This window comes from Microcebus murinus, chromosome 15 (genome assembly GCF_040939455.1).
Source record: "Microcebus murinus isolate Inina chromosome 15, M.murinus_Inina_mat1.0, whole genome shotgun sequence".
In the NCBI taxonomy this organism is placed as follows: Eukaryota; Metazoa; Chordata; class Mammalia; order Primates; family Cheirogaleidae; genus Microcebus; species Microcebus murinus.
In genome coordinates, this window is record NC_134118.1 from 21,031,950 (window position 1) to 21,104,038 (window position 72,089).

Consider the following 72,089-nt stretch of genomic DNA (forward strand, 5'->3'; position numbering starts at 1 on the left):
AGGACATATCCTTTTCCCTCTCCCTCCTGGATGGTGATTTACCTAGACCAGTGCACAGGGCTGAACATACAGGGAGTGCATATTTTCCCTGGGGGACTCTATTTCTCATGGTTACAAATGGAATGAGCTGTATGCCTGCTCAGTGACCCTGTGAGGATATTGGCAGCTGGGATGCAGCACCGCGGGGTTTGCAGGGAGCTGCTCACTCACCTTGACCCCCCTGCAAAGCAGCCGGAAGGTGAGCCAGAGACAGGCCGGTGAATAAAAGCCCACAGTGACTCTTTCTCTCTTTCTTAAAACTTTCTATTAAAGTAGTGATTTAAATGACATTTGTAAGACTGCTTAATCTGGAGTTCTTCAATTGGATACTATTTTTAATTGCACTTATCCTAACACACACACATACACACACTCTCACACACTCTTAATCAAAATAGTTCTCCAAATTATATGGAAACATTATGCTAAAAGTGAAAACTGTGTCTCCAAGTAAGAGCAAATGGGTAAGAGAACCGGGGGTGGGGGGGGTAGGGGATATAGCAGGAGGAAAAAAGTCGTTATTTAATATATGGCTTGCAGTTACATCAAAAGGGAAAATACAATAAAAAGTTGATTAACAAAAAGCCCTACATCTGGTGATAAAATGTTGTTTGCATGCTCTCACATTAAAAAAAAAAAATTCCAGGCCAGTGAGCTCAGATGCAGGATGAAAGGTGACCCCCAAGCCCAGTGCCCATGCATCACTTCTGCTCTGGAGACTTACTGGGTTACACTCTGAATGGGGCTTCTGACCAACTTGGCCACCAGAGGGCAAATCACAACTTAAATGCCTCAGTATTCTCATCTGAAAATGGAGCTGGACTAAGGTGGACTAATTAAAGGTTACAAAGCACTTTGAGTCTATAAAGCCATGTGTAATTGCAACCATTAAATCTAATAACATAATTAAGTGTTGAAGGTTATATCTTGGTCATTTTATTTTCTGAACGCAGGAAAAGACTCCTTTAAAGCTCATTCTATTATTATTATTTCAGTTCCCAAGGAAGTTCTCTTAGTTCATTTTGTGCTGCTATAACAGAATACCTGAGACTGGTTAACTTATAAAGAACAGCAATTTATTGGCTCATGGTTCTGGAGGCTGAGAAGTTCAAGATTGACTTGCACATCTGGTGAGGGCCTTCTTGCTGTGTCATAAATGGCATAAACATGGCCAGCGATAGAGCAAAAGTGGGCTGAACTTGCTTTTATAACAAACCCACTCTTGTGATAATGACATCAATACATTTATGGCAGAGTCCTCATGACCTAATCGACTCTTAAGGTCCTACTTGTCAACATTGTTGCACTGGGGGGTAAGTTTCCAACACATGAACTTTGGGGGACACCTTTACACTATAGTAGAAGTCATTGAATGAACTGAAAAAATGGTTATTTGGACTAACGCTCTGTTGAACAAGTATATATTTTGAGCTATACCAAGCTTTCTTCTTCATTTTCTGTTATCATTTCTTCCATTCATTATGTTACTGTTTACCTATGTGTTAATAGTGGCTAATAATATATCATTTACCAAATATTAAATTGGCTTAAAACTTTTCAGTTGGGACAGAGTTTAACAAATGTAGAGTGTAGCTTTCTGTCTCTGAAATGAAGCTCACTCACCTCTTTAAACAGGAAAATTAGGGATTTCACCAGATTAGAAATGCATAGAGAAGCTATTCTCTGGGTACAAAGATTGAAATTGTCCCTAAGGAAAGACATGAGTTTTTAAAAAGTGCAACGGAAATGTCATATTTAGTGCTGACATTTTAAGAGTTGGGGAACGAATAGTTCATTCTCCCCTTAACTTCCCGTGTAATATCATGGTGGGCAAAATTTGTTTGTCATAGGGCTTTGACTGCAAAATGGGTTAATAGTGCTTGACCACAAATGGAGTAACTGCAGTAAGGTTTGGAAGCATGTGGTATTTTTATTCTCTGAGAACATTTTCCCCTTGTGCATCTGTTAACTGTTACTACGAAGTTGAGATACCATTAATTGGTAGCATCTTTGACAAATGAAGAGTAGATTTTTGCATATTGAGGTTCAGCCAGGCACCCCTATTAGTTGGCGTACATTGGACCTTACTTGCAAAAACATGTTTCTGCTATTGTCCTTACAGAAGACTGTATGTTCACACACATGCACAATTACGAGACTGAACACTCCCTTCTTTTAAGGATTGCTCTTTGATCTTTTGTTGTTTTGCTGCTTGTGTCCATATGGAAATGTTAGCAACCAGCAGGCAATTCCTTTCTATTATGATTCCTCATCCACAGTCTTCCCCCCTGTTGTTTCTTATTTGTGCTGGGCTCTAGATTGATGCCAACATTTCAAAGGGGCACACCTCATCAGGTTCAAAAGCTCAATTTGCTTTAAGTAGCCAGCAAAGCTTATACTTACACTTAAGTACCCGTTTATACCCGAGTTTCCCTGACATGCAATGACAACTTGGGCATCTCAAGAGAAACATGGTTTTCTTGGGAGACTGGGGGACCTTGGGGATTAGGCAGGTAGGTCATCAATTCTGTCAGCATTAAGCTTATTTTCAATGCAGTGCTCTCTGCTGATTTCCACGTTGGTCTTTACTCACTAGGAGTACATATAATACATGCAAAGGCATGACCTCATCCAAAGACAATTTATTCAAAATTTCCAAACCCTAAAAAAAAGCCTAATTTGTGGGTGGGGTTTTTATATCCATTCCTAAATTTTCTTCCTGTCCGTAGTACCCAATAACTCTAGTCCTGGAAAGCTCCCTTTTTTATTATACTGGAAAATACCAGAGATGTGAGCGCATAGAAATATGTGCTTACTAAAGGAGCTTTCTTTTTTTGAGAGCTTTCTGAAGCTCCTCCCTGGGAGAGATTAAATAAATAAAGTCAGAGCTTCCCTACTTCTCAAGTCTATCTGCACACATCAAACAAACGAAAATCCTTCCAAAACTCATCTCCCTTCATGCCCACACTCAAATATGCTGTTTTATGTGGGTCGACCAAAGTCTTTTTTCTGACTTTTCTCCCCATCTGTTCTTTGAATAAACATGCATCCTAAAGAGAAGGAGGACTTAAAGGATCAAATTTGGTTCCTGTATTTGGAAATGTTTTCAAAAGACCACACCGCACTTGGCCATTCGGTCAAATTAGGTTCCGTTTGCTTCTAAGAGCACTTAATTACTTCCCACTTGCTTCTCAGACTCACTTCTTCATCTGCACAACTTGGCTAGCGTGATGTCGAAAAAAAGGTGTTTTTTTTTTTTTTAATAACCCAGGTGTGTGAGCCAGTAAAGCTGCCGCCTTTGGCTGTGTCTTCATCAGATCAATGCAACTGGTCTTTTCATGTAACCAGATTGGCTGTACTGGGTGTCTGGAATTATAGAAAACACATAACCATAGATGTAGCCAGGTGGTTTTTAACTTCCTGAGTTGTTGTCCAGTTGCCAAAGACAAAGTGCCTTAATTTCCTTCTATAGATCAATTTATAATGTCCTACGATTTAAAAGCCCACTTGAATGGAAAACAGTAGGCACCAATGAAACTGATAGAAGATATGGCCCAAAGTATGAAAAATTCAGAACAAATTATATGATAGTATCTTCAAGAGGAAATTTGGTTATTTGGATTAATTAGCTTTTATTTTTAATTCTTCAGATAAAAAGGGTAGGGAGAATGGAGTCAAATATTTTTGTGGAACATAATGTAACTTTTCAGTTTTTGATAAGCACGTCCAGCTTCAGCCCTCTGAAAAGGCTATGAATATGTTTATTCATTGGAACTGAATTCTAGGGGCATAATGTACAAAGACTAGTTATTTTATTATTATGGTTTAGTTTCAACCTGGGGTGGGCAAACTTTTTTCTTTCCCCTCTAGAGAGAGGGTGTTACTATGTTGTCCAGGCTGGTCTTGAAGTTCTGGGCTCAAGCAATCCTCCTGCCTCAGCCTCCCAAGTTTCTGGGACCATAGGTATGAGCCACTGTGCCATGCCCTGGCATATTCTTTTTAAGAAAGGGCCAGATAGTAAATAATTTATGCTCTGTGGGACAAGAGCAAAATTGAGGATGTTATGCAGGTACTTCTATGATAAGAAAGAAAACTCTCGCTCTGCTGTTATCCTGTTTTTCTGGTGGGCTCTCTGGGTGGTGGACATACTCCACACACAGTCACTGTAAGCCAGAGGGAGACGTTCTCTAGTTTGAGGGGTAGGGCTCAGTGGGTTGGCCGGAGTGTGTGTGGGTCAGGTGGCAGGGATGGGAGGGATGGGCAGTCACCGGCCAAGAGTCAGGCAGTGTATCAGAGGGTGATGGGGTGGCGGGGGATGCCCTAGCTTGGTCCCAGTGCTCTCGACGTCAGCACACTGAAGCAGTGCCCATGGCCATACAGAAAGAGGCGTGGGTCTGGGCTTGGCCTGAGCTCCAGCTATCTGTTGTACATTTCCTCTTAGCTACTTGGCAGGGACTTTCAAGAAAAGATGTTCCAAACTGAACTCATTATTACCTTCTTCCTTCTGTGCCTTGTTTCTATAAATAGCACCACTACTCACCCCATTGGCCAAGTCGAAAACCTTGTGCTCATTTTCCATGCCTTCTTTCCTTCATCTTCTTCTTCTTTTTTTTTTTTTTTTTTTTTTTTTGCCATATAGTTACTGGACTGGAAGCAATGTACAGGCAAGATCAGATCTGGCTCATATGTGTATGTCTGGCTGTCTGAGAGTGCCTGACACAGAGTAGGGTTTTAACAATTGGTTGTAGAATTCATCTGTCCATCACCAAGCTCAGTCAATTCTTGATTATTTCATTCCTTGCTCAAAATTCTTCAATGACTTTCCTTTGAATAGACAGTAAATATAAAATATGTAGCAGACCAGGAAAAACTCTTTCTGTTTTGATTGTGCCTGCCCTAAAGACTACCATGTAGAGTCATGCCAAATGCACCAATGTCTCTCATCCCTTGTGTCTCTCTTGGGCATGTTGTTCCCTCTCCCAGGAACACCCTATCCCACTATTGTCACATGGTAACCTGCACCCATTCTTCCTGATTCGACTTAGTTATCACATGCAGGAAGGATCCCTAAGTCCCACTCTATTCATTAGTGTCGGTTTTCACGGCACCAGGGTTTTCCCACTTTCATAACATGCTATCAGTACTGAGATGATGGGCCGAGTGCATGTAGATTACACACAGCTTGAAGGCAAGATTTAGTCTTTGTTTCCTTGCATCCTAGTTTGGAGCTTGGAACCCAACAGACAGGAAATGATCGTTCAACTGAATTAAACAGGATAGCTCAGTGTAACCGAGAAACCTCAGAACCTCATTCACATCCACGTGGACCTAAGAAGGCCTCTTCTAGGCATCACTGGGCCTTTCCCAAACCTTCCATTGGCCTGAAGCCAGAGGGCAGGGACTGCAATCAATCTGTACCAGGGATTGTCTTGTGTGCAAAAAGGCACAGGGCTCCAAAGAGGAAGGATCTGGCCAGAAGGGGAAGGGGAAGAAGTGCTTTGAGGCCCTGGGGCAGAGTGTTTACTATGGAAATTCTCCTGGCTCTGTGTCTGTATCACCTGGGACAAGGTAATTGCAGTTGCAGGTTACCTAGATGAAAAGAGGATGAGCCCGACTGGGACTAGCCATTTGGGGACAGCACTGAGGTTAAAATTTTGTCTTACGGGTACAGCAGGGATGCTTGAACAACTCCAGGGAAGGCTATAAGAGCATATTGCTTTATGTGCTCACAATAGAAAAAGAATAGAATAATCATTCTAATCAGTGATTGTTATAGCTTCTATATGCATGTCAAGATTAAAATAAAACAAACAAGCACTAACAAGATCAAGTAATACATAACTTAATTTTTTTCTTTCCTCTTTGACATCTAGATAGGTGGAGAATTATAAACAGGAAAATGCATAAAGGATAAACAATCATTTCATTATATTAATTTACAAAATCTGATACGCAGCCTGGTGGCAATGACGTCAGAAGAAATTGTAACATCAACAAAGTTATTATTTGGATATAAGCGATATATTGTACAATGCATCCATCACAGAATTAGGTGTCATTATTATGAATAGCCAAGATATGGAATTAACCTATGTGTCCATTAATAGATGAATGGTTAAAGAAAATGTGGTGCTTATATATACAGTGCTATATACACACTATTCAGTCTCAAAAAGAAGGAAATCCTGTCATTTGCCATAGCAGGGATGACCTTGGAGAACATTGTGTTAAAAGAAATAAGGCAGACACAGAAGGACAAATGCTGCATGATCTCATTTATATGTGGACTCTGAAAGAGTTGAATTTATGGAAGCAGAGAATAGAATGGTGGTTACAAGGGACTAGGGGGTGGGGACAGGGGAATTGGTGAGATGTTGGTCAAAGGATAAAAATTTTAGTTAGACAAGAGGAATAAGTTCAAGTGATCAATTGTACAACATGGTAACTATAGTTTAAAACAATGTGTTGTATGCTAGAAAATTACTAAGAGAGTAAATTTTAAGTGTTCTCACCACACACAAAAAGATAAGTATGTGAGTAATGGATATGTTAATTAGCTTCATTTAGCCATTTTGCAAGGTTTATGTATATCAAAGCATCATGTCATACCCCATAAATATGTATGGTTTTAATTTATTAAAAATAAATACTTAAAAAAATAAACAAATAGGCATTGTTAAAAATCTCTGGAACATACAATGATGATTAAGATATAATGAAGGAAGGGAGGAAGTAGAGGGAAAGTTATAGACTTTTGGAAGAAGTTGCTTTTTTGAATTTAAGAAGGAATATAACTAAGGAGTCGAGGTCATTTTATGTTTGACTTTCTAGTTGTAATCTTTCTTTAACCATGAAGGCTGGGAAGTTAGATTAATTTGGATTATTACTGTAAAGGAAGAAAAATCACAAAATTGGGTGCGTGGAGAATGCCTACTTCAGTTTCTTTCCCCTACCTTCCTCCATCCCAGTAAAAAAGAGATGAAAAATTTCCAAAAGGTCCACTTCCCAATTATTTTTCTGTTTGAAAACAGGACACTTTAATGACTAAGAAACTCTTGAAAATGATGCAATTAATTTACCTAACTTGTGATTCAGTTTCTTTAGGGAGAACACTTTCTATGCCTGCCTATCTTCATGTTTTCTGAAAAAGAAGATAATATAGCATGATTTGATCCATAATGAATTATAAGAGAATAGAATTCATTTTTGTTCTATAAATGTTGATTTTGGAGGAAAGTAGGAAAGAGTGGGTTTTTTTCTCTCCTTGCTTTCTTTTTTTTTATATTAGCAAAGAAACTGGCAAAAATAAATGAACCACAGAATTGTGGACTGATCAGACCATGGGAATTAATGAGCTCTCTCCAAGTAGAACTTTCTCTGAGGCCAGGTTTAGGATCTGGAAGAAGAAAAAAAAAAATGTGTGTGCTTGCAGGGCTTTAAAGATAGAAACTGTTTCCTCTGCATGGTAATGCAGAAAAGGATTTACCCCACAAAATTTCCCCAGAGTCCTTACTAATAAGATAAAGTCAGCTGAAAATCACTTTGCTCAGCATAGACTGTGACTTCTGAGAGGCATGTTGAAATTAATCAGTACATTTCTGTCTTACACCGCCTTTGTGTTTCACATCCGAGCTTGTTCGTTAGGGCAAAGTGAGGGAGAGATGGTTTCCCAGACTCGGGTCCTGGCAGTCTTGGCAGGCATCATTTAGTTGCAAGGGCAGGTAGGCTGAAGGCAGCTCATCTTAAAGGTGTCGTATGTCCTTGTAGCTGACGTATGTGATGAATGGGACTGAAAAGCCTCTATGTTATCTGGTTTCTTCATTCTGGATTATTCTGCCCTTAAGCATTTCATGCAAGACTTATAAACCAGTGAAAGGCTGAGTGACCACACCACTAAGCGCAAATTAAAGGGAGCAGCCAGGAGAAATATACCAAGTGCTGGATGCTACACAAAACCCTGGGAAAATAGTATATTCCTTGGGGAAGATCTTAGTGGTTCTTTCTAGGCCTAGTGTTTTCATGGTTTACTTTGAGACTCCATCACAGGGGACATTGTCCTTTTATTTTAGGCATGTCTTTTTTTTCTCATTCATGAGAGTGTAATCTTTTAGAAGGTTGGGACCATCTCTGTTTGGATTTCTTCAGCCTCCACATAGAGCCTTGTTCAGTGCTATGAAGAAAGGAGACACTAAAAAGAATTTGAGAAATTAAATCATAAAATCAATGACTGAAATGATGCATGAGTCGTTGCTCTAGAGAAAGATAGACTTCGATTTTTCTGTTACTTTTGATATTTGAATAAAATGTTTAACGTCACTTTGGTTGTATATATGTGGGAGTTTTCCTCTATTGAGTGACCATATTAAATTTTTTTCTGACATGTATAGTTTCTAACTCTTTCCTCCTTTTTTTATAGTTGAATCTATCTATCTATCTATCTATCTATCTATCTATCTATCTATCTATCTATCTATCTGTCTATCTATCTATCTATATCTATCCATCCATCTAATCTTTATGTGTCTCCATCCAGAAAAAAATTATTCCAGTTCTAAATCTGTGGCCTCATTTGCTAATTCCTAACCTTTTGCAATTTCCTTGTATGGTCTGGACCTACTTCTTAAGGATGATGTGGCAGAGTTAATGCTATGTGTTCACTGAATTTCGATTTATTTTTCTCCGCCTTGGCTACATAGCAAATCATCCTTCCCAGCACCGCTGAGTTAAGTGGGGGCATATGATGGATTCTCTCTACTGAAATATGAAAGGAAGAAACACATGACATTTCCAGGCTGAGACTATGAAAAGCCCACAGAGGATTGCTTGGTCAGCTTCTTCCTCTGCTGCAGAGGATAGGGGGTCCTCACAGGGAGATGTAAAAGTTTCAAGTTCAAAGCCATTTGGTTCACCACATCACTGCGAGGAGGACACCTGCCATGGAGAATGGCCTGGACCCATTGTCAGACTTTACATCAGTTTTGTTAAACCACTGAGATTATGGGGTGGATATTTACACAGCAAGAACGAAGCCTATTCTAGCTGATGCCGAAAGGATGCAGAAGCCGCACTTGTCCTATTTTTCCCTGTGAGCCCTTTCTGTTTCATCTCGGGGGCTAACGTGGGGCATAAACAAGTCTTGAGCTGTGAACATTAAATTTTTTGGATGGCAGCCTCCTCAATTATCATTAGCGTGCTAGCCACATTCAGTCAAAAGTTAAAATAATGTGAATAAGATATATATTGAAGACAAGATGCCACGGTGGAAAAAAATAAGTGTGTTGAAAGTAAAGAGCCCTGGATACCATTCCCAATCAGCCTCTTATTAATTGTGTTCACTTGAGCTTCGTAATTTACCTTTTGAGTCCAGATTCCTCAAAATTAAAATGACAATAATAATATCTGCTTTATGGAACTGGTGGATGGACATATTAATATTTGCATATGATTGATTCATAATAAAAACATTAGGTTTGGTTTCACCACTAGTGAGCTATGTGACTTTGAGAGAGACACTTGACCTTTACAAGCATGAATTTCTTTATGTTTGAAAGTAGAAGGAAGTGAGGCATGATGGTGCACACCTGTAGTCCCAGCTACTCAAGAAGCTGAGGCAGGAGGATCTCTTGAGTCCAAGAGTTCAAAGTTATAGTGAGCTATAATTGTGCTACTGCACTCCAGCCTGGGCAACAGAGCAAGATCCTGTCTCAAAAAAAAAAAAAAAAGAAAAAGAAAGAAAGAAAAATAGAAATAATATCTGCTTTTGGAGTTATGTGGTAAGAATTAGGCAGAATGCACAAGTTTGATGCTATCTGGAACATACTAGATGGTCGATACAAAATGATGATTCCAACTATTACAATTTCCTGTCCACAGTGACATAGTGGCATCTTTAAAGGCTGGGTCTTATGCCTTAATCAAAGCCATGAAGAGGTTCCTTTACCTAAGTCTCCATTTAGAGCCAACCACTTTCTTTTTGCTGTTTTGTTATGTGTAATGCTGTGGATTAATAAAGTGACATTATCTTTCCTTGTGCGTAAGCCCTATTATTCAATGATTTTAAGAACAGCTCTTCAGCTTCTGAATGGAGAGAGGAGTGCTCTTATCCTGTCCTGTCATTTTTATGTCACAGATATTTCTTAGCATAATTTGTGATTAGAACCTAGTGTGAGTTTTCCTGGAATTTTCAAGAAAGTATATATATACAATATCTACCCCTGCACTTTTTCCTTTGTTAAACCTTCCTAATCTGTTTTTACTAAAAAGCACACAATGGAAAGGTAAGATGGAGAGAGTTTGTTCTTTGAATCTGATGACAGCCTTCCCTGTCCTGATTTGCTCCCAATTTTTGACAGACGAATTCATTTGAGAAGTGGAAGCACAAATATCGAGCCAGCATCTTGCATACATTATCTTGTAATAATTCACAGTACAATAAACAGCTGTTAATGAAGAGTCTCTGAGTGGAGATAACTGGTTTTATGATTTACTCTACACAACCGATTAAAAAAATATCTTTATTGCCTCTTATAGTCATCTAGCTCCTTCACATTTATGTCTTCTGTATTTTTTTCTTCCAATTTTGTGAGTGATGTGGGTATGGACCACATCCATGGGTATGGATACCCACAGCCATGTGGGTATGGCTCATGCTCTGGATAGATTAAGATGTAACTAGAGTTTCTCTTAAATCTCTGCAACTACCTTTTTTGCCTGCTTCCTACACATTAGGCCTTCCACTCACAAGAGTCCCAACAGCTTCTGGTTGACCAGGTCCACCTGCTAGTGATCTGCTTAAGGAAATCATTTTTAGTTGGCAATGGCTTGATTACGCATGAAGTAACTGCATGAATCTGAGCAAGTCACTTACCTCTTTCCTTATCTGTAAAATAATGACATTTGACTAGATGACAATACCAATCTTTCAAGGACTAGGATTTCATGGCAAACTAGAAATTATGTCAAGAGCATTATGACTTTAAAACAGAAGTCTGGAAGGAGGTGATTCTGAGTTTAACCAAAATAATTAATTTCTAATGGTAGACTATACTGTAAATATTCACAAATGTTTGTTGAACACGTACCATATGCATGACACTGTGTATTATGGAAGAACGCAAAACATGTTCTACCCTTAAGGAGTTTTTCAGTTCAGTAGCAGAGACATGTGTATGACAAACTTTATGTCATAGAATTTAATTTAATTAATTAATGTCACAATGGAGTCATAATCAGTATTGCGCTGGCTGGTTTATGTCCATTTTAGTTTAGCCGGAGTTTGGTAGATAATGAGAACTGCTTACTGCATCAAAAATAGAATAACTTTCCACAGGGAAAACAATATCTGAAACAGTTGCCAGCATTCTGTTTAGAGGTCTGAGGTTTATTTGTTTGTTGCAAAGGAAGTAACGTTTAACATGTTCACTAGAAACATACTACAATCTAGCACATCCTCCATTTTGAATTTCTGGGAAGCAAAGGAGATGGACTCAAGATAAAAGGACATGGTTTAGTGGTTTAAAACAGACATTTGATTTTGCTCACAGTTTTGTGTGGGTCAGGAATTTAGGAGAGACTCAGCTGTGTTGTCTAATCTGCACGAGTCATCTGGGATTGGAAGCTCTACTGATGCGATGGCTTCTTTACTCACATATCTGGCTCCTCCATGTTCCCTCATCTACCTTTGTCCACATGGTGTCTCATTTTCCACGGCTGCCATATATGGTTTGGGCTCCTCAGGGAAAGGTGGCCTCAGAGGAGTCTTACATTTCACACGATTGCAGTATTCTAAGAGATCAGAACAGAAGGACCCACTGTGTTAAAGGTTAGGCCCAGGAACTGGCTTTACATCACATCTGGCCAAAGCTGCCAGAGGACATCCTTCTCTTGCTGGGAAGAGTGTAAAAACGAATTGAGGCCACCCTTAGTTTGCCACATACTCTTTGGGGCACATGCTGTAATAAGAAATCATAATGCCTTGAGTTTTTCATTTACCTGAATTTTTTTATGAGTAGAAATAAATAATAGGTTAATCCAATCAACTTTCTCAAAAGTGGACTACTGACATTTTGAGGGAGACAATTCTTTCTATGGCTGTGTGCTAAAAGTTGTAGGATATTCAGCATCCCTGGCCCGTACTCCCTAAATGCCATTTGTGCCTTATCTCATTATATATTGGACAGTTAAAACATGATCTAAAACATTTCAAATATCCCCCTGGTGGAGTGGACAGTACTTCTCCCAAATGAAAACCAGCAGTTTAATGTCTTAAAATGGCAGATTTCCTGGTGAGGTGCTGATCAGGTTACTGTTTGGTGTATTGACAGTGATAATAATAAAATCATTTGTTTTGGTTCTGTATAACTCAGAGTTCTAACTGAGTATTTATATCCTCTGTTTTTCTATCATTGCAAAATGTGGCAGGGCTATAGGTGTATGTAATATGCACCTTGTCCACCAGCAGGGTATAATGTCATTGTAGATGTATTATTCAATTGTTAATAAAAATACTTCATGCTATTTTCAATAAGAAAAAGGCATTGATTATAGAACATTAGAAAACACATATATAGCTTGAATTACACAATTCAGATGTGATCACTGTTAACATTTTGATGGATATCATCACAATTATTAATTTGTATATCTATTATATAAATATTTCATGCATGATAGATAATATATAATACTTTATATTACTCTCTTTATGGTATTGTATATAGTACTTTTTGTAATATGCTTTTGATAATTCTTAACACTTAGAAAACAATATAAAGCATTAATTAAGTGTTAAATATAGCCCAAGGGTAAAAGTGTGTATGGAGATGTTAGCTGGAGTTACTGAGGAAGGAGCCTTAATTGGGAGCTTGAAGAATGGGTAAAATTAGTACTGACAAGGTCTTTATCAATAACTCCCTGATCAAAATGAGCATAATATAATTGGAAAACAGTTTAGTTTGTGCCTATGTTATTTTTCTCCAGCTTTGGTAAACATGTTATCAGTTTTTAAAATTAGGTTTTACTGCACAAATCTTTGAATATGAAAATGGTAATACTTTTAAGAGCTACAGAAAATTGGGAGCAGACATTGGTTTTTTAAAAATGCTCTCTTTAAGATGCCATTAAAATCTGCATAGTGTTCTAAATCAACAGATGGATTCAGTGACAGCTGTGATATATTGGTCCTGCATGGAATGTTGGGGTGGGGATTTCAGAAGTTGGTGAGTGAGAAAATAATGAAAAACACCCTCTAAAGAACATACATAATTCACGGTATGATGAAATCCAGAGTTTTATTTCTTACCCAAAGTGAAAGAAATGAGAAAAAGCCTCCTCTTTATTGTTTTCAACTTACTGTTATCACGATATAAGTTAGATAGTCATCCCTAACTGCTGTAGCAATAAATATTATATTCTAAATAATATTAGTAGATTTACTACTATTACTCATTCTATCAGTAACTGAAATTACTAAATACTAAGAAAATAACAATGTAAATTACATAAGGTGTAACTTTATTTTGTTCTCCACTCTCTCCTAACTACTCAACATCCCCATTAAATATGGCAATGTTGAATGACTGAATGTCTCCACATTAAGAAGAATTGTACTTCCTTATGAAAAATGGAAAAAGAAAGAAATGGCATAAGCAAAACTGAAGAATTACTTTTATAGAAGACATGAAGTTTTGTCTATAAAAACTGGACAGTAAAATTCTGTTTCTATACTACTACAATTTGATCTAGTTTATCTACCCAAAAGGAAATCCGGAAAATCTTTGTATAAGCAAAACAACCTTGAGGTTCTTGCCTGCATCTTTCTAGTAAATTAGCTATAGCTAATGTAGCTGTATGTAATTTAAGGCAAGATGTTAAAACTAACTGAAGGATCATTTTGTTACAATTTAAGAGTGAGTGATTGTTATGGAAATTTTTACAATTGTATGAAGAAGAAAAATAGAATGTGGTAGATGAAGAAACAACATGTTATTTTAAATAGCACCAAGTATGGGGTAAATTACACATATAACAGACACTACGTAAATATTTATTATTAGCAAATGAATGAATGGCTAGTTTATATTATATCATGATGAATATGATACAATAGGATAATGGCTATTGAAGGTGGTTTCTAAAAGATATAAGCTTATTAAAATAGCATTTTAAGTTCTTATAAGCCTTTTATAAAAAATAACCATCACAAAATACACTAGCATAGAATCATAATGACAAATGGACCAACAAATTCTAGTCAAATAAAAATAACATTTCTTGGTTAATTGATAATTCCAATCCTCACTTGATGAAGCTAATATTGCAAGTACTGTTGTTACCATACGTGATAGGAACCATGAGGAGAGCCACTATTTAGGCACTGCAATTGTTTTCTAATTTTGCTGGCCAGAACAAGCAGTTGTTAAAAGTCAGATTCCTGGGCCTCACCACTGTATGATTCCGATTTAGCAAGTGTGAGGTGAAGTTCTTGAACCTGCATCTGTAACATGCATTTCAGGTGATTGCCAGGCCAGTGATCTGCAGTCTGTATTTTGCAAAACAATTCTTGGGATTCCTGCTACTGCGTCTCTCTCATAAGATTTGATCTATTAGCAATTAATGGGCCTGAAGTATTGTAATTGGGTGGGTGGGGCACATTTTTGTTGTAGCTTCTGAGTATTCTTTCGGGGCTGGCCTTCCAACTGGATCAAATTCCCCTATAGTCTGCTTTGCCTCTCTGAAATAACTATCTTCTCTCACTTAGGACTTATGTTCACAAGTAAGACTGGTCTAAAAGTTCCTTTCTTCTGTCATCTTTATTGGGTTTTAGTATCCATGTTATGTGTGCCTTTCTTCCCTTTCCATGCTATGAAACAGATTAGGTGGCATTAGAAGCAAGTGTATTTAAATTTGGTAAATGCTATAGACTGAATGTTTATGTCCCCTCAAAATTCATGTGTTGAAATATTAATTCTCAATGTGACGGTATTAGGAGTGGGGAATTTGGTAAATGATGGAGTCATGAGGGCAGATCCCACATGAATGGAATTAGTGTCCTTATAAAAGAGCCTCCAGAAAGTTCCTTCTCCCCTCTTCTGCCATGTGAGGACACAGAGCAAAAATGGCCAGCCAATCTGTGAGCCAGGAAGAGGGTCCTCACCAGACACCAAATCTGTTGCCTTGATAGTGAACTTCCCAGCCTTCAGAACCGTGAGAAATGATTTTGTTATTTATAAGCTACCCACTCAATGCTATTCTGGTATAGCAGCATGAACTGTCTAAAAGAGTAAAATTCCCCTAAGAAACCACGTGAATCTGGTGCTTTTTGTAAGGGGGGTAGAGTAAATCTTTGAGCAATTCCTTTATTTCTTTCATTTGCATTTGAACTCTGGCTATTTTTTATAACTTCTGGAGTACATTTTACATTTATGGAAAATTGTACATTTTATCCATGGTTTCAAATGTTTTTATTTGTGTGGGGTTGAGTAAACTAATTTTATATACATCTCTAAATTTCTTCCGTACTGATGGAAGTTCTTCCCTCTTTCTTATATTGTGCATTATTTGGAGTTCTCACATTTTTTCCCTTCAATTAGCTTGTAGGTGAGCTATGGAGAAAAATACTTTAAAGAGAATAATTTGAAAAATGAGAAAAACAGTTTAAAATTTGTTTCTTTAGAAGATAGGAAAGGTACACACCAGCACACATACAAATACAAATAAATCTGCCATTTTCTGTTTTAATTAATCTTATAGTACCCTCAGTTGAGGCCTATAGTGTTATAAAGCTTTTATGCCATATTAATATGGCAATACAGATAAAATAATACAATTCTATTTTACCAGTAGTATATATTGATTATTGGCTATTTAGTTCTAACCTAATTGATGTGTCAATGTTGATTACATTTTGAAAATTCAGTTTTTATATATATCCATAAATTTATTTGGGTTAAATTTGCGGATAAGAATGGTTATAGATTTAGAAAATTCTTTTAAAACAGTTAATCAAGTGTTGAGACTAGGAAATATGGCAGAATGAGATGGAAAAAATTGTTTGTGTTCAATGCATGTTGGTGTCAGATGACCATTTGTCCTCACTAAATCTTCCCTGACTCTTAAAGTTGATCATTATTAGTCATAATTTTGTTGGCTAATATGAAAAATAAAAGAAAAAAATGTAATAATATCAATTATATTGGACAATATACTCAATTAATCACATTTTACTTAATTCATTCTAATAGATCTTATTCTGTCAATCTTATGGGGATACAAATTTGAAGAAGGAAGATCGTTAAACTTCAGTCTTTTTTGTGTGTATAAAAGTGAAATTTCCTTTTCTACCAAGCTCATTTATAGCCCTAGAGAGGCTGTTGCCCCCTCGTAGCCTTCTAATAACTTTTTCAACACATGTTGACACCTGTAGTCTTTTCTTTCCTTCGACAGGTGGGGTGGTGGTGGCTGTAGTTATGTCCAGGATGGTGATGAAAATGCCCTCTGTCATGGTCGGCACCAGATGCATGGCTAGTGCACAGTAACTAATGGATACTGATGGGACATATCCACACCTTGAAGATAAGGTGGTGACGTTTTCGAATTTTCTCACAGAGTTCCACACAACGAGGATCCCCATGGAGATGCACACATTGAGGGTCTGTCCCAGCAATAGCAGGTGATGACAGAGGGCTCTGGTTCAATATGTTTTGTACAGGAAGTCGCAGCTTCAGTGTGCTGAAGCTGGTGAGTTTGTATCAGGGATACGCCGGTGGTGCTGCAGACTTGTGGACTCTTGCCATTCTGAGTGCTGAGAGCCAGAAAATGACTCTCACTCCAGATGACATCAGCATCCCCTGGCATTGATAATGAGATGTATAAGGTGCAAACCTCTCTAAAAACAATAAAACAAACAAAGCCCACTTTGAAAGCACATAAGAAGGTGGCATTTTTCAGGTTGAGAACAGAAAGAAAAGAGTTTTCAACCTCAATTATAGCCACTCTCATATTACTATACAAAGTATAAACAGACAGGTAAAATCAGTGTTTGGGGTGGATTTAATCCCATTCAAATTCTTTAATAATTGCAGACTCTTTTTAATCCGTCTACTACACAATTGAAGTTGAGTGTCAGACTCATGTCTAAGGGCTATTGTTTCCCTGAGATAAAAGGTGGAGTTGTCAGTATATTGGTACTCCAGTGAGCGTCTATATTTGAGAGCTTTATTAAAAGTGACTCTGATTTTGTAGTTTTAAATTTCACCAGGAACGCTGTCGGGTTTGCCAATATTTAGTGGGCCTCATCCAATGTCATGTGTGAAAAGTGAAGGCAACGCCATTGGTCTGGGGGTTTGTGTTTTCCTACTTGGAAGGGCAATTCATCTCCGTGGAGTAATTCAAGGGCAGTCGGGAGTAGCACACCTGCCTGAATCCTTCCAAAGTCATCTTGCTTAGGTCAGAGATCCATGGCAACTAAACCCTTCCTCTGCCCACTGAGTGAGTCACCACTTAGCCAGGCAGACACAGCCAGCTCCTGAGGTCCTGCTGGCTCTACAGGTCTGGTCCCCATGCATTGAAAAAGAAGGACAGGGTCATCAAAGTCGGCTCACTGCAGGTCATGCTGACCTGTGATCCTAGGAGACAGATACTGGACTTTTTAAAATAATCATTTCCCTTTTAATCCTTTCCTCATTCATTTTTTTCTTCTTCTTCTCAAATTTGCCCCAGTTCCTTTCATTCTTCTGAAAATATCTGCTTTCCTGAACTTCTTGTTAGGGTAAGCCTAACGGTTGCAGACCATGTCCCTCTGGTTTAGGGATGGTACATCACTCTTTGAAAGTGTTTTCAGCCAGATTTCAGCCCCTGAATATGATATTTCATGGAGCCTTATGAAAAGGCTGTTTGACTACCAGTGTTATGAGGCTGTGAGTTTACAACCATCCTAAATATTTAGGTAGCCCATGGAAATGTAGTCATTAAGAAAAATGCGATATGTCATAATGATCATGCTGATTCAATTATTCAGCTTCAATTTCCTTTCTCTGGGATGTAAGTAGGTTTTTCAAAATTTAACTTGGTTGATTTCTGGTTGTCTGAAGACAGTGTCTGTGATTAAGCTGAGTCCTCTCCCTCCCAGACCCTAGTGTCTACCTCTAATTTGTTCCTGGTGAATGACAGTAAGTAAGTTCACAGCCTCAGGTACTTTTTACTTTTTTCAAAGCTGCCTTCTCTTTTTTTCCCCCCGCGTGCCTTAAGGTTTTGTTTGGGCATGCATTTGAGGGCTTTAAGGGGTTTGCCTTGACATCCCTGGATTGGCGTCTTTGATTTGAGTCCCTACCGAGGATCACCCAGGAGTCAGCAGTCCTACCTCTCCGTGCTGCCCTGTCAGCAGCAACTTCTAGTGCAGAGGCCAGACCCACCCCTTCCCCTGGGAGTACTGCTGAGACAGCCTAGACAGGTGTGTGTGCTCAGAAAGGGACTTGGGGGCTCCATGGTAGCCTGCAACTTCAGAGTACTTTTTGGGTTTAGAAAAGAGCTCTGAGATCCTATACTATTCCACCTATTTTTAAAATACTGACCAGTGGGAACCACAGAAATTAGCCACATTTGTAAACAAATGGAGAATGAGGTCATTTGATTATGTCATCCTCCGCCTAACTAGTTTTCAGATCTTTGCCTTCAGGAATTTGGAATTGGGTTGTTTACGTGCAGGAACCATTGGGTGTTTAGGTTGTCCATACAAGATCGTTAAGGGGCTTTTCTGAGCAAGAGTGCTAAGACTTCAACAGTTCCTCTTCTTTTTTGAGCTAGTGATAAATGTGAAATAGCAAAAGTAATTTTGTTTGCTTTTTCTATTCTAAAAGTATTACCTATGGATCCATGGGCTACTAGTCCTTTAGGGTATAGTAATATGTGATGGGCTTAGAACCTTAGGGGGCATAAATCTGAGCTGCTAGAGCTATGAGATGGAAGACTGGTGAGACTGAACTTGGAGATATGGTCACTTAGATGACCATGTCTGCACCAAACATGTGTTACTGTGTGTCTGGGTATCAAAAAAAAAATCCAGGGAAACAAAAACTTGCATTCAGCATGGTTTCTGCAAAACCTCCGTGAAGACTGTTGGATCCTTTCTTTCATTTGACATGGCCCTCAGGTGGTCATAAACATGTGCTACTCAGTTAGAGAACAGATGTTTTTAGAGGAGGTAAACTGAATGTCACCCAGTGGCAGCTGTTTTGGGTGTGGTATGGTGCAGATTGCGTACAGTAAGCTTTCCTAGGAACCAGGCTTAGGATATGGTTATAAATGAAAGGAAAGTGAGGAGAGATGAGAGGAATTCTTCAACAGAGGAATTCAAATGATTTCTCTGACAAGAAGCCTCATGTCCAGAGGTGGGAAAATAGTAGCAAAACTTTGAAAAGATTTGGTGAACAGGAGAGCACTCTCAAAGCAAAACAGCTCAGGGAAATAGAAAAAAAGAAATAGAAAAATGCCTCATAATTTCCCTAATAACTTGGATCTCTGGTTTTCTGTGAGAGGGCTGTTTTAGCAGCTGCACTATACTGTTGAGAGACAAGTATACTTAGTGTAAATGCTGAGGCAACACACATTACATTTTGAGGTAAAATTCTACCAGAAAAGTTACTTTCAGGTAATTAAAATTTACCCTAAATCTGAATTATTTGCTTTCTCTCATTTCAACATTGACTGAATCAGTTTTCAGTCTAGAGAGCAATCGGCAGTTTTGTCATGATTTCTCTTTTTGTTTTGTATTTTTGCCTACCATATTAATTGATCATTTCAATATTTTAAGGAATAGAACCCGTTTCCTATTGCCCAATGAAGGAATTACAGATTTAGAATGTAGGCAAGCCAGCGAACAGTAGCTCAAAAGCATCGCTGTGTTCCTTAGGATGAACGCTGCGCTTTATATCTTTGTGTTGCTTTACTTGTAGTTAGTCTTTGAGATTTTAACATTTATTACCCACATGATTATAATCACTTTTGGGGCACTGAAGTCATGAAAGCTCGCTGCTTGAACACAGATGCAGCAAGATGAATTCTTAGAATACATTTCTCAAAACGTGCATCGCAGGCAGTAATGTCTACGTGTTTCAGTGGGGAGTTTTGCAGCTGTGGTTCCTATCAACGGGATGGAAATTTTTGTTAGGTTGGTCCAGTATTATATTGATTGGTTCTTCCTTCCACACTCCAAGGACACTGGTTTTCCTCTGCAGAATATATCTTGAGTCAGTGTTAAACTTCCAGCATTAAATCTACTATAGACCTCTCCTTTGTATTGCTGAAGGGAAATTTTCAACTTCCCCAGCATTCTTGTATATAACAAATTACATTTTGTGTTCCCAAATGCCTTGTACTGTTGGCATTGTTTGTTTTGGTTTGGGAGTCCTGGAGACCTCTCCATCTTACTGCTTCTCCTAGAAGCTGTGCAGTATATTTCCAGAAGGCCCACTGTGTTGAATGATGATTTACATTCTCCACTGAGTATATAATTTAAGAGGCTGTTATGATCTTCTTTTTTCCTGATTTGCTATTACAGTCAGAAAAATCTCCTGTATGAGTGTACCTCTCCTTTTGCTATCCCCTCATGATCGAACAGTTCCTTAGTCTACTGAATTAAAAATAATTAAGATTAAAATAAAAAGTCATTTGGCCAAGTCTGACTAGCAAAGAATGGGAAGAGACCCTGGAAATTGCATGCCGTTTTTAAGTTAAAATGTCCTACTTTTTGTAATGTTTTCATTTTAAAATGTGGCAAAGGATGATGACATTTGGTTGTCAGAGATGACAAGTCAGACATACTTGACATTTCTACCTTTGTGATTTTTAGTTTTGGGTATGAACTTGATTTAAAGTATCTTAGAGCATTAGTACAGGGTTTATACAGTAAAAGCCATTTCTTTCTTTTCTATATATATTTTAAGATTTTTGCTGCTAGGTATACTAAACTCACAAAAGAATTTCTATACTCTAACTTACCAAACTTACCTCAGTTTTATCTATTTTTTGAAATATACTGCATTAAATATGATGAGGTTGCACTAAACTTTTAATTTCTGTAGTACTGCAGAATAAATCACCGTACCCACATTCCTTTCTACACCCTCCTCCCCACAAAAATGAGTCACAAAATACGTCAATTTGTGTGGATTCTGCAAACATGAAGGTTGCACAATGTGAGGATGAGCTACTGGCTTTCTTAACCATCCTGTCTCCTTCCTGAGAACTCCTCCTTACCCTGGCTCAGGAGGCTCGCTCCCTGGAAAGGTGACCAGATGTCCTGGTTTGCCTGGGACTGCCTCAGTTTTATCACTGAAAATCTCATGTTTTAGGAGACTTCAATCCCAAGCAAGCAGAACAATTGGTCCCCCTACCCTGCAGCCATGCTCTGGGTCACCAGCTACCCCTAAGGCCATGACTCAACCAGCCAGAGGTATACATTTTAGTCAAGTTGGACTAGTCACCTCTGTCCTTGGGATTCTGCATGCTGAACAGAATCCCAGACGGACACACACTGAGACAGAAGTTGTTTGCACCATTGTTACGTTAAATGAAGCCCTACAGAGCAGTTCAGCAAGGATTGCACAATAAAATAACCTGAACTTTCTGTTCAGTGGGCCTTGGCCTCAGAGACTCTGGGTTGATCAATTTGGAACTTGGCCTAGGTCCCATACTTTAAAAAAATCTTATCTGGCGATTCAAGGATGTAGCCAAGGCCCAATGCACTGCTATAGAAGGAAGATAGACAAACTCTTGGTATGGAGGCTTCTGGAATTGCTTTGATTTCTGCCATTTCTGAACATTGCTTATTCATTGCTTTCTTGAATTCCATAACACACTCTGGTACCTCCCAGTAAATCAATTTAAAAAATATGTACCTTGAATTATTTCCTATTCTTTGCAACCCAAAGAAGCGTAAATATTATTCAAACACAGTCAGTTTTGTTCTGTGTTTTCTACTTTAGGTAAAGCAGATGGAGGAAGAGACTGAAGCAAGGGATAACAATATATAGTAATGAGGCGGAGACTTGTGCTCAGAACACAAAGAATAACAGTCTTACAGCTTATGCTAGAAAGCATCAGCATCTTCAAGTATTCCAGTGCTGTGAATTGAATGAATGAATGAAATTGCCTCAACATCCATATGATTTTTTACAATTAAGTTCTAGAAAAAATTGCCACCCTAGATGAATTAATATGCTTCACATTTAAAAACGAAAATGATGAAATGATTGGAACACTGTATTTTCTTTTATTTTGCCTTGCTTGTGAGAAAACTTAGACCCTAAATTATGCTCAGTTAGTAAGAATATTACTAATATTTAAAGCATTATTTTTTCTTTCCACAGTTTACAATTTTTATGTGGATTCAAATTGCCTTATTTCGTCTTGTATATTAAGCTATTTTAAAGTTTCTAATTGAATTAGGAGGTCCCAAACTTTGAAGAACAAAAAATATAGTAATGAAGTATTCATAAGATGATAGCTACTATATTATCTATTGATACTCATATGACATTGCTTTCAGAAATTAAAGGTCTTTTTATAAGTTATAAGTGCTGATAACATTAAATATGGAAAGAAACATGTCACTAGGCAAATGGAAAGATTTTCAAAACATGTTTCATGCAAAACGTTAATATTCTTCATATATAAAGAAGACTGTTTAAAATACAGATATAAAAGACAAAACTCCAATAAACAATGGGCAAATATAACAATTCACAAAATGAAAAGTGCTAATAATCATTTTAAAACCGATTACTTAGAATGATTATTTGAAAGCTGAGTATGACTTTTGACGCTCCAAAAACTTTATTACTAATAGCCTACTGTTGATTGGAAGCCTTGCTGATAACCAAGTCATATTTTGTATGTTATATGTATTATATATTGTATTCTTACGTAAAGTAAGCTAGAGAAAAGAAACAATGTTATTATATTAAGAAAATCATAGGAAAGAGAGAGTATGTTTACCGTTCATTAAGTGGATCATCATAGAGGTCTTCATCCTTGGTGTGTTTACACTGAGTAGGCTAAGGGGAAGGAGGAAGAGAAGGAGTTGGTTTTGTTGTCCCATGGGGTGACAGAGGCAGAAGAAAATCTGTGTGTAAGTGGACCTGCACAGTGTTTCAAGGGTAAACTGTACTAGGTAATTGATCCATGCCGCTGCTTTATTTACCCTGTAACTCTCACATTTCTTTAGTAAATCATAAAAAAATCCCAATAAAATCATATGTAAAAAAAGTAAACCAATATATATATAAAGCCATTCTCTTTATTTCATACTACACTAAAAAATTCACTGTAGTCTTTACAGATATATAAGTCATTTCCCACAGGTATTACGTTGAGAAATGTTATGCTTATATAGCTTATATAGCAACTATCTTATAATGGAGGCTTGATGATTTTGCCAGACTCTGCATCCATTATTAGCAGTTGAAATATATTCATGAATTGGGAAGGAGGGAGTGTGTGAGGGGAAGAAACCCAATAAAATCATGAATTGTGTACTTTTAGATTCTTTGCATAAGTGCATATAAGTGCTTTGGTTATAAACATTGGAGACAATCATAAATTTATTGTTTAACTTGTTTATTAGAATGAATATGTTGTTAATGTCATACCAGAAAATTAGGATAAGGCTCTAATTACGTTAACCCACAGAAAATCTCTCTTGGGGTTAAAAGTGAGTAGTTACATTTTGGAAAAGAAGGCATTTTTTAAAAGTTGGGGATATATGTGTATATTATTCTTTGTTAATATTGCCTATATTTTAGATTAAATATATTTATGTACATATGATAAATAGCATGTATAAAACTAGGTTTTATGGTGATTTGTTTAATAGGAAATTGTTGTAAATTTATTAATTTTGATACATTATTAAATGCTAGGTTTGAGACTAGGTACTTTTCATACAGTGTAACTTAATTCTCTTATCAATCATTCAAGGTATGAAGCATCATTTCCATTACAGAGATGAAGAAATTAGAAATGTATGATTTAATTAATTGTCTCTATTATCCTATAATTATTAAATGCAAAAGATAGGCTCAAATCTACATCAAAATTTTTCCACATTTCATATTTTTTCCATTATATCACAGTGTTCCTCCATCCAGTTGTAGTGTACTAAATCCAAGTTTGCTTATAAATGGAGTGTCTTGTATCTCAGCTTTATTTTACAAATATTGATTAGAATCTGGTATCTTCTGAGTCCTACAATTGTTTTATACAATTATTTAGTTCAATAGATTCTTTCTTGCAGAAAATGCATTCTAGGTGACTATAAACTCTCTCTATATGTGTTAATACATTTTAGTGTAAGTAAAATTTGAGGTTATTGTTTTTGAGTTCTTTCATCATTATTTTCAACAGACATTATACTAGAACAAATTCACTGCAACTATTAATAACAAATTGGTGGGATGTTTGAAGATCTCCATTAAGCGTGGAACATGTTGGTTAAGATTCATTATTTTAAAACATCAACTAGGCCAGGTGAGGTGGCTCACGCCTGTAATCCTAACACTCTGGGAGGTCGAGGTGGGCAGCTCGATCAAGGTCTGGAGTTCGAAACCAGCCTGAGCAAGAGCCAGACCCCGTTTCTACTAAAAATAGAAAGAAAATTAGCTGGACAACTAAAAATATATATATAAAAAATTAGCCGGAATGGTGGCACATGCCTGTAGTCCCAGCTACTTGGGAGGCTGAGGCAGGAGGATTGCTTGAGTTCAGGAGTTTGAGGTTGCTGTGAGCTAGGCTGACTCCACGGCACTCTAGCCCAGGAAACAAAGTGAGAATCTGTCTCAAAAAAAAAAAAAAAATCAACTATAATGCTAAAATATAGTATAGGGAAAAGTAAACTATGGAAGAATGAATTACTCATGCATTATATTTGTTTAAAATATTAATAGTAATGTGAATTATCTTATTATTCTGTTTTGTTTTACTAGAACCTGCATTTAAAAAAAAAAAAAAAAACTCCCCAGAGAATTTTTGTCCAGCCTATGTTATACTTATTTAAAATCCCTGAAGTAAAGTGTTACATGATTAAATAAGTTTGGAAAGTGCTCGATTAAGTGGCATTAGACAAGGCATTTGGTGTAGGACTTCACAAAAATTTTAAATGGCTGATACACTTTGTAAATATCCAAAAGGAAACTGCAGTATGCATTGTTTCTCAAATACATTTGACCACAGAGTCCTCTCTAAAGGAAACATATCGTGGAACTTGTGTTCTGTGAAACACTCTTTGAGAAACTGTTTATGACATCTGTACCTGTACCGTCAGAGTGAAAAATAACAAAAATGGCTTTATTTTTGGCAATAAGAGTGCACTCTCAGATGACACCACCATCTCCAAATAGGAAAATACTTCTTAGCAATATCTATTATACATAACAAACACAGTACTTATATCCTGGTTGATTTGCTGTCTCTATGTAAGATTTGAATTTAATGACAATTTGAACGAGAAGCATATTAGTACAGGTAAAATAGCATTAAATAAATGAAACATTACATCATCTAATATGGTTCTTAAGTCTATATTGAATCAACATGCATTTTACTTAAAGTAAGTACTTTATAATATGTTTAATAGCAACAGATATGTCCTTATCAAAACTCAGCATCAAAAGTGACAAATTCAGAGGAATTTCAGGACAGTGAAAATGCTCTGTATGATACTATAATGGTGAATACATGCCATTACACATTTGCCAAAACTCATAGAATGTACACCAAAAGGGAACACTAATGTAAACTACGGACTCTGGATAATCATGATGTGACAATGTAGGTTCATCAGTTGTATAATATGTACCCCTCTGGTGGGGTATGTTGATAGTCAGGGCAGCTGTGTATGTTTGGGGGCAGGAAGTATATAGGAAATCTCTGTACTTTCCTTTCAATTTTGCTGTGAACCTAAACCTGTTCTAAAAAATAGAGTCTACATTTTTTAAAAAGTGAAAGCATATACATGTTTAAAATATGCAGAAGAATCTCTTATTTCTCTCTACTAATGAAGGTATATGGAGAATGAAGATGAAAGAACAATGTAAGTGGGAATTTTAATGGATTTATGGAAACTTTATGCTCTAGCACATTTCACATAAAAATAGGTCTGTAAAAAGTTTTGCGCATGGATGGACAGTCAGAGCTCTATTGATACTAAGTATCTAAAAGCCAAAACTTCTTCAGATGTATTTTCTTTTTCATATGGTTATTATTTTCTAATAGGGATAACAGTTTTTGTTTCGGAGAGGAACAAACATGCAAAAAAAAAAATTCTAGAATATTGATACCCAAAGTTGACATTTCTTGAAATTAAAATTCCTTTTGATGAATTCCTAGCTTTTCATTTAAGAGTACACGTTTTTCTTGTAGCCCTTGACTTAGTAATAGAAATGGTAAGTTGGAGGATATGATAATGAATTTATAAAGAAAGATCAATTAAGGAAGACTATGAAAAAAACACATGTACTCTGGAAAAGAATTTTACATTCTACCTGATTTAGTCATTTCAGATTCTCAGTCTCACATTTAAATGTTTGTATCTTAGGGATGTGTGGCCGTCTGTTTTTAGTTAATTTCAAGATATAAGGCTTTTGGTGTTTCAGGGATGTATTATTTTTATTCTTTAAGTCCTAGAACTGGCATTAAACTCAGGGAAATTACTAAATGATGAAGCAAAACAAAACAAACAAACAAAAACACCAGATACCCCAAACCTTCCTAACTCAGCCACTCACGTCATCAGCTTAAGCCTTCTTAACACCTAAGTTCTTCATGGAGGGGTCCATGTATTGGAGAACAAAGGACAGAGAGAAAATAATACTCCAATCAATTACCCTTCCTTCCCCTATCCCAAGGATGGGGACCTTAGGATTTGAGGATTTTTCGGGGGATAACTTTGGCTAGTGATAAATGTGATGATAATGACCTTTCCATGATTTTGTCTTACTGCTACTAGACCCTCACCTTGGAAGCTTGCCTGAGACCTGACTTCACTTTCACCAAAGTATCATGGCAAAGGCAATAGGCACACAGCAGTGATCCTCATCTGAGCTCATCACTTTACTTTTTTGTCTTCTTGCTTTTTACTGGTTTATTTCTTCTTAGAATGTCATTGCTTCTTCACTTGAATTGTGACATCAGTATCTGATGCTTACATCACCTTGGCTCAAGCATTTCTGTATAATTCTTGATAACACAAAATCCGGCATGACTTGGCATAACACAGCATATTTTTCAGTTAACAATAGCGGAATAAAGCAAGATTAATTTTTTTCAACAATGCTTTCAATGATTAGCCCTCTAAAGTTTTCTCTCATTATCTTATCCCTAAAGACAGAAAGACCACAATACAAATTTTTAAAGACATCCTCTCTATAATAAGGAAAAACTAATTAGTAATAAGTTGAGGAATATTAATTGCTAACCACAGATTTGTAGGAAATTATTGTATTTCCTCAGTATTAACTGGCTGCTCGATTCAGTAGCTTAAACTGATGACACCTTTGAATACTGGTACTTTGGGCTGTCCAGAGTATCAGATCTGCTTTTCTTTTTGACTTAGTGGTTGTCAGGGCAAGTTCTAGTGACATTTGGGTACAAAGAGACTTCTTTGGTGAAATGTCTAGTTAATGCAGAATGTTTGATTTGCTCCTTGCAATTGGCTCTCCAGGCATTCCGACAGCCTGAAACCTGCTCCATTTCACACATTTCCTGGTGACCCCTAGGAGCCACACTGCCACTGCAGAGGAGAAACTTTGCTCTCATAGAGTTATAATGACCTAGTTTATAAGAGGTTTAACTCTGAAAAAAAAGGGGTGTGTAAATTCACGAGTATTTGATGAGTCAGAACACACCATTGCCAGTCCTTTAGACTGAGAACTACGATTTGTTTCTGGGTGCCAGTAATTTTTATATCTTGTTGTCCTGATGATGACCAAATGAATTTCCCTCTCCACTCATTCCCTTTCTCACCCCAGTGGCAGTCATACTGTCAGAAGGAAAGTGTCTGTGATCCTTTTAGGTGTCTTCAATATAAAACCTCTAGAGAATCTGCTAGAGAAATCCATTTCACTTTTTTCTTTTTAATTTTTTTGTAGAGACATGGTCTTGCTATGCTGCCCAGGCTGTTCTCCAACTTGTGGTCTCAAATGACCCTCCCACCTCGGCCTCCCAAAGTGCTGGGATTAAAGGCGTGAGCCACCATGCCTGGCCCCATTTTGCTTTTTAAATATTATATCTGAGAAGGAAATTTGCTTATTCATTAATGAATATAATAATTGTAGTATAAAAATGATTTCATACTAAAATCTGTAGTATAAAAATACTATCAATGAGTTTAAGTTACTTATTTAAGATCAAAATTTTAATAGGAAAATTAAATCTAAGTACAAGATTAGGATTGCATATTGTCTGTAAAAAAACAAAAGGAAGTGCTGCTGGAGACTTGAGTCCTAAACCTAGTGCTGATTATAAATAAGTGCCTGGGGGACCTGGACTTAGTCATCACCTAAGCAGGCCTCAGTTTTCTCATCCATAAACTGGGTGATTCTTATGTTATCAAATAGGTTTAAAATACAATATTTCTGTAATATCCAGTTAATATGTACAAAAACAAACAAATAGCAACAACACCTAAACTAGAAATAAGTATCTCCAAAATCGTATGTTATGACAGTTAAAAGAAGAGATTTGATGCAGCAAAAACAAACACCTGGATCTTGTTTTTATGATAAAACAACTAAATTAAGGAAAAGCTAATTTACATAATGTGAACTCCTCATGGAATTCTGGTCAAGGTAGCAATGACATTATTTTTATTTTGGGGTCAAATTTCTTGAGTAAGTACCAATATGATCATATGGATTACTGTGAATCCGTTCAGCTCTTTTTTATGTGTTGGATTGTGATACACAGGACTGAGAACTGTGTGGAGTCTAGACATTATTTAATGTCATAGACTGCCAAATCACACCGGGAGTCCCTTTAGTTGCTTGTCAGTTGTGTTTGGAGGGTGACTTAATTCAAAATGGAAGTCAAGTGAGATACTACGTGAACTCTTATCTTTTTTGTTCCTGTAGGAGAAAGGATTAATAGTTCTTATCCCAGAAAAGGCTGAGAAAACTCAGTACCTGCCAATAGTGTGTTTATGTTCATTTTCTCAGTTTCAACTCTTCCTGAGGTGGTGAGCAATTCCAGGGATAAAGGACTTTTCCACTGTTTGACCTGGGCATGTAAAGTTCCAAAGAAGCAATACTTGCCCTAACTTATTTACTTCAGTCATTCATTCCCTATACCTATGGAGATCCTACTTTATTCCAGCCTCCATCTTAGGAGATTAAAAAAAAAAAAAAGTAAGTGGGCTATCCCGAAAAGTCTTAAAGTATACAGGAAGAAACATGCATTCAAAAAAATAATTGCAATTCATATAATTGTTGTGATGGAGGAAGGTGAAGTAGTAGAATGGAAAAGGGAATATCCATTAGAAATATTTAATATCCATTAGAAGTATTTCCTGATCATCCTGCCAGGAAATATTTCACAGAGAAGATAGGTAAGACTCCAGAGAAAATCGGAAGATAAACTGGAGTCTGATCTCATGGATTAGGAGCAGGTGAGTGGGGAGAGCATTTCAGGTAGAGGTCCTACAAGGGTGAGAGCATGGGGGGTGGAGAGCCTGGTGTTGTGAGGCACCGGAATACTTAGGAGGCTTGTAGCTTTGTTACAATTGGGGAATTTGAGACCAAGCAGGCTACAGAAGTCATCCCCTGACTATTCTTGCCTTTTTTTCTTTTTTTTTTGAGATAGAGTCTGGCCCTGTTGACCGAGGTAGAGTGCAGTGGTAGCTCACTGCAACCTCAAACTCCTGGACTCAAACAATCCTCCTACCTTAGCCTCCCAAGTAGCTGGGACTATAGGCATTCGCCATGATGCCTTGCTAATTTTTTTCTATTTTTTTTTAGCAAAGACAGGGTCTTGTTCTTGCTCAGGCTGGTTTCGAACTCCTGAGCTCAAGCAATCCTCCCAAATCAGCTTCCCAGAGTGCAAGGATTACAGGCATAAGCCAACACGCCCAGCCAAGTTTTGCATTTATTGCTGAAGAGCTGATGTTCAATCATACTGGGTCTTGCTTCCCAATATGGAATTCATTCAACCTTGGGGTTAAATGCAAACTCATCATTGTATACTTGGGGTGGCTGAATACCAGAGCATCATCTTGTTTGAACAGTAATTAAAGTCAATCTTGAGCAACTTTAAAACTTTATTATTTGATATAAATGCACAGTAAGAATTAGAAATTTTACTGTGAATTGTAGAGATTAAACAGGAGATTGCAAATAAATGTTTCTATTGAAGTTAAGAGCTACCTGCCCAGATCCCTAGAGCATTTGCCATGGTTCTCCTTGGCTGTCAGGACTTCCTCAGCACGAGAGTTTGTTTAGGTTTTGTAGATGCTGAGGCAGTACACTAACTGGCTTTCCAAAACAAATAATGAAAAAAGCAAATGGATGTAGCTATTATTCACAATGAAATGGAGTTTAGCTTTTTTTCTTGGACAATAAAAAGTCTTTCCAGCAAAATAATTACACTTTCTTATTGAGATTGAAAGCCTAGTCTATTGTAATACTTCCTGTGCTTATCAGGCTTAAAGAGTAGAATAAAAGGATTCTTTGTCTGATGAGAAAGTGCAGTAGAGTTTCCCCTTGGTCTTTAGAACTTGAGAATTAAGGACAGTCCTGAAAGCAGTCACATGCCCCCATACCGATCTCCCAGTCAGCACGAGGAGTTGATGACTAATACGTAGGCGGTTTTATCATGCTGAAAAATGACATTTGCTATCACATTTCAGCACTATTATGAAATGGCCAGTAGTTAAAGAAAACATTATCTTAAAGTGAAACTGAGAAAAGAGATGTGACAAAATGATTATTTTCCCTTGAGTTCCTCTTATTCATGGACTACATGGACACTTTATTTAATTTTTATAGGAGGGATTGTTAAGTTTTTTATTTAAAAATGATTATATCAGAGAAATTCAGTAACACACATCACAACCAGAACAAACTGAGTCCATAATTACTTAGCTTGATTGAAAATACTGATAGTGCAAAAGGGAACATAAAATCATGGAACTCAGTATTATGTCAATGAACCAATAAGGAAAAAACATTTTGCAGTTAAAAAAGAATCAAGTATTTAAAGTTTTGGTCACCTTCCGGAAAGCCAAAAAGCTCCTGTTTATTTCAAAAGAGAAACAGTGCAGTCAGCTGGCAGAACACAGAGGTTAGCGAAATTCTTTCTGTTTCTACTTCTATTTGAAATCTCTCTGACCCTGGGGAAGTTGCTTTCTTTCTCAATGTCATTTCTCCATTTGTGAAATGACATAAGAGTTTATCTATCTTCTTAGTCTACGATCAAATAAGATAAGGTCTGTGGATGAGGACATTTTATGCAAATGTAAGGTATCATCATTATTTGGTAGCTTAGTGATCATAAGCAGATTTCTCACAGATTATGGTAATTTTCCATTTTTTTCATGGAATTTAAATGACCAGTTTTGTTCAGGCAAGCTTGTCATGCTTTAGGTAGATTCTTCTATATTTTGAAATTGAATCTTAATTCACATCTTTCAAGGTATTCATATTGCCTTTTTGTGATTTTGTGGTTGTCATGATTTCACAATTCAGAAAATTAATATCACACGCTAAAAACAAAAGTAATATGAATGTATTGCAACCACATTTCTCCCCAAATTTAAAAGTACAGGGCAGAAAAAAAAGAGCAACCATATTGTTAACATCTGAATATAAATACTGCTTGCTATATTTCCGGCCAATCTGTATTCCTATATGTCATAATGTATGTTCATAGAATTTTTCATGAGTATGGAAACTATTACATCATATGAATTTTTCTAGGTGGTGCTACCTTCCTGCTCTCCTCCCCATCATCTAAATCAGAGGTCAGTAAACTTTTTCTATAAAGGCACAGATAGTAAATATTTTAGGCTTTTAGGCCATAGGGTCTCGGTCACGTCTGCCCAACTGTGCTAATGCTGCAGACATAGACAGTATGTAAAGGAATCAGACTTCCTGTGTTCCTATAAAAGTTTACTTATAAACATAGGCTGCATGTTAGATTTGGTTCACAGGTGCACAGTTTGCTAATCCCCATATAGATGATTATAAATTGTTTAATTATTTAGGCATGGAATTGTTGTATTCCTCTATAGCTATTTCATATTTCTTTCTGCCTAAATTTCGATTTGTCTTAAATCCTCATGTTTAACATTGGGCTTATTATTATTTCCCCTGTAGTTACTCTCTAAGAACATGGAAGGAGTGAAAATTGAAGCTCTTCTTTTGTTGACTCATGAGAACAATGTATTCTGAGGAGGCTAGAATTCATATTGCCAATTTGCTTTTCAAATGCTTATATAACTTATAAGATATAAACTTAATCTTATGCTTATAAGATAAATTTAACGGATATATTTTCACATTCCAGAAATTTTAATTGGTTTACTCACTACTGATGTACTTGAATTGAATGAATTATTCAAAAATGATTTATTTTAATAGTCATATATGTCTATGGATCAAAATTCTGAAACATACAAAGGAGTAAACAATCTCCTCACACTATACCTTGTTACCAGTTTCCCTTCCCAGAAAGCATCACTTTTATGTCTCTTGTGCATCTTTTTAGCTATAGTTTATGCATATCTATGATTAGTAGAGAAATCTTCGATGAGCAATGCCATTCTTCAATGATTATTGGTCGTGCTATGTCTTTTATTTCTTTTTAGTACAACATTTGGTATTTTTTATTGACATAAAAATTGTATATGCATGGAGCACATGAGATTTTCATATTTATATAGATTGTGGAAGCCTCAAACCAAGGTAATTATAATATCCATCCCTTGATATTGTCTGTTTTTCAGAAATAGATTAATTTTTTAGGTCTTCAAATTTATTTACATTTGTAGTTGCTTATAGTACTTGTATTATTTAAACTCTTGTTTGTTGGTAAATACCTCCCTTTTATTCTATTAATATATGGTGTATAGTATAATTGGAATTAATAAAGTTGATATGGTAAAAAAGCCTTATCTGTTTTGTCTCTGTGTATATATATGGTTCTTGATATTTTTCCCTTAAAAAAGATTTATTTTTCTTTAAATGACTGGGTCTGGCTCTGTCACCAAGGCTGGGGTGCAGTGGCATGATCATAGCTCACTATAGCCTCAAATGATCCTCCTTCCTCAGCCTCCTGAGTAGCTGGGATTATAGGAGAGAGCCACAGCACCCAACTAATTTTTCTTTTCATTATTTGGCTTTGTTTTTAAAGACAGCGTCTCATTATGTTGCCCAGGCTGGTCTTGAACTGGCCAAGGCATCCTCCCACCTCAGCCTTTCCGGTAGCTGGGATTCCAGGTGCAAGCCACTGCGCTGGCTATTTTTTCCTTTTTTCATTTTTGGTTTTAATTAGATCTGAAAGTGTCTATTTTGTGAGGGTATAACATAGTATTTCCTAAATTACTCTTATATTAGGTTTTATTTTTCCCATCTTATTTGGTATTTCCTTTTGAGCATGCATATTTATTATTTCTCTTTGCACTAGTTTCCTTCATTTCGCTGGATAGATTAAATATTCTTTTATTGGTTTGGAAATTATATATTCTACTCTTTGTCTCCCAGTGTTTACACAAAGGTCATTAAAATCCATTCTCAATTTCTTAAACATAGTAGTCTATATATCTTCCCTAAACAAAACACACCTCAGCATTCTTTCGCCTCATTCTGCTTTCCCCTATTATTCTCCACATTCATATTTCTAGAATTTATTTCTAGATTAACAATATACTTTTGTTATTGTTCTTATTTGCTTATTTTGACAGCCATACTAAGTTTCCCACTTTTTAATTTATTTTCATTTTTTCCTCCTTCCACAGCTACTTTCCCTCCACCAGCTTTAATGAAGTCTAATTGACAAATAAAAATTATATACATTTAAAGTGTACAATATGGTGTTTTGAAAGATGTATATGTGAAATAATTAGCACCATCAAGCTAATTAACATAATTAACAGCCATCGCCTTTTGTAGTTACCTTTTTGTGTGTGTGTGATGAGAATACTTAAGATCTACTTTCTTAGCAATTTTGAAGCATACAATATATTATTATTAATTATAGTCACCATGCTGTGCACTACATCTCTGGAACTTACTCATCTTAAAGCTGAAAGTTTTCATCATTTAACCCATTTCCCATTTCGCCTATTTCCAACCCCTGACAGCCACCATTCTCTTTGATTCTGTAACTTTGACTTTTTTAGATCTCATAGTACATCTAAGTGAGATCATGCAGTATTCGTCTTTCTGTATATGGGTTAATTCACTTAGTGTAATGTTCTCTAGTTTCATCTATGTTGTTGCAAATGGAAGGACTTCCTTCTTTATAAGATTCGGTAATATTTCATTGCAAATATTTACCATATTTTCTTTATCCATTTATTCATTGATGGACACTTAAATTGATTCCGTATCTTAGCTATTATAAATAGTGCTGCAATGAATATGGTGTGCAGATACCTCTTCGAATTAGTGATTTTATTTCCTTTGGCTATATATCCAGAAGTGGAATTGCTGGATCATATGATAGCTCTATTTTCAATTTTTTGAGGGACCTCCACACTGTTTTTCATAATGGCTGTACTAATTTACATTCCTACCAACAATGTATAAGGGCACCTTTTTCTCTACATCCTCAGCAATATTTATTATGTTTGACTTTTTGATAATAGCTATCCTAGCAGATGTAAGATGATATCTCACAGTGATTTTAATTTGCATTCTCTGATGATCAGTGATGTTGAACACTTTTTAATATACCTGTTGGCCACTTGCTTTTTTGGAAAAGCACAGACTACAAATGGAAAAATAAGCAATGGGACTGCATCAAACTAAAAATGTTTGCATAGCAAAGGAAAGAATCAATAAAATAAAAAGGTAACCTGTACAATGGGAGAAAATATGTGCAAACCATACATCTGATAAGGGGTTAAACTCCAAAATATATAAGGAACTCATACAATTCAATAGCAAAAAAACCCACAAAAAACCCAAATAACCTGATTTAAAAATGGACAAAGAACTTGAATAGACATTTTTCCAAAAGGGACATACAAACAGCTAGTATTTATTTACTTAACCCTATTCTTAATATGACTTATAGTTTTATTTTTGTTTTCAGAAATATGCTAACTCTTCTGAGGCCTTGATACTTCTTTTACTCTATCACCTAAATGATAATTTAACTGTTTATATAATTGTAGGTCCAATGTCTTTATCCCTCAGCACTTTAAATATGAATATATTAATTACCTGTCTCTTTAAAACCTTATTTTTAAAACCTTATTTCAGTCTAATTTTGCCCTTTGTAGGTGATCTGATCTCAGTCTCTGGAAGGTTTTAGAATTTTCTATTCACCCTTATTTTCTTAAAAATTCTCTGAAATGTAACTAGTTATGGAGGTTTTTTTTAATGCTTATTTATTTATGTGCCCATTTGGTGGCATTCTATGAGAACTGTTAATTGGAGAATGTTATCCATCATAAATTTGAGAAATCTTATTCTCTAGCTTATTAAGTTTGTCCTCCTTTCTATTTTTATTTTTTAAATTTGGGAATTCCTATCAAATGAATACATTTCTCTTTATATATTCTTGTGCATTATTTTGATTTTAGAAATCCTATTCCTTTATTCTTTCAGTGAGCTTTTTTTTTTTTAAGACAGAGTCTCGCTTTGTTGCCTAGGCTAGAGTGAGTGCCGTGGCATCAGCCTAGCTCACAGCAACCTCAAACTCCTGGGCTCAAGCTATCCTCCTACCTCAGCCTCCCAGGTAGCTGGGACTACAGGCATGCGCCACCATGCCCGGCTCATTTTTTCTATATATATTAGTTGGCCAATTAATTTCTTTCTATTTATAGTAGAGACAGGGTCTCGCTCTTGCTCAGGCTGGTTTCGAACTCCTGACCTCGAGCAATCCGCCCGCCTCGGCCTCCCAGAGAGCTAGGATTACAGGCGTGAGCCACCGCGCCCGGCCTAGTGAGCTTTTTTGAGGAGTTACTTTACTTGAGCTTTTAGCTAACAGTTTTCTTTGCCTATGTTCGTACTGTTATTGAAACAACTTACTGCATTCTTTGTATCAACCATTTCATTTTTCATACCCAGTATCTCTAATTGGTTTTTCCAAATGATGACCCATTTCTGTGTCTTATCTCCAGTGTCTTCTCTTATCTCCTAGAAGACATTTATTATACTTATTTTAAGTTATTCTTCTGTCCAGTATAATGAATCTTTTTTTGTTACAGATTTTTTAAAATTATTGTTATTTTCTAATAGGAATTGGGTATAAATGTCTCATCATTTTTCCTCATGGAACCATTTTCCCCAGGGAATAGTAATGTGTTCTTGGGGAAAATACTGTCAAAATACTAGATTGCATCAATTGTATCCCTCCTGAAATATTTCAGAAGGAAAACATGCTTTGGGCAGAAGATTCTTTTGTAGTGCAATTTACTGGGAGAAATCACTCTTTTTCCTCCTCCTGCAATATCTATCACCTTGCCCTAGGTAACTTCCTTATATCTACAAGTTGCTACTGCTCTTTCCTAAGTCCTGACTCTGGGTTGTAATCCTCTAGTACTCAAGATATTTCATAGGTCTGAATTGAAAGTGCTCAGGGTCTACCATGGGCCTATGCTTGTTCTTATCCACCCCCTAGCTCTGCCCGAACACTGCTCTCAAGTTACTCTGTCATTTCAAGTTGGTGCTGGCTGATATGACTACAGATTTTATTTGGTATTATTTATTGTCTTTTATTTTTTATATCCTACAGGGGCAACAGAGTGGGCAACAATGTCCCTTAAGGGATGCAAGAGGGGTAACAAAGAATGACTATGTAATCCTTGTGCCATTTATCCATAACTATGGCCCCTCACCTTCTCTCATTTGCTTTTCCATTCCTGCCTTAGGCATACCCAGAACCCCAGACTCCTTCTAATTCCCTCAGAGGGCTATCAAGGTTTCTATGATAGTTTTTTTGTACCCATCAGTCTCATTCTCATTTCTGTGATGTTTCCAGCGTTGCACTATTGGTAGAGGAGGATGCCTAATGCCATGTCAGTTTGCCTTCTTGTCAGGAGCAGAAATCCAGTTGTTTCTTTCAGAAGAACTTATGAAAACTATGACTCTCAATTCAGGTAACCTGAAAATGTTTGTCTATTTTATACTTGAATGATATTTTGGCTGGGTATATAACTTTAGGACCACAATTTTTTTCTCTTGGTGCTTCATAAATGTAGCTCAAGGGCATTCTGACAACTGCCTGATCGTTTTTCCCTTTAAAACCCTTTGCACTCGGATATCGAGTGTGACTCGACAGGGTTAGCATTGGTAGCAGCTTGTATGTAGAGCCACACTCTGCACGTAGTTTCACAGCAGGAGGGAAGGGAGATTTTTTCTATTTTTCAGTATCTTTTCTTGTTTTCATTAGCATGAAAGAACAAGTAAAATGTAAATGCAGAGATGGTACACTAACTTCCAGGGGTAGATTATTATCCACTAACTTAGAGCAACGTTTAGATGGAAAGCTCCATATAATCATACCTCACCCTAACAAAAACCACAAAGGTTGTGTTGTTTGTTCTAACAGAAAAATCAAAGGAGGAAGAAGAGACACTATTTATATTTGTGAAACATGTGAATGTAAACCAGGTCTTTATGTGGGTGAATGTTTCAAAAAATATCACACCATGAAAAATTATAGAGATTAAAATTAGTCTTCAAATGTATCAGTAATCTGAAATATAAAAAAATCCAAATAAATAAGTTTGTATGAAAAGAAACTCCCGTTTTTTATTCTACTGCCACGCTTTGTAAAATCTGGGGTATTTAAAAAATTAAATCCCGAGTAGAATAAAGGAATCGAGAAAAAAAGCAAAGGGTTAAAATGCCCTGGTTTCCCTACTTGAATTTTCAAGACTGTTTCTTTATATGTAAAGTCGAATAGTTTAATGGCTTTTACTCTTAGGTCTGGTGGTTAATTGTATAATAACATTTTTTTTCCTGAAATATCAATTGCTTCTTAAAATGATAGATTCAATCATCTTTAATCTCCAAATTAAAGATGAATTAAAAATGAAAACCTTTTTTGTTTTATTTACTTTTTCTCAACCTTTGAGACACCAATTATGCCTAAGTTGAATCACCCTTGTTATGTTGCATACATACTATTTTGTTTAGAAATTCTTTGATTGTTTGCTTATTTCTGTCATGTTCTTCTGTGTCTCTCTTATTCTTCATTTTCTTGCTTCCAATGTGGACTTCATTTTGTGAGAGTTCTATTATTTGTATATCCTCTCAAGTTTTGCCAACTCATTTTTCATCTTCTGATCTAATGTCCCCTTATTTGTCTTTTCAGGCTTTATATCTACACATGAATCTCTAATTTGATAGCCCTGGTATTTCCATTAATTTTTTTTTTTTTTGAGTTCTTGGAAAGGGCTTGGGTCATGAATTTTAATCTGCTTTGTAGAAACATTTTTTGAGAGGTGGTATTCACCATTTGTTTTCCCTGTTCCTTTCTTGCTTTTTGAAGGGATTTTTAAAAATATATATATGCTAGACTTGTTCTCTTTGCTTATTACTCAGTTTTTAATATGTAATAATGGATTGACTTTGCATTTCCACATGGTGATGGGGTCATCAAATGGGTTTGGAGGTACTTCCACAGTCAACCCCTTTCCCTGAGTCTTTTGTTCTGAGCAAGAGAACATTGTTTTAGTCACTCTTAGTGTGTCATACAGCTGAAGAAATCTGTGCCTTATACATTCTTTCTGGGATTTCAGCTCTGGGTACCTTCTTTTTGTGTCATTTTCATCCCTGCCTCAATTTAACTGGCATTCCAAGTCTGTTGTCATATACATCCAGTTTCAAGGCTGTAGTGAGGGTTAACTTAATAAAAAATTGGGAAGAAAGAAGCAGAGATGTTAATAAACTGCCTTCTTAAAATTGGAAGAAGCCTATTTTATTCTGCAAAACAATTTAACTACATTTTTCCCTGTCTTATGGAAACACTGTGCTCTAGATGTTTTCCTAAGGAAAAGAGCCATCTAAGACATCTATGCTTAGCTAGAATAGAATTGTCAGGAACTTTACAATCATGACTATTCTTAACCTTCTCCAAATTAAACTTTTAGGCAGGTTTCCCACATTAGTCTGTTGTCCCACACTTGGGAAAGAGAGAAACATACATATCTTCTTGTTCTTAAACTGTTCAAATACACCCAGGGTTATTTCTTGCCCTTCTCTTTTCTCTTTACACAGATAAGCAAGTAAGATTCACTAATCAATTGATTATGAAGTCTGACTTTCTCTAACTTTACTGCCGATAATGTTTTGACCAGTGATCCGATCATCTCAAGACCTGAAATAAGAAAGCAGTTCTTCTCTATGAAACTATTGGTTGGGAATCCTCAAGACAATAGATATACTGACTAGTTGAGAAGAAGAAGGGTAATTTCATCATGATGTAGAGGAATCATATGGTGAATATATAATGCTTGTTTCTTGTCCCCTGAAAAGTGATGATGAGATTTTCAGGGATATTCTTGCTGATATATAAACTGAATTTTTTTTTTTGTAACTTAAATTACTACTCATATGAAACACAAAAAGTTAAAACATGATTCAAAATTTCTTTGCCATCATATCAAATCAAGTGATGTATTTGCCTTTTATTTAATACAGTTTTAAAGTTTTTCATTAAGCTATAAATTAAATGTACATTGTTTTCATACCCACTTTTTTCAAGTGAAAGGAATGCTTTCTGTATCATTAGAAGGAGTATTGAGGAAATTGGAAATTCACTATATCATTTTTCAGACAAGTGACATCACTGGTATGGAGATCACTAGCATTGCATCCTTTTGTTTGGTGTCAGTCTCCTACTTTGAGTTAAATAGTAGAAACATCCCAAGCCTTAGAGGCTTCAGTGTCTGGTACACAACGCTGATGAAAACAACATTGTAATAACAAAAAATAAACAGAATACTAATTTCAAAAGTGTCAAAATATCTGAAAGATGATCAAAAGGATTAAGACCTCTAGGGTCAGATTCATGAGAATTGCATGTTTAGATTGGATTATCTCCAGGGAGATTCACTGCTTCTCTTTTGCTTAGATATATCTAAGTCCAATGAATCACCCAGGAAATATTATTGGGCATCTACTGTCTGAGAAGTAGCAATGCTAGAGACATAGTGACAGATAAAAGATAAATCAGGGATGGATTCCTCCTCCCAGTAATGCAAAGTGTAAAAGAGCAGAGGCGCCACATGACACGAAATAGAAAGTAGAAGACCATGAGTACTATTGGAAAGACTTACTTGTACAAACCTGGCCACTTCATGTATTATTGTGCTATGTTGTGCCACACCATCAACTCAATATGGGGATTAGCCCTTTCTGTGATTTCCACTTCAAATATGCAACCAACAACAAAAAGAACAAAAATACTCACAGTTTGAGTATTTTTCAGACAGCTTGAGATTTTATTGCCAATGGAGAATGGAATAGATCACATAAGCAAACACAACTTACATTTCATATTAGAATTCTACTCATTAAAATGTATTTGGGCTTCCTCCTATCTTGATACTCGTCCAATCCTTGTATACAAGTACCATTCTCATCAAGAAGTGGTGTGTTTTTAAGATTATGTTGTCTGGTCTGTGTCAGCAGCCTGCAAATGAGTATAATCTATCTCTAATAAGAAAAAAATATTGTTTTGAGCAAATAAGGAGATTGCATTCTTTCATTACTTTGCACAGGATCCACAAATGCTCGTAGTATACTATTTATGAGGTGTGGGACATACATAGGGCATTGCTTTTCCATGGGGATCCAATTACCTCTGTATGGTCCCTTTATGTGGAAGAGGTAACCTGACAACATTTATTCATACATAGAAGGAAAATTGCTCATATGAAAATTGGCCCATGTGAAAAGTCTTAGAATCTCAGCATGTTAGATCTTATAGTGATCACAGAGATTCAGAATTTAACCTCTTTATTTTACAGCTGAGAAACTGAGAAACAGAAAAGTCTGCCCAAGGACACCTGGCTATCTTACAAGATCAAGCAATTTACCACCTTCCTTTGTAGTTGCTAAGATTCACATGCCATAAAGTGGTGGTGTGAAGTCATAATACATACAGTTTGTAGGATAAGATTTCACACTTGAGAATTGTTTTTAATACTCTTAGAATTTATGTGATTTTCCATCTCCCCGGATTGATAATTTCTGAGACTTTATAGTTGCGAGTTAATGTATAACCCAGATCCAAATTGTTTCCATAGGAGAGCGAATATCAACTCATAAGACAGTATAGAATTTGATTTAATTTGAAAATTGAAATGAAAATCTTGCTCAGAATTAAGATGTTTCCTCCTCTAAACTTTCTTAGCATTTACTGGTATCTTAATGTTTCAGGTATATCTTTACTATTTATATAATTATTCACATATTATATTTCCATTAATCGACTATCAATACTCTGAAAGCAGAGACTATCATATTACCACCTTTTTCCTGGGTTACCCCAGTGCTTTCGCATAGATGTTTGCTCCATAATGTTTACTGCCTTAATGGATAAATGAAAGGAAGTTCTACTTGCTACATTTTAATTCACTACTTGCTCCCCTCCTTAAAAGAAGAAAAAGATATATTGTAATAAAGGTAAAATGGAACAAAGACCTACCCTGTAGGTGAATGACTAGCTTTTCTGGCTGATTGAAATTAGCCGTTAGCCATAGCGATATATCTAATAATAAATGGGACTTTTTTTTTTTTTTTCTATTCGTAGGTATGAAACATTTTATTCTTTCCCCTGGTCAAAATGTTTTACTTTTATGATATTTCTTTATTTCAAAGCATTAAACATACAATGACTTATTATGTGGTTTTCTGGCCTTTTTCTTATTATATGATAATGTTTCTTTTTTAGACTTGACTAGAGTTGCCACATGGATTCATTTTAGCAGAGTCATGTAGTGACTTAGTGATGAAGATGATTGTAGAACTTTGTGTTTTTCATTTTACATCATTATTGCTAATTATTGACTGTACAAATTGGAAGGATTTTTCCTACACTATCTGCAGATTCATCGTTTGCACTATTTTCTACAATACATGAAGCTGGTAACATCAACTTCGTTTCATTAAGATCATCAAGGTACGCATGCATACACCTTAAAAGTGTTATTCCACATTGAGCTTTCTCTTACTTTCATTTTTAATGGAAAAAGCTTAAGGCCCTTGGGCCAAACCCATTTACAATCAATAGCACACACACACACACAAAATCATTAAAAAATAAAACAATCCATTATTGATGAAGTTGGATGATGGCATCATCCCATGTTAACATTTATAAGTTCCAACAGTTAATAATAAATCTATAGAGTGGGGGACATAAAATATTTAAAAAATGAATAATTGATTTGCTAGAGGATCATTCATTAAAGTTAGAAGTAATCCACCAATATGGAAATGAGGAAATAGAAGCAATGTTGTAATTCATTCTTGAGAAATTACCATTTGGTTGAGGAATAGGAAAGATACAGAGAGAGAATGAGAGAAAAGTTATTAATTTCCTCTAATTCATTTGAAAGAAAGATGTAGGTTACAAACAAGTGTTTTCTTGGCTGGCTGAAGCATGATTTCTATGATTAGCCACACTTCCAAAGTCTTTTGGTGTGATGTTGCTCTGTGGATTAGAATCAGTATAATCAGAAAGGTTGCAATATGAGTAGGTGAGAATGTGTTTATAGGACCAAAAAGCACAGTGCAAAGATATTCCTGCCTGTAAACTTTCGGGAGCAGTGTAGGCTGCCCCAGATTTCTATTTTGGGGGAACTATAAAGATTCTTTCCAGGAGGGAAGAACATATTCCCCACTACAGAAGCCAAAACTGGGTGCAAATGGGTGGAATAGATATATCCTTTTCCTGGCTCTTTCCAACTAATGTAGAGACATTTTGGCATAAGCACAGCACCTACCCAGGGCTCTGAAGTTAGAAGAGATGATACGGGGTGCAGTGTCAGAGAATTTTTCTGGCACTGTGCTGGAGTTGGGAATCTGGCGTAAAGCCTTCAGAAGCTAGAGTCAGCCTGCTTTCTGTAGCGGTTCTGGGCTGGGATTTGCCTTCCTCCATTCTTCTCAAGCCTGATTTTTTAACCCTTACCACAAATTCTTTGAGTCACCCAATTCTGATTAAATTATCCAGAGTCCCAGTTGATTTCTCAGCACTTCATTTTCTTCATCTAGAAAATAGAGAATAAGAATTATGCTTATTTTTATAAGATTGTTTTGAGGATTACATGAGATAATGCAAAAAGTACTTAGTACGGGCCTTGACTCATAGGAGGTACTAATAGTTATTGGCTATTATCATTTTTATCAATACATCAATATAGTTGATATCAATTAGATTCTGCAAAATTATTTTGCCTTGGATAGATTAGTTATTTTCTTGCTTAGATCAATGGACTAGACCAAATGACTTTTGTGGCTTCCTTCATTGATCTCCTACAGGCTATTGATTCCTCTGTGGCAGCAAGGGCTTTGGATTCCTGTGCAGGATGACGATGTGGTTCTCAAATTGGCATTACACTTTCAACACATAGGACCATGTCATTAGAAATGTAGTAAATACAGATCACAGAGTAATTTTTGAAATACCAAATCAATGTTTTAGGGCAAAGTTGAAGAAATTTTATGGTTGAGTTTATAATTAAATTTCAGAGGATTTGAAACAAACAACCTCTTTGTGGCTGGTTTGGGTGGCTTGGCCAAAGACCCACTTTTTCTGAGGTAGGATTTTGAGTACAGGAAATGGCTGAGGTCTCTCTTTTCTCTCTATCTTCCCTAGGTCATGGAGCCACAGGGTCATATAACAACAATATTCTCAGGCCATTGGGAAAGAAGTTAGACTCTTTTTTATTTTTTAACAAGAGTCACTCTGTCAAAGTCTTTCCAGAGTCCAAGCAATATTAATATCTGTATCATATTTCTTAGTTAAAGATGAATATGCCAATTGGGCTTATGTAGAAATTAGTATTTTTCATCTAAAGTGCTTTGCATGTTTCAATTAATTCTGTGCATCTATAACTAACTAGGAAGGATTATTACTGTTTGTAAGAGGGAAAAATGAGGCATACAAATGTTAAGTGACTTCTCCATGTGAGATAATTTCAGAGTGAAGCCAGGAATAAAATATTGGTTTCCTCAAATCAAGCTTAACGTGTGAGTATGTGCTTGCTCTTTGAGGGAGAGTGGTCATTTCTCTGTTAACTTTTGATGGAAAAATCCTTTATCTGAAGCTTTGATTTCTGGAAGTCTAATTTGAACTGATGAGATGGTAGCATGCTGTTAACCTGGGAACATGCTCTTTGACCAAAATCACTTAACTTCATCATTCATATCCTTCCCCCAGGCTTCCTTACTTCATTCTTCTTTTCATTCACTTACTCATCCCACAGTTTTTGCATGCCTATCTGTCTACTAAGTGTCATGCATTCTGCTAGTTTCCCACCAAAATTTGTCTCAATTCAATGCAGAATGTGGACAAGTAAGCAGGAGATTATAAATTAGTGATTGATTATTTCATGCCCACTCCATGAACTACTAAATTATGATCACCTACAAGCTCCAAGAGAGCAGAGGCCATCTGGTTTCTAATCCAATGCCTGGCATATAGTAAATACTTAGTATGTATTTGTAGAACTGATAAAACAAGAGGAAGGGTAGCACATCAGAATGAATAGCTAATTTTGTAGTGCTAACTTCTACAAAATTTACGAGAGATTCACATTGCACATTGTGTTCTATAATTCTCAGATCACATTTCATCCAAATAGAAGGTTAAATTCAGTGCTTTGCTTCCTTGTTGGAAATCCAGTTTTTATATGCCAACAAGAAATGTGGGTAAAAAGCAAAGAATGGACCCAAAACCAAGAATAGGTGTTTGTTTTATGGTAGTTTTGCTACTATGTCAATCTTGGGTCATAGTATCACATGGGTGATGTTACTAGAAGTATTTGTCCTTGCCATTACTAGTTTCAGCTAGTACCCAGATGGTGTATATCACTGCTATCCATTATGTTAGCTAGTCTGCACTCCTATAGGTGAAGGATGATTTTCAGTGATGGATGTTTTAATTCCCTGTCTAGTCTAATATTGCAACGCAGCAGATTACACCCTTTCTCAATCTGACATCTCTCACTGTCAGCAAATTCTTCCTGATATTTAGATGAATGGTTTTTCTCCTCCTACTTGATTTTGACCCTTTGTGACAACATGCATAATTCTTCTAAATTTTTTTTCATTTTCCTCTTTTAAAAATATATACTACATTTTGAAAATCAATATATTGAGAATATAAATATCTATAGATTCATTAACTTTTATTTATCTTACCGTTTTCCCTTGGAGTATTATTGACTCAAGTTAAATAGGATTTTTTCTTAATATCACAATTAGATAAGTCAAAAACTCACTTAAGTCTTAGAGGACTGGCATAAATAGCGAAATGTCATCTTAATATCCTAACTGAGGCAAATAATGTCAGCTATTTCCTTTCCTTGCTAATCTTAAACCAAAAAAAAAAAATAGCTGATATTCTTTGCTCTCTGAATAAGTGAAATATACACATAATCCATTCAATTGGCTTTAACTAATTATGTATGTCATTTACATCAATTGTTCATTCTTCTATAAACACATTTACTCATGCATTCATTCAACAAATATTTACTGATCGCTGGTAAGACATGATGCTGACAGTATGTGGTGAGAATAGAATAGAGAAAGACTAATTACAGGTAAAAAATTATGAAGATTACATTAGGAATACCAAAGGAAGTATTCATTTTACTTATTGATGTTAAATACCTTTAAAATTATTTGTGCATATTTTTATTTTCTATAAACATGGATTACTTCATTTTTTTTTGTTTGTTTACAAATGTTTAGTGTGAGTAATCAATTATGGACTTTTCCTTCAAATTCCTTCTTATAAAAGGTGCCTTACTAATATTGCTAAGAAGCAGCAAAGGTGAATCAAAGTTTTGATGTCATAGTTTATCCACTGAACAGGAATATTGTTCTAACGTTACTACAGTGTCAACTCCATTCTCTCCATTTGCAAGCTTTGCACATTGGTTTCCATTTCCCTGTGTTCTTTGTGCCTGAAATTTCAACTTTCCTTGAGATCTAATACTGTATTATAAGCACTGGATTTGTGTTTGTACTAAGATAGGTGAGGCCTGCTACAGTTAAAAATTAAATCTGAAATCTCAGTGGCTTAAAACAACAGAGGTTTATTTCTTGCCCACACCACGTGTCCAATCTGGGGGACGGTGGGAAGCTCTGTTTCATAGTCATTCAGAAACCTCAGCTGACATTGCTATCACCGAGGCAGAGGAAGAGAGAAATTGGAGAATCACATAGTCTTTTGACTGGCCTTCCCAGAATTTAATCACATGGCTTTGAACTATGAGTTCATTTCGTTTGTAATATTAATACATTCTGTATGTTCAATCTCAAGTTCATATAGCCAGTCCTTACCTTTTTCATGATCTATAAGTCATTTACTTCTAACATCCTATGAACGTTTTTACTTGTATATCTTTGGCTTCATAATATCTCTTCCTTATGCAGCTGCTTCCCTGAATTTCTAACTTATTACCCCAAACTCTGAGTCAGCCAACTCAAAAACTTGGAGTTGCTTTCAATCCATCTCTTCACATCAGTCTTCACGCCTCAAGTTCTACCAGTGGCTGCCTTGACACCATCTCTTCTCCATCTTCACTCCCCATTCCCGTTGCTATGGTCTAATCTGGTCTTCCCCACTCCTGGTGATTAAGCTACTGAAATAGCCTTCTTTAGGCCTCCAATCAAATCTATGTAAAATAGCTAACGTAGTCACTTTTAGCATTTTGCTTACATTCACAAAAATCTCTATCACTTCATTAATATTGAAATCTCATTTTCTCTGTCCTTTCCAGGCTCTTCCTAAATTGTTCAATACCTCAATTTGTACCTATTTTTGTATCCTCTACTTTCATCAAGCCAATCAATTTTCTATTTTATAAATGCACTTGTCTCTTCTTACTCATCTTACTCTCAACAGATCCAAGACAAACCCACCCCCTCAGTCTTAGTCTAACAATATTCTTGGAGACTTCCCTGTCTTCTGTTCATTTCCTGGATTCTTTTCTGCTCTGAACTACTCAAGTTTTTGTTTATCACAGGGTTAGCATCAAATCACAAGCTATCTTGAATTCATTCATTCATTCAATTAGAATGAATTAGCTGGCCATATGTGAGAAAATGTGCATCTTGCCGCACATGCAGTGGTAAACAAAAAATGTTTCAGCTTGACAGAGATTACTATGCAATTGGGCAGGCAGACATTAAAGAAATTATTATAGAACACCAATATCTAGTTGTAAATGTTGATTATGGCCATCAGGGAAAGTTGCAGGGTGCTCTGAGAGAGAACAACTGGAAGAACTAATTTGGAGAAGCAGCAGTCCAGTGGTAAGTGCACAGACCCCAAAAGAGGTTGCTTGAGTTCAAACCCTAGCCTTCCCACTTATGAGCTGTGAGATCTTGTGCAAGTTGCTTAACCTCGCCAGGCCCCAGTTTCCTTAGTTACATCATGGGAATGATAATCGTATCTACCTGTGCAGACTGTGTGGGTTAGCTTGCACAATATCCGTTTCCAAGTCTGTCTCCCTTGCTGTTTTCCACTGTGGCTATGACTAAAGCTAAATATTCGCTCTCCAAGCCTTCTTTGCAGCTGGGGCTGTAGGGTCACATAACACAATCTGGTGCTGGATGAAAGTACTGAATGAAAGTATGTTTGAGAAAGCCTTTGTCTTCCCAATATGGAATGGTGATAAAGATATACTGGTTCTCTATGAGGGTCAGTATTTGGTGGCTAAGGTCTTGCCTTGTGATTTGTCACTCTCCAGTATGTCTTACAGGAAAAACCTGTGACTCGAGGTCACTGGAGTGCACCACATTTTCTCTAGCACGGTGTGGAGATGCCTGACCATGAAAGGCAGTGGGCTGGACCTGAGCTCCTTGCACCCACGGAGTTCTCTCTGTCCACCCCCGCGTGTCCCCCTGTGCCAGGAGCTGATGCAGCGCTCTGTCCTCAGGCTGGGCTGCTGAGCCCACGCAGAGCTCCGATGGAAGTGCCAGTGCCTGAGCATCCACCCTCTGACATCCCCTTGATATGTCTGTATGGAAAATTGGGAAAAGCTGCAAAGTAGTTCAAACACATCATAATCATTAACATCTTTAGGAGGAAACAGGAGAAAATCCTTTGTGGCATTCTCACTGCTGGCATGATCCTAGCTGTGTACTTCCAATTCCAATGTGGCGTTCGGCCATGGTGTGAATTGCAGACATTAAAGAAGCTCCTGCCCTCAGCAAAATGGTTTCAGGCCTTTGCATGCCCTCGTTGGCACCTCTTCGCTCCTGTCATGCACCCTTTAGCTCACAGTGACCTCTGGCTGTCCAAACAGCTCCATCATCACCAGCCTAGGCCTGCCCTGGTCAGCAATGCCCAGTGCCCTCCAGTTGACACAGAGTCCACACAGATAGGCTTGCTGTTTCTTTGGTTCCTCTCAAGCCTTTGTTCTCGGCTAGTGTGAACCTGTTAAAGTAAACTGTGGTCAAGTATTAATGGGATTATAGCTAAAAGCATCATAGATCCAAATAATTTATTTGTGGGTAAATAGGACCCCTAATGAGAAATCTGGGATCAAATTTGGATACAAATATTTGTTGAATATTTGTCATGAGGTAGCACCTATTATAATACTTATATGTTATTATGTACAAGGAGACTTTATGTATGTCTATGTAATCTTCCCAACCTAACTATATGGGTATTATTATTCCTAAGGTATAAATGAAGAAGTAGTAAAGTTATAAAGCTTCTGTATAGCTAATTAGTGATGCAGTTGAGATTCAACCTTAGTTCCTTTCAACTTCCAGTCCAGTGATATTTCCATGTTGAGGGTGAATTATAGACTGATGGTTAAGAGCATGAATCTGGAATCATACTACCTGGTTTTCATACCGGCTATGCTGTTAATTAGTTGTGTGACCTGGGACAAGTGATTTGACATCTCTGAGTCCTGGTTTCCTCAAAATTAAAATGAATATAATAATAACAGCTACCCCACAGAATAATTATATGAGGATTAAATGAGTCAGTATCTGTAAAAGGCTTAGCGCAGTATTTGGCACTTAGTAAATGATCACCAAAATGTTAACTATTACACTGGACAATGGGCTGTTAGTGACTGGGCATTTTTGAGACTCTAAAACAATACCATATGGAAAACTGTCTACCAGATAATACCTATGTGTAGGTCTTTAAGAGGTATGAGAACATGCTGCTAGGAGAAATTGTAGAATATTCTTCCAGGTGGACTCATTATTCTATTGAAGTAGAATAAGCAACTCAGTATGTGTGGGAATGTTTTAGTTACATTATTACCACTTTTAAATAACATTTTAGCAATAAGTCTATGACTTCAGCTGGTAAAATAGCTTGTTTGCTACAAGTGTTTCAGGACTCTCCAGTGAAATTTATGTGTCATTTTCTGAGGTAACTAACTTGGCTTATTACACATTTACATTCATGAAAAGCTTTCCAACTCATCCTATATTGCTAAATTTCAGTTGCATCGATCTTAGATATATCATGGTAATGGCATAGACATCTAACTTAGAGCATAAATATCTTGCCCCTCTAATGTGCTTTGTGTGCAGTGATATAAAAGAACTTAAATGGGGCCAGGAAGGCCTGCTGCATATTGCCTAGATGCAGCAGTGTCCACTGTATTTGTTGCTGCTATGATTTATGCTGATACAAAAGTCAACATTACCAGAGTAAATCAGCCCCTTTTTTCTAACAGCCTAAAAGATATCCTCTCATCCATCAAAATGTTTATCTGCAGACACATTCGGTCTTGAGGTCTTGAGGACATTGTGGAGGCCAAGCACCATCACAGAGAAGATGCCCATGGTCTGCACCCCACAAATTCTTCAATCTTCAAATTCTTCTTCAATCTGCAAATTTGAGTTCAATTAGATCCAATAAACATTTATGGAAGAGCTTTTGCCCTGGAGGTTCTAGTTGTAGAAACAGAGTTGTATAAATAATGATACTATAATCCATTCATTATTCTACTTAGAATTAAATATAAAGAGCAATGAAATAAGTTTAAAAAGGAGCATGGATTATTGTCTCACCCAACTGCAAAGTGCTAGCTAGCTTCAAAGCTGAGCAACCTGTCAGGCCATGCTGCAATCTACTATTTAAGTATTAATAGAAGTAAGAGCACTTTACATACATTGTCTTATTTAACATCTGCACAATACAGTCAGGTAGGCATTATATTCATGCCTTTCTGGAACAGTAAATGGATACTCAGAAGGTTAAGGAATTAGCAAAAGGTCACAGAGCTAATAAACCACTGAGCCAGGGTTCAAGTTTACACAGCCTGACTACAAAGCACAAGTTCTCAAGCCCCTATGCTATAGAACTTTTATAAGACTTTAACTTATGCTTTGTGCTGTGGAGAAGACTACTTAAATGTTTGTCTCTTTTTGTCACCTCTTAGGTTACATGCCAATCAGGAGAAGTAGTTGTTACCACTCTTATTTTTCCAAATAATCAGATTGAAGCTTACAGAATTTCAGTAATTTGTCTAAATCAGAAGGTTAATAAAGACGAGAGCTAGGGTTTTAATCTACTTATATCTCCAAAGATCATTTTTTCTTTTAGGGAAAAGAAAGCCATTATTAAATTTACAAAATAGTCAAAGTTAGTGCTTGATACATCTCTAGTTATTTTTGTGAATCCCACTCCAAATTCTGTCTGATGGTCCTTCATCTCCAGCTAACTGGGACTCTCATGGTGTCACGTTACATTAAGTGTGGTGTTCATGCACATTAAGAATAATGTTTTACCACAAGAATGTGTAGCTGCTGGTGAGACAGTAGATGCTCAAAATTATATTGGACTGGAGATTCTTCTTGTGCCACCACCCAAAAAGTATGGAAATGCCTTGCTCAATTCTTAGTCTTTACTACCATGATCTTCCCATAACTAGACACCCCATTTGCAGACTCAGCCCACCCCAATCTCCAGCACTTCTCCTCTGGCTGCCTGTATCCCTCTGATCGTGTGCTGAGTTCTTGTGCCTTGGAGTCTGCCTCATCCTTCAGGCACAGACACCCCCAATAAATACACACACATATTTGTCTAACTCTAAATGGCTGTCTTGGTGTCCTACCAACTATTTAATTCCTCTTGTCTAGACCTTGGACTTTTCGACTCTGGAAAGTTCTATATACCTAGCAATGCACAAAGTGCTAACAAGGAGCTGGACCTTGCTACTGGGTGCATTTATTTTCTATGATGTGTAACAAGTCACTGCAATCTTAGCAGCTTAAAATAATATGCATTTATTATTTATGATCACACAGTTTCTGTAGGTCAGAAGGCTAGGCATAGCTTAGCTGGGTTTTCTGCTTTGGAATCTTCCCAGGCCACTGCCTAAGTAGGAGCTAGTTGCTGTGATCTCATCAAAGACTCAACTAGGAGAAGATCAGCTTCCAAGTTCTCTCAGGTTGTTGGCAGTCATGTTTTATTTTTACTGGCTGTTGGCTGGGGGACAACTCTCAAATCCGAGAGGTCATCTCTACCTTTTTGCCACATGATAATCCCCATAGGCCCCCTCTCAACAGGTGGCTGGCTTCTTCAAAGCCAGCAAAGGAGAGAGGTTTGTTCCAATCTATTCTGACAGAGTCTAATATGCTGTAACGCACCCATGGTGCTGCCTTCCCAACCCCTTTGCCATATCATACTGGTCAGAAGCTAGTCGCAGGTTCGGTCTGCATTCAAGGGGCCAGGGTTATACAAGGGCATGGCTCACTGGGGGTTAGCTTAGGGTGTGTCTCCCACACCTTCTCCAACACCAAAGACTACTCATGTGGACTTCTTGGAACTGCTACTGTGCGTTCTTGACTTCCCACCTTTGTAATCTGTCCATTTGGTGGCTGAGTTGGAGTAAGTCCAGGCCAGACAGGCAACTGAATGTGGCAATGAACTCTATCAGGAGCTAAGAACCACTGGATTAATCATAAATATAAATCCAGAAAATTTTAATTTTCATGTGTGACTCCTTATATAACAATAGAAATGTAATTATAGCAACTCCCATCAAAGTAGATACTCACCTCTAATGAAAATTTTTGAAAGCTTTTCACCTGTCCAGACCTGACTATGTCAAATACATTTTCAATGTACAAGTAAAAGTCATAAGTGATAATTCCCTGAGAACAGCCTCTTAACTGGCACTTGGTATCAAGTGAAATTCCGAAAGCAAACAATTTGTCATGAATAAGTGATTTCTTTCTCTATTTTATTGAGGGCAGGGACAGGGTCTTGCTCTGTCACCTGAGCTAGAGTGCAGTGGCATCATCATAGTTCACTACAACCTCAACCTCCTGTGCTCAAGTGATCCTCCTGCCTCAGGCTCCCAAGTAGCTGGGACTCCAGGTAACACCACCATGACAGGCTAATTTCTCTATTTTTTGTAGAGACGGGGTCTCACTCTTGCTTACACTGGTCTCGAACGCCTGGCCTCAAGAAATCTTCCCACTTCCTGATTACAGATTTTTTTTCAGACATTTTGGTTGCAATGTATATCTTTACCTCTCCCTAAAAAGTGATAGAGGTAATTCCTCTCCCCCCCTACAATGCTCGCCACTTCCTTAAGATGTGGGTCTCCCCCCCAAATCTCTGTTGAACACTACCATTTTTTGAGCACCATAGTTTTAGTCAGTCAGTACCAATTTGATGGCGAGTAGATGTATAGCCCATTTTTGGGATGTGGGTGGGGGAAGGAGGGAGGAGGGGAAGGGTATGTACTTACATGATGGGTTCGGTGCGCACCACCTGGAGGCTGGACACGATAGAAGTGCTGGCATAGCAGGGTGGGGGGTCAGGGGCAAGATATGTAACCCTAACAATATCTGTACCCCCATAATATGAAGTAATAATAATAATAAAAAAGAGAAATCTTCCCGCCTTGCCCTCCCAAAGTGCTAGGATTATGGGTATGAGCCATCATGTCCAGCCAGATGATTTCTTTATTATATGTTTTAAGCCATTTTATGGGCCTTTCAGATATTTGTCTATTGCACAAAATCACTATATTAGGGCTATTCCTAATAAAATATTGCTTTACATGTGGTGAATATAATGATTTTCTTATTTTGAAGATTAAATATTTTTGTTAATAGAAATTCTCCCACTGCTCTAAATAAATGTTTAATAAAGATTTAAATATATTGCCTTCAAGGGACATGCAATTCTCCCTCCGACTAGGATGCTCATAAGTCTCCCTAGGGCCATGTCTATTAGGAACACTTTACCTCATTAACTCAATTTCTCATCACCGATTATTTGCCCAGGTTGCCATGTGTTGGTTATCGTACCCCTTTGGTCCTCTTAGTGTCTGCTTTTCTGTTTGTCACCTCAGCTTTCCTTACCCCACTTGTAGGTTTGGCTCCTGGGGCCTGTTCCCTCTTTCCCATGCTCTTATTGTGCGCTGAGTTGTGTTTGGAGGTATGATGGGTGTGACGCTGATGGACAAGCCTTGCCTGACATGTTTAGTGCATTGCCATTTACAAGCATGTTAAGCATGCTTCCTTTTTCTTGGTCCCCACAATAGCTATGGGAGACAGTATGTATTTTCAAGCCTTGCATATGGAAGATTTCATTTAGCGTAAGGGGAGGGGGAAAATGCCGTTTGTAATGGGTTCTTTGGAGCAGCAGTGAGCCCTCAAACTGAACACTCTGTGATTTAACTTTTATATAATATTAATATGGCGTAAGTCGTTGGCAATACCAGTAAGTTCAAATTTGTCAGAGGTTGAGAGATATAGACTTAAACAAACAACATCTTGACCCCATCTAATCACAGTGAAACTCATCTCTCTTTCTTAGCAAGGTCGGTGACTAATGCAATAGGTATTGTTATTTTCACATGACATTAATGGTAAGAGAATTTTTAAAAGTTATTTTTGGTGAATAAAAATATGCACAGAAACTAAGTTTAGAATCTTTTATTCTCCGCCAAAGTAGCAAATCAAAGATGGGAAATGCAGCTAAAACTGATAAAAGATGGAGGCAGACTTGGAATAGCAAAAATATAGATCAGCTGAAGCAAGTTAGTAGGAAAGAGGAGACTAAGCAAATTCAACATGCCCAGACCTGTCAGAAGTACTTTTTCCTGTTAGATATGATACAATGTAGTTCACATAAAATGAATGAGTTAATGTTCTCAAACATGGAAATTCTTTCCTCTCCTCTCTCCCCTCAAAGCACAGAGTCATTTACATATTATGGTTTTATATAATTCAAAAACACATTATTGTCTGAATAAAGAAGCTCACAAAAATCTGAGAATCTATTCATTAATTTCTTTACCAGTTTTCATGGTGAAACATTGTATGGTTATTTTCTGTTTTGTGTTCTATGGTAGGTGCTGTTAGGTACAGAAATAGGAAAAAGAAACTGTCCTGGCCCTCAGCTATAAGTTTATTTTTTCTGTTTTAATTTCTTAAAATTTTTTACTTTTAAAACTTTCTTTGTTAAAAACTAACACACAAACACATGCGTGAACCTAGACCTACATGGGGTCAGGGTCATCAATATCACCGTCTTCCACCTCCACGTCTTGTCTCACTGGAAGACCTTCAGGGGCAATGACATGCATGGAGCTGTCATCACCTATGAAAACAGTGCCTTCTTCTGGAATCCCTCCTGAAAGACCTGCCCGAGGCTGTTTTACAGTTAACTTTATGTTTTATATAAGTAGGAAGATACACTTCAAAATGATGATTAAAAAATATAGCATAGTAAATATATAAATCAGCAACATTATAATTTATTATCATTATCAAGTACTATGCACTGTACATGATTGTATGTGCTGTACTTTTATATGACTGGCAGCACATTAGGTTTGTTTGCACTAGCGTCACCACAAAGCCATGAGTAATATATATTGTACTTCAACATTACGATGGCTACAATGTCACCAGATGACAGGGATTTTTCAGCCCCATCATGATCTTATGTAGTCCCTCATTGACCAAAACATCATTACATGGCGCGTGACTACTTCCGTATATTTACATTTATCCATTCTCTTTTCAATTCCATGCACTCCCATAGCAATCTTTCCAATGCTCACTGCGCCCACTGCTACCTGAATGTTGATGACTGCAAATCAATACCTTCATTCCATGCTTGTTTCCTTACCTTGCTACACTTTTAATTCTTTTTGGCTCCCTGCTATTAATTACTAACAGTATATCCCACCGAAAAATCCAATGCATTTAAAACAAAATTATTTATCTTTCTCCCTAGGCTTGCTGTTGCTCTTCTATTATGCACATACCAGAAATCTGCACATAATTACAAACGTCTGCCTTTCTGCCAATGCCTAATCTCTTCTATCCATCTGGTCACTGGATATTATAGGTTTTCCTTACTTTAAATCTCTTAATCTGTTAGCCCTTCCCCAATCCAGCACTATTGCCCTATTTCAGGTCTTTGTCATCTCTCACTTATGGAACATTTTAAGGATTTACTCATTAATCTTTCTTTCTGTGATTTCTCCAAGACTACATTGTTGTAGCAAGTTTATTTTTTTTTTAAGAAAATCATATAATTTTACATCCATGCTTCAAATTTCCTGGCTCTAAAATGAATCAATATCATCTATGCATGCCATCCAAGGTCTTCTTTGATTTGGTCTATGTCTACTTACCCAACTCATTGTCCATTTTTACCTGTCTTCCAGCTCCACTTCCACTATAGGATCCTGGGTTCACTTGCTACTTCAGGCTGTCTTGCTTTTGATTTATTACCTTTGCCTCCTAGGCTTTCTCCTAATTCTGCTATTCGTCCTCCCCACCTGTCTGGTGAATCTCTGCTGGTTCTCTAGGGGCCTGCATCAAACATCATCTCTTCTGTGAAGAGCTCACAGCTATTTTCTCCTATTCTTTTTCTTAAGGGACTTGATAATTATTTTTAGACCACTACAGTATTTGTTTCACTTTGTTAGCCTTTAACACAACCATTTATTTACATAAGCATCTTCTTTAATGCCAGCTTTTTGAACTAATAATCCACATATCAGTAATTGCTACCTTCAGGACCTATCACAAATCTGTGTGATTCGGGGTAGTTGAATGTAGTAAAGTAGGAGAGGAGAGTGGGAATATTTTATCAAAATATTATAGCATTTTATAAAAACTTAAGTGAAATACAGTAGTGTGGGGAAAGGATATATTTCAACGGAGCTTGCCAATGAAAATAATACCAGTAAGAGTTTTGCTGAGACACCAGTGTTGGTTGTGGAAGTTGCATAAGCATCACATATACAGACCTTTCTTCTTCTTTTTTTTTTCATTTTCCTTCCCTTGTTCTTCACTGACTTCCTCTTTCCCTCCCTCCCTTTTCCTTTTCTCTACCTTTTCCTTTCTTTCTTTCTTTCTTTCTCCTTTCTTCTTTCATTTTTCAAGCTCACATTGAATTATTATTTTAGTACTTTCCCAGCTATTAAGCACTGTGCTTTATTCATAATTACATGTTTACTGGATGATTCCAAGTACTCATGAAAGAAAGTCCATCTTGACATTTTTTTCCCTTAGTGAATTGTGCATAGCCATATGTGAACTTGCCTTATTGACAAGGTGGTGAGTCAGTGTTAGTCACCCAGGACAGCAATGTTGCAGCCAAAGGGAATTGAAGTAAAGGACAAAGGACACAGCCACCCTTGTGCCTCAGCTTGCTTTTGCTTCTCTGTTGACTATATTTCTGAAGTCTGGTCTTTAACTCTTGCCATGATGTTTCTGAGTCCATCATGAAAAGGCCTCTCCTTTCTTGTTTGAATGTTTTGTCTTGAGACTTACAGCATCTAATCTAGTATCATAAACTCTGATATCCTGAGTATTTTAAAGGAGGTGATGACTGCAGGACTCTGCTGGGCTGAATCCAGTCAGTGTGTGAGGTGTACATGGCCCTGTGTATGACATTCATCTGGGGCTCTGACACTATGGAACCCATATTCTATATGCAGCCATGACAAGCAGGCACAAAGATTTCCTTTCTGAAGCGATTTCTGATTCCATTATGAATTAACTAGAAAACCTCAATCTCATACACATTATTTCAGGACAAGTCAAGGAAATCTCTTTATGTTTTTGGTTTACAACCAGAACAAAATATATCCCCTGGCAAACAAAGTGGCAGTAGGTGAGTCCTGTCTTCTATGGAAAGTATTACGACATCAGCAAGTAGTTGGTAAGCAGGGAATGCATGCAATTCTGAATTGTCTCCAGGAAATATTCGACACTGTAGTGTCTCAGTGAAGCATTTGACTTTGCATCAGCTGACTACGAATCAGTGTAGGATATATAGCTTCCCTTTCATCCTCCTCTCTAATTGAAAATGCCAGAGAAAAGAGGTTTATCCTATGGGAGGATCTGCATTTGTTTGGTAAGTTTCTGACATTGATTTTTTTTTTTTCTGGTTCCAATAAAAATCTGAAATGTGGTTGTTTCTGTGTGCCAAAACATTCACGTATTGAACATTCAACACAAAAACATTAAAACATGTATTTCAGATTAGTTCCTTCATTTCAAAATGGATTATCTACTTGACTATGAAGGACTATTCTGGTGTTGTCAGGCATGAATATGCTCTGTTATCCATAATACTATCACACATTTCCAATAAACATGCTCTTCTACTTGTTGATTTTTATTTTTTTTCTTCTTTCGTTAGGTATTTATTGAGAGCTATTACATACCAGCAACTGCACTGGGTCCAACAGAACAGAATAAGACGGGGTCTCTACCCTCATGGATCAGTCTGGTGAAAGTGGTAAGCAGTCAAATATCCCATAAATAAGTATGAATCTGTGGCTGCTATTAGAAGAAGTACATGTTGCAAAGAGAAGAGAAGAAGAGAACTTAATCTGTCAGAAAGATCAAGATGGTGTCTCCAAATAAATGAACCTTGAACCGAAGATATTCAAAGAAGGTAAGAGTTAACTAGATGGTGAAGAAAGGGAAAGTATTTTAGACAGAAGGAACAGTAGTCATTTGATTTCAAGCATAGATGCTCCTCAATTCACCATGGAGTTATGTCCTAGTAAACCCACCCTAAATGCGTCTTAATTCAGGGACCGTCTGTACTTTTGTCTGACGTAGCAAGGAAGCAACGTTGGCCTTCAAGTTAATCCTACATTTGAAGCTCGGCTTCAGCAGGGTAGCTGAGCGGCCTTGGGGAAGTTTTCACTTTTAACCCGGTGGTAAAACATAACTCTAGGGCTTGTTTTAAGAACTATAAGTGAGCTGAAAGGTTTGTTCTATTTCTTTGTGTCTTCTTTTCTACTTTCTTCAGATCAATTGTTCTAAACATAAACCTCTTCCCTTAGCTATTAAGAAAAAGGGACCTAGAAGTCAAGAAGTATGCCATTCTGCTGTAGGCTACAGAGGAAATGTTTTGGAAAAAAAAACCTTCTTGATTTTTCAATGTCTGCTTTGTTCTATTCATTTTCTGTTTTTTTTTCTCTTTTCTTTTCTGCAGTACTGATGGGTTTAGGCCATGCTACATCAAAACATGGCACCTTGGCATTTGAGACGACAGCAGAAGTAGGAAAGTCCCTCTCATCTTTCCTTACACTTTTCCCCTGAAGCAGGAGGTGCCCTCCCTGCACCTGGGGAAAGGGACATGCTTATCTCCAAAGACACAGGGACACAGAGAAGACTCTGAAGGCTGACACCTTGCTAAGTTCCCTGCAGTTATTGCCGTTAGACCCCCATTTTTCCAGTCCTACTTCTCCATGGCTGTCAGCTTCATCAAACCTGGCGTGCAAAATACATGGTTTTCTCTGTTTCTGTGGGTCCTTGTGAAGGCTCCCGTGTCACATAAAACTTAAACATTAAATTAATTTGTCTGCTTGTCTCTTGTTAATCTGTCTTTTTGTTATAGGGTCCTTGGGCCATAAACCTAGTGATGGGAAGCATTCTTTTCCTCTGTTTAGTGCTTTAGATTATTGAACCCAATTATCCCTCAAAAATCTGAATTACCTTGTCTGTTTTGATTATTGCTGTTCTTGTCATTTAAAAATACAAGGTCGTGGTAGATTAGTTGTATGAATGACTCTAATTCTTTGTCCTGTCCTGTAGGTAGGCCTTTGGCTGTGTGACTTTGCAGTTTTTCTCACTGCAGGGGTGGAGTCCATTTCCCTCCCCTTGAATCTGAGACTTGCAACTTGCTTTGGCTAATGAGGTGTAGTTAACAGACTTGGCACAAGCAGAGCTGGAAAAAAACCCTTTGTGTGTTTCTGCTTGCCGCTTGCTTCTCTGAAATTGCCGTGAGAACATGCCCAGGCTAGCCTGCCGGAAGGCGAGCCACGTGGAGGAAAGTCACATTATCCCGGTTGTCCTGGCTGAAGCCGTCCTCCTCAGTGACAGCAGGGTGAAGCCCAGACTTGGGAGTGAGCCCAGCTAAGACCGACCAGAACTGTCTAGCCAAGCCCAGCTGAGTCCACCAAAATCACTGACCTGCAGACTTAGAAGTAAAACAGTGCTTATTGTTTAAAGCCACTGAGTTTTGGGGCGATTTGTCATGCAGCACTGTTGTGGTAACAGAAAACTGCTACAGGGATAAATTCTTATTTGTGACTTTATTATTTCTTTATAATTTCCTTCAGTGACAATATTTGATTTTCCAATGGAAGCCAATGGGAAAACTGTAAAACAGATGTTTGGCTATGAATAACTTTTTGGGAGACTTTATGTTCCATGAAGTGTGATATACCTATAGTTGGACACTGGAAATTTAGGGGGGGAAAAATTGCCTCTCCCTTTTTCTTCCGTAAATATAAGAAAATATGTAGTCAGTTTCTCCCAATAATAATTTTTTCTTTATTTATAAAGAAATTCAGATCATCGCATGACTATGTTCTAGAAATGAAAATGAGGAGAGCACAACCCTTTGCTTCTTAATGAGAGGTGCACGAAACTATGCGGGTTTGACATTTTATTGAATATAAATCCATGTTAGTTTTATTACTTATAAGGAAAGTTTCTCATATTCTACTCTTTAGAAATGTGTCTGCCTTCTTTGGCCTGGAAAGGTGGCTGTAATGCCAAGTTTGACAGCTGATTCTGCATAACCGCTTAGTTCCATATCCTTGGATGGAAGCGACTCTAAAAGCAAACAAATGGACATACCATTGAGTTATATAAGTAAAGGTGGCATGCACAACCCCTAGAGTTCCCATCGTGGGTTACTTATGTCTTTAACTAGTTTATATTAAAGAAAGTTGTGAGGTTATTAAGAGGAGTTTAGGTTTAATTTGGAGAGTTTTTTTTCCCAGCTACTCACATGTATCTGGCCTTCTCCCTGCCATAAATCCCAGAAGTTGAGAAAACTACCCAACCAGCAAAACTCTCCAGCCCTGGGAGAAAAGGCAGCAGAATGAGAAGATAGTGGAAGAAGTCTCTGGGGCATGGAGAGATCCTGGGTGACTGAGGGCTGCTTTATTTTAACACGGCCCTGTGCTATGCAGGGCATGGCAACCAACTATACACATGAAGGTGGCCCGCTTCTCGGAGGAGTTATCCTCTTTACAGCACACCATCTTGGTGGCTGTCTAGCAATTTACAGTGTCTTTGGTGAGTCAGAGATTCATTTTCATTTTTAGATAATGTTGAAGTGGTAATTTCATAGACTGTCCCTGTGATGGGATATTATACAACATTTAAAACAATACTTTCAAAAAGAAGTTTTAATGGCTTGAAAAATTATTGCATAGGTGGAAAAGGCTGATTGAAAAACTGCATATGTGATAGAGTCTTGTTTATGCTGCATGTGTATTTATTTATTTGCCCTATGGAAAAGACCAGAGGAAGTATACCAGAGTGGTTCTTTCTATATGGTAAACTTATGATTGTTTTATCAATCTCTTTTATGCTTTTTTGCATTCTCAATTTGAAAAAGTAATTATGTAAGAATTTATTAAATATAATTAGAAACATTAACATGTTAATGAAACTATACTTGTTTTGGAGAACTCTGAGGATAAAAGATGTGTCTTATTTATTTCCAAACTCCTAATACTTTAGCACCCAGTGTTTGGAAGGTTGTAGAGAAATAATTAAAAAAAACACATTTGATGAATGAAAAGGAGAAATTAGACAAGGATCCAGTAGGCTGAATGGGCCTCAGCTAATAAGGCGGAACAAGCCTATCTTAAGGTACAGTTATAAGAAAGCAGGGAACTTTTTCTTTAATAGTTATTGTCATTCTTATCCTAAAATAAATAGGAATTATCTGAGTTACAGGAAAGATTTTCATCGGACAGTTGACAACCATTGGATTCTCTCTTGATCTTTTTTCAAATTATTAAACAAGTATAATTATTTCTGAATCCAATATTTCTCTATAGAGCACTACTCTAATGGGTATATAGAATAAGACAGACTATTAATAGCAAGAAGAATAAAGGAAGCATTCATTCATATTTTGATGAAAATCTCATCCTTTTCCTCCAGGAAGTCTTCCTTGACTACTGCAACTGCTATTCTACTTAACTATCTTCATGGCATATTGTCATTCAGCCGAACACTTTGCCAAAATCATACTTTGTTTTCTGTGTATTGATTTTGCTATGATTCCCACAGGCAGGAATCATAGCATAGAATTTTTCTTTTCTATCAAAGGGAAAGTTCTTTGGTGGGCTAACATGCATGCAGTTGCTTTCAAGCCCTTTGCATATGTTGGCTCATGTCATTTTCTCAACAGCCACAGGAAGCAGGTGACTCTTCGTTTCCATTTTACAGACAAGGAAGCTGAGCAGGGAGGTTGAGGATCTTGCCAAGCTCAGATAGCTCAAAAAGAATAGAGCTTTGCTTCAAAGTCCCTGATCTTAATAACAAGTTTACACAGATTCTTTAACATTAGGAAGTGCTAAGTCAATGCGTGCCATTTGTTGAGAAAGAAGGCCTGGATCATTTTGTGATTCCAAAATAATCTTAGACTATAAATGGAGAAAAATAATAGTATTTCCGACAAATTTGATATGGAGGCTTGAAAGATGAATCCTACTTTAAATGATAAATCACAAGCAAATGAAAGTTTAGTTCCTGTTTGAGTTACCCAAGGGATTGGGAGAAGCTATTCCTTTGTGATGAGTTGATCTATGTGTATACATTAAACTACCTTCTTGTGCTGGTAGGAGAAGTAAACATTTCTGCCTATTTAATTCTGCATTTTGTTTTGGTTCTTATTTTGCATTTGCAGCAGGTTTTAATGTGCGTTACAAAAAAAAAAAGAACAATGGATACAGTGAAGATAACCTCTATTTGTTTAAATCAGAAGATAAGTTAATGGCATACGAAGGCTTTCAAACAATACACTGAGTTCAGAGAGTATCACGCAGCCTCTGCGGTTCCTGAGAACAGAGCAGTCAGTCTTTCAGAAAGTAGGCCCCGGTGTAGTTGAAAAATACTCTGAGGCCCAGATCATGACCTGGGAAGGTGGACTTCAGTTCTTTCTTTCAGCTTTGCCCAACTCACATGCGTGCTCTGGGTCTAATCATTCTCCTTCTTTCTGCCTGGGCTTTCTTATCTGTCATTGGGGGAATTAATAACAGGCCTTTCCTTGGAAAGCATTTTGAAACCTTTCCCTGAAAGGTGTCGGTTGTCCCTGTTGTTATTAATATTGCCGTATCACCGTTACAGGCCAGCCCTGACTTGGAATGGAAAAAGTGAGCCGACCTTGCCCGACGTTATTGTAACCCTATGAGCCCGTCAGCTTGCTTTTATATCTGACCCTGATGGCCTCCTGCTACTCCATGAAGCTCAGCCTTTTGACAGCTGGCCCAGGGTCATTCAGTTCAGAGCAAAAGTGGGCCCTGCGGACATAACACTTTGAGGGCTTTTTGAATGATCCAGCTGGGGCGGGTCCAGGTTCTTTTTTTGTGCCAAATGGAAAATGAAGTCTGAGTCCATCCTGGGGAAACTCAGCATGGAGGAGCAGTGCACTCTGTTCTTCTCCTTTCCCCTAAATTCATATTTAGTCCGAGCTGCTGCATTTAATTCTTTATTACCTACCGCTAGCCATGAACATTTCCAAAGCCCGTGCACTTCGCCTCTTGGCTTTGAACCCTTCAGCTGCGAGGGAAACTTTATATTTTTATGTCTGCTTGGCTGGAATCTACTCCTCTGGGAGAGAGAAGACAGTAATTGCCTTTTGGGTGATTTCACCTCCACTAATTCTTTTCACATTCATAGAGGGTTTTTGATAGAACCTGAAGCAACAAACCTGCATCCTGGCCTACAGCAACATCAGAAGAGCAGACTTCAATGGCAACAGCCTGTTTATAATCTCTTGGGCCCATCTCTGTTTTCATTTTCCTGTAGATTGAAGTGGATGTAGTGCAGAAAACAATAGCAGGATAATACTGTAATCCTCTTGGTGCTCACACATGTTACTCACTAGCATGCACTCGGGGATGTGTGTAAGAATCTTCTGTCCCTAGGCCCATGGGTAAACAAAGGATCCCGCAGTCTGTTGCCTATCCCTGGGGAATTAAGAACAAATGTATAGAGTGTAATATTCCTGAAGATTAAGTTATTTGAAAGGCATTTTATTTTATAATCATGCAAATACATCTGTTCTTGTTTTTCAGGCTGGTAACCAGATCTCAAAGGGCTAGTAAATAATCTCTCCTTTCCTTTCTTCCTGGCTACTCTACCGGCTCTCCCTTCTCCTTTGCTCTTTGATGCATAAGATGGGGTGGGTGGGTAATCAGGCACTGAAAAGCCATGGGCAGTGAGGGTCATTTTTCATTTATTATTTTTTCTGGTGCTTTGACTTTTCCTGACTTTACATGGTTAAAGAAAGGGGAGAGGGAGAGGTTGATGAGAAGGTCAGTCTATGGTGTGGCCTTTAGATTCTGTGTGTTTGCCCTTCCTAAGTCTGTTTACACTCGGAATCACTTGACATGCTGCACATTCTTCTAGAAAACTTAGCTTTGAGCAGCAGTCTTTGGGCACTGGGGTGACACCGTGAGTAAGATTTGAATAGCTAAGAGAACTGGGAGAGATATTTATAAATGACCAGAAGCCTAGGAGAAGATAGCTTCCTTAACTGGTGGTGATCACCTGAAATGAATGAGTCTGTGGTTTTTCTTTTACATAGACTAAGATTATTGTGCATAATATATGTATACAATAATAATGTTCACATGAGATATGTCCATATCTAGTTTACCAAATAGAAATGACCATTATAAGTGCTAGGCACTGCCTTTATTTGAATAAATAATATGAATGGTAGAATTAAATATTACAATGGATCTCTAGAGATGATCTGATCTATCATTGGAATGCCAGTAAAATTACATTTAAAGGGTTTGAAAAGAAAGGGTACTTATTTAAGAATACCTTAATATATTTTCATATATATATATATATATTGCAAATAAGGACAGAATACTAGTAATTCCTAAAACATATCTATATCTTTGCAGAATTTGAAAATTAGTATTAGTATATAGTTTTGTGGGTTTTTTAGGGCATAATCAAGTGCTATTCTAAGATTTTTTAAGTTGATTTCAAGTATCAGTATTTAAAGAATCTGCCTAAAAATATGGCATATATTAAATTCTAACACAAGGAAATTTAAACATGTTTGTAATCACAGATGTATATTAAGAAAACTTGTGGTGATTAAAATGTATTGTTGATTTTTAAATTATTAGTAATTATGGGTAGTCAGTGATTTCTAGGCAATATATCACTTACTAGGAAGAAAGTCATTGTCTTTCCAAAACAAATTTCTTTTAGTCATTTAGTAAATCATATAATTAATATTACCTCATTGTATAATAATCCATAACTTGACTATTTTAAAAATCATTAACCCAGTCTCATCTCTCCAGAGTCGTTACAGCCAGACCAGGAGAGAGTGACTTTTTACAAAACCTGAATCTTCTCATTCATGCTTGATTCTGGCTCTCACTGGCATTTTCCTGGATGATCCCACCAAAAGTTGATGCTCTAAATCTATTTCTCTCCTGAACTGGAGCTACATAAATGCAAAGGACATCTGTGCATCAGACCATGGGTTTTTTTCTTGATGATCATTTCAACAATAGTGGACATAGGTCTTTACTAAAGTCTTTTGCATTTAAATGCTGTCACTTCTTTTTTTATTGGAATTGTATTAGATTCAAATATATTATTTCACAGCTTACATCTTATTTGCTCTCTGTGTTTCCAAAAGGGTAATACTTTCCATTGTCTTTAATTAATGATTAATTCTGGTTCTTTTAATAATAGTTTATATTCTATTTCACTTCACTACTTTGAGAAATTTTGAAAGGAACATTCTCTTCCTTTACAATTCTACCTAATTTGTTCTAAGCTTTATTTGGCTGGGCTGATAAATATGGCTGAGGGAATAGATACCTGAACACTGAAGCCAAAGTTTGAATTGAATCATTCTTTTTTAGTTCAACACTATACTAGAGTCATTATATAATTTATATTTGTATTCTTCACAACAGAAGAATATATGGGGTTATAATGAAGGAGTGATAGCTTCTAATTGCTTTTCTCTGCAATGTACTGTTTTTCTTGTTTAGTCCTTGGCCATGACATTCATTTAGAGCAGCAATTCTCAATACTGGGGGTGGAGAGTGAAGTAGAAGAAATGATATATCAGAATCCTTGAGATGGAGGTTTGAATTGGGGGTTGGGTTTCAAAGAATACGCTTGCCTGTTTGAGAATGGATTCCGTAGGGAGAATCTGTCACTTACGAGATTGTACTGGATAAAAGTGATAGGCTTGAAGCTATTGATTTAAGTATTTGTAGAAGGTCAATTTAAGTGGGTGCAGGGATCTCCTTTTCCTCCCAGGAGATCTATTTTCATGAATTGCTGTGCAAGGAGGAGTGTGTATTTGTGTGTGTGTGTGTGTGTGTGTGTGTGAGAGAGAGAGAGAGAGAAAGAGAGAGAGAGAGAGAGAGAGAGAGAGAGAGAGAGAGAGAGAAGGAAGTCTGGGAAAAGGGTGGTGCTATCATCCCACTCCACAAGGGATGATAGGAATGACAAGAAACTGGAGAACAAGGTGGTGTCTGTTTCCTGTCCTATACTCAGAGATCATCCTGACTGATACTCACCTGTGAGGTACCTCTAAAGACTCTCAAAATACTAGGAAGCTTCTCAGTGGTGGTCTGAGATCCTCTAATATTCAGGTCTCAGAGGTAAGCTGTGAAATTTGGATATTAATGCCAACATTTCATTTTCTCACAGGCTTATGAGACACAAGAAGACTTGGGTGACATGTCTTTTAACTTTACAATAAAAGCTAATATAATGGGTACACTAGTAATTCCAAACTCTATGTTACTGTCATACTGTAAAGGCTGAACTCCTTGGCATAGAAAATCATTGGCATCAAGAAGATATAATCATCCCGATTATTTCTGGTGAAAAAGGATGCCTGGAGAAAACCTACTGACAAAATTACATTCTGAGAGACTTTTCATGTGTGCATTATAGCCAGTGAGTATTTTAAACCTTTAGATAAATATTAATGACTGGGATCGTTCCTGACCCCAACAAGTCACTGACTGTGACTTTTGAAAAGTCTCCTAACTCTTTGTGCCAAAGACACTTTATCCGTGGAACAAGGTGAATACTTGCTACTCTACAAACTTCAGAAAAAGTGCTTTAGTAGTGTTTCATTTTCATTCACTGTATTAGTGACTCTATAGGCAAGGTAGAGCTTATTTGCAAATCTAATTTATCAGAAAACTGAGAAACCAAGTTTTAGAAAATCAGTGAAGAGTTTCCATTGTTAAGACAGATTTCTCAGGGAAATTCCTATGTCTTGCTCCCTCCAACAAAACACCTTGGATAGAGTTGAACTTTGCGTATGCCATTTATTGTGATTAAAAGGATAATCTAACTTTGCCGACAGATATAAATATTTATATTTCTTTAATTTCTGAAAGCAAGTATGTTGAGAGAGTACCTTCTGCCTAGAGGAAATTCCCTGCAGTGCAGGGAGGGGAACCCAAACATAATTTGGCAATCTTGCAGAATTAAGGAGACAGAGATTGGCATTCAGAAAGTCAGGAAATCTAGTTTCTGTGACATAGTACTTAGAGGAGGGAACTACACAGAGAATGAGCTCCACAAACGTGCATGAGTGTCTTCTTGAGCCTTTGATTGAATTACAGTTTGCAATGCATAGGGTGAAACTGTAAGAGTGAATGGCCTCAAAAAGGGTAAAATGTTCTAGGAGTTATCTCTTTAACCCCCACCCTCTCCTTTTTGGGAATTGAAACCTGAATCCCTGTCCAAGTAATCAGAAGGGTAGGGGGATGTTTTTTTGTTTGTTTGTTTTTTGTGCTACAGGAGATGGCTCAATGGAATTGTCCAGGCAGAAGTCACAAGATTGTATTTGCCAGAGATCAACAAAGTTGATCAGGACCATCAACTATAATTAAACAGCAATAGCCCCAAACTGAAAACTCCTTTAAAAAGCTCTGTATTTCTGCTTATAGGGAGGACAATGGTACTTTAAGATGAGAGTCTGACATTCTCCTCATTTGCTGGCAAATTAATAAACTTCTCTTTCTTTTCTCTCAAACTAATAGTCCTCATTCCTCATTCAGCTGTGGGGACAAGTACTGAACTGTCAGTAACAAAACTATCAAGGCCAGATGAGAACAATTTCCAAGGAAGTAGTTATTACTTGGGAGCCAGGAGACAAAAATTCCCAGAGCTCATACAGAACTAAGAAGTTCCCTCTGAATCAAACCACAATGAAGAGACCTTGTTTAATACCTGGAGCAGTCTGAAGATATCTAGAAATGGCAAAACCTAGGAGTGGAGCTAAATTACATCAAGAATAAAATTTCTCCAGGTATGCCCCCAAAGATTTTAAAACCATGTAACAAATGTATCAAACTGGCCCAAAATTAACTTAATTACCTTTAAGAAATAGCCCAAAAGTCTTTAAAGAAATACAATAAAATCCATCACTCAAAAAAGAGAAAAGTCTAAATGAATAGTCTTCAATAAAGAAATCACTAGATAGTTAGAGAAAGAGAAAAAATATCCAATACCCAAAGGAAATCAGTATATGAAAACAGATCCAGAAATGACATTAATGAAGAAATTAAGAGAAAAGAACATTATAACTTTTACATATGCTTTATATGCACATACATGATGTAAAAAAATGAACACAACGAGCAGAAAAATTGAAGATATAAAAAATAATGAAAATGTAACTTCTAGAGATGAAAAATGCAATATGTGAAATAAAATATATACTGGATAAGAATAATAACAAATTATTTATGTAAGAAAAAAAGCAGAGAAATTGAAGGCATAAATAGGAAACAATGGGAAAAATACGAAAGAAAGCATAAAAAATTAAAAAATAAGGCATCAGTGACTTATTGGACAATATTCAGTAATATAACATTTGTTTAATTGGGATCTCAGATGATGGGTTAAATAATATTTGAAAAAATGATAAAAATTTTCCAAACTGATGAAAGTGACAAAGGCCCATGTTCCAGAAACTCAATAAATTAAAAACAAAGTAGGTATTTTTAAGAACATAGACAAGTACACATCATAACTTAAAGAGAACTATTAATAAATATAAACTCTTCAAACCAGCTAAAATAAATCACATTATATACAGAAAGAAAAAGATAAAAGTTACAGCAGTCTTCTAACAGTAACTATGAAAGCTCAAAGTAAATGAAGTGGCACGTTTTAAAATATAGAGGGAAAAATTTTTCAAAATATCAAATTAGTATCCAATATCCAGTGGAAATATCTTAAAAATGACTTTTTTTGGACCTACATTATAAGAGATGCTGGTGAAAATTCTTTAAGCTAGAAGGAAAATGACAATAAATAAAAATTAAGATCTACACAAAGAAATAAAGAATATAAGAAATGATAAATATGTGGGTAGGTATAAAAGAAATTTTTCTTATATGTAAATTTCTTAAAATACAAATATCTAAAGCAAAAGAGATAATAGTGTTTATAGTAAGGTCTATAACATAAAAAATGGCAGGGTGAAAATAGAATATATTAGTATAGGATTCTTGGACTATATGTGAGTAGTATAATATTTCAACAGACATTATTATAAGATAAAGATGTATATTGTAAATATGAAAGCAACCACTAAAAATTAAACAAAGCAATAAATTTAGCAAGAAAAAGAGAAGGAAGTATAGAATAATAATAATAATCATAATAATGATAGTAGTAATAAAAGTCCCATTAATCCAAAAGAAGACAGGGGGGAAAAAAAAGAACAGATGGTAAAAATTGAAAACAAAGAGCCAGATGGTAGATTTACTCAACCATATTGATAATTCCAGTATATCCAAATGGTTGTAACATACCAATTAAATTGCAGAGATTGTCTGATTGGGAAAAAAAAAAAGCAAAGAAGTTCTTACTATATGTAGTCTATAAGAAACCTACCATAAATATAAATATAGAAGGGTTAAAAGGATGAATAAAAATAGACCATTCGAACACTAATGAAAATTAATCTTGAGTGGCTATGTTAACATTAGATGAAATATATTTTAGAATAAGAAGAATTACCAGTGATAAAGATGGTGATTTTCTAATAATAAAGGAACCAATTTGTCAAGAAGACATAGCAATCCTCAACGTGTATACAGAGTTTCAAAGTACAAGATATAGTTGACAGAACTGAAAGAAGAAATAGAAATAATTATTTAATAATAATTAAATTTTAAAATAGATAATGTCAACACTTGTTTTATCAGTAATTGATAGAACATGTGGATAAAAAAATAGTAAGGTTATAGAGCAGTTGAACACTACCAACCAACTTGACCTAATTAATATTTATAGATCACTTTACCCAAAGCAAAAGAATATAAACATTTATAAAGCACACATGGAATTTTCACCAAATAGTCCATATTTTGAGGATTAAATAAAATTTAATCCATTAAAAATATTGAAATAATATAAATATATTCTCTGACCACAACAAAATTAAGTGAGAACAAATGGCAGAAATATATCTGCAAAAACTCCCAATTTTTTTGAAAATAACATGTTTCTACATATCCCAATGTCAATAAAGAAATGAGAAAATAATTTGTCTACATTAAAACAAAAATACAACATATCAAAATTTGTTGAATGCAGCTAAAGTAGTGCTTACAGAGAAATTTATAGCATTAAAATGCTCATATAACAAAAGAAAATGGTCTAAAATCAATGATTTATGCTTCTACATTAAGTTTAAAACACAGATCAAATTTATCTCAAAGTAAGTGGTAGGAAGGAAATAATAAACAGTACAGAAATCAATGAAATAGAAATGAAAAAAACAGAGCAGGCAAAGAAAGTAAAATTTGATTCTTTACAAAGATTAATGAAATTGCTAAACCTCAAGCCAGACTAATCCAGAAAAAGAAAAAACACAAATATCTACCACCAGGAATGAAAGGGAGAACATAAGTATAAATCTTAAAAATGATAAATAGATAAGGAAATGTTATAAACAAGTTTATGCGAATTTTCACAAGTGTGATAGACAAATTCTTTGAAAGAACAAAAATAGACACAAAGAAGTAGATGACATCAATAGCTTTTTATCATTGAATTTATAATTAAAATTCTTCTCACAAAAAATATCCAGGCACAGCTGGCTTCATTGATAAAGTCAATCAAATATTTTAAAATGCTGTAATACTACTACTACACAAACTCTCCCAGATAATGGATAGAGAATACATTCTAACTCATTTTATTAAGCCAGTATCACCCTGGTACAATTACATTACTTATATATTTATGTATTCTTCAAATAAAGGAAAATTGCAGACTAGTATATCTTATGATCATAGCTACCAAAACCCTTCACAAAATTCAAATAAAATCCAGCAATATGTACAAAAGATAATACATTATGACCACTTGGAGCTCAGTCCAGTAAAGCCAAATTGCTTTAACATTTAAAAAATATCAGTCAATTTAATACACCACATTAACAGACAAAAATAGGACACCATGCAATCATCTCAAGAAAACAGAACAAAATATAACAACCAAATCTTTTAAAGGGGTCAAGACTCTTTCAAGGTAAAAACCCTTAGCAACCTAGGCATAGAAGAGCATTTCCTCAACATGACAAAGGGCATCTCCAAATTACCACAACTAACATCATGCTTAATAAAAAAAGACTGAATTTGTTCTAAGGAGAATGCAAAAAGAATATTCACTGTAACTACTTCTATCCAACTTTGTAGTGATGGTCTTAACTGGTGCAATATGGCAAGAAGGGAAATAAAATATACACAGATTGCAAAAGGAAAAAATAAAATTCTCATTGCTGTAGACAGCATCATTATTTATTTAGGGAATTTTAAAGAATTTCTAAAAATGTTATGAGAATAATAAGTGAGCTTAGCAAAGTTGTAGTGTACAAGGCCAATGTACAAAAATAATAGCATTTCTATATATTGGCAGCAATATTTGGAGTTGGAAATTAAAAAGGCAATGCCATTTATAAAGAATAAAAAAGCATGCAATAGAGATGGCAATAACTGAATATGTGAAACCTGTACACTGAAAATTATAAAACATTGATGAGATAAATTAAAGATTATCTAAATAAATGGAGAGATATGGCATGTTTATGGATCCAAAGAATCAATA

The 72,089-nt window shown here is 36.6% G+C and overlaps 1 long non-coding RNA gene across 1 annotated transcript; it reads right to left on the reverse strand.

Moving 5' to 3' along the window:
* Window positions 1–11,531: 11,531 nt before the first annotated feature.
* On the reverse strand, window positions 11,532–27,163 carry LOC105865127 (uncharacterized). Its single transcript, XR_001151341.2, has 3 exons — window positions 27,046–27,163; window positions 23,032–23,090; window positions 11,532–11,823 (listed from the first exon to the last, which is right to left on the reverse strand). It is a non-coding gene; the product is annotated as an uncharacterized LOC105865127 (long non-coding RNA).
* Window positions 27,164–72,089: the final 44,926 nt, after the last annotated feature.